Raw genomic sequence first — 72,089 nt, 5'->3', positions numbered from 1 at the left:
AGTCCATATTTATGTTTCTAAACCACTCCCGGCCTAGTAGTGGTGGACCTCCCTCCGGTAGCACATATAAGTCCATTATTTGACTTCCTTCGCCCTTGTTGGCCACTGCAACCTTTATTGTCCCGATGGGGTACACTCTCTGCCCCGTGTAGGTTGTCAATATAATCTCCGTATCCTGTAGGGGAATATGTTGGAATAACCTTCTGTAATCTTTCTTATTCATGACCGACAATGCCGATCCAGTGTCCAATTCCATTTTTACTTGGACTCCTTCTATCTGAAGAGTAACCCAAATTGTCTGGAGGTCTGCACCCTTACCAACGTTGAGTACCCTTAAGCTAGCCAGTTCAATACTGCTTAAGCCAGCCAGTTCATTACTGCTAGCGTCTGAATCGGACTCCTGTTCGGCCACCTTGTGTACTTTTGCGTATTTTCCTTGCGGTGACTTCTTGTTGCTGGTCTTCTTCCCTGACCTGCATACTCTAGCTATATGTCCAAGCCTACCACAAGTTCTACATTCTTGGTTTTTAAACCAACACTGGTTCTGATCATGCGTTGTCTTTCCACAACGATAACATTTGCCAGAACTCACACCCAATTTGTGTGCACTGAACTCCGGTGACCGTAGCTGCATTACTGCCGTGCCCCTCGCTGCGGCTTCGTGTGCTGCTGCCATAGTGACCGCCTTCTCAAGCGTCAGCTCATTCTCCTCGAGCAGTCGCTTTTGTGTATCCTGTTTAAATAAACCACACACAAATTTGTCTCGTAGTGCATCTGTCAGTCCCGTTCCAAACTGGCAATATTTCGCTAATTTACGCAATTCCAGCAAATATTCAGCATTGCTTTCATGCTGTAGCTGCCTTCTGTCGTAAAATTTAAATCGTTCCGCTAGCATCAGCGGCGTTGGGTTTAGATGATCTTTCAGGACAGTAACAATCTCATCGAACGTCTTATCCGCCGGTTCATCTGGTGATAACAGGTGTTTCAATTGCCCGTATGTCTTCGCACCCATTAAATTTAATAATGTTAGTGCTTTATCAGCCTCACGAATTTTATTGGCCTTACAATAATTTTTAACTCGTTCAACATATATGGCCCAATCTTCGATGTCACTATCAAAGTTGCTAATATTCCCGTGTTTAGGCATTGTAGTACTTTATCAGATTTGCAATTTCTCAGATTTTTTTTTTTTTACTGCTATCCAAGATGGCGGCTTCCCGCTCTTGCCGTCGTCCTCCGCCCACAAAATGGCGGTTTTCCCGCGCTTGGCGGTCTTCACCCGTCCCCCGACACCGTCTCCCTTCAGCCCCCGAGTGCGGCCCTTATCTTCGCCGCGATCGCCCGAGTGCGGCCCTTATCAGCGGATGCGATCGCTGGATCGCGAAGTGGCTCCCAACCGAAGCGGCTCTCGGCCCTTATCTGGAGATGCGATCGCTCTCGCGGCTCTCGGCCCTTATCAGGAGATGCGATCGCTCTGTTGAAACGCCTCCCGCTCGAAGCGGCTCTCGCGCCCTATTCCTCCGGCTCCCCCAGCCCCGTTCGTGCGGCCAACGCGGTCAACTGCCTGTCGCGTCGCTGCCCGGCTCAGACAACGGCTTACCCACCACCAAGCTGGAGAAGAAGCTGACGGTCGCCGATGGAGGCTCCGAGGTCAGGATGTCTTCCAGTGGGGTGGAGAGGGTGGAAACCTCTCTGCAACGTCCTGGCTGTGGACGAAGCTGCCGTGGAGTGACTGCCGCAGGGTCCGAATCAGACTCGTCGCCAGTGTTAAATCTGTGAGTTATCTAGTTAATTAAGACACAGACTAATTAATAACAATCAAAAACAGGTCTTTACTGGTTGGAGGTAGGGACTATTCTGAATACAAGATTACTGCACAGTGCTTATATACCGGTGTGTTCACCCCCGGTGTTACGTCTACAGCAGCCTGAGAAAGTAGTACATCTCTTAAGGTGGAACAGGCTTAAGCTCTCTTAAGGTGGAACAGGTTACATACACAACAGGAGGGAGGTCAGGTCCAGCATCGGGGGGAGATTGGAGGGGGCCTGGAGATTGGAGTCGGGCGGGAGGTTGTAGGTAATAATGGTAAGTACTTACCTTTTTTTAATTCGACACTGTTTAGTGTTTGTTTTCACCTAGTCAGTCAACGCTCAGATGCAATCCAAATATGTAAGAGGAAGCAGGCGTAAGGCCCCTTATTTGAATATGTTAATGGACTAACGCTTGTTTCAGCCTCTTTTTTTTGCCCTCACAGAAGTTGTACCGAGTTTTATCCAGTGACTCTCATTTATTTCATTGTTTTGTGTGTCTTACCTACTGTGGCATAAAGCAGCTTACGATTCGAACCAAACTTTGCATCACCTTGTGATAATTCAGTCCACCTTCAGAGTGATTGAAGGAGTACACGTGTGATCCAGATCACAAGGGAGTTCCACTCATGGGTCCCACTACTGCACAAGTAGATATAGGGCAGTTGCCATCAAAGTCCATAAAAATTAGAAACAGAGCTCTGAGCTCAGGCTACAGACACTGCTGAGGCTGCAATGATGCCTGCGGTACCAAGTTTGTAACAGAGCAGTTAATCTGTTTTAGGTGGTGTTGGTTGAGGAGGAGAGAGAATAATGGTTACCTGAAAGTGAGTTGCGAATCTTAAATGATGTGCAAAACCATGAGAGCAAAGATCAGTCATTTATAACTATAATCTTTGCAGATATTAGTTTGTTGGAGAGACTTAAATGGATCTCAGTAGGAGGTGGAGGGAAAGGGTTAGGCTTTGGGGCAGGACAGAGATAAAATAGTCTGTCTGAAACAAAATTCAGGAACATTAATCTGTATAATTGTGACAAGCTAGAAAGGTCAAACCTCCTTTTCTTCTGTTCTACTCCAATCTTAAAGTTCAGCTAACATTTATAAAATGTCAAAACTTGGCTTATAGCTTATGACTTCACCTGAGTTCTCAAATTTGATTATAGACTTAAAGTTTACTCTTAAATATGCACATTGCTTAAATATGTATCCTGTAGACTTCTTAAGCAGAAGCTTATAGCTCCAGCAGACAGATGGATAATTTAAGTTAGTGAGGCTGCACTATAATTATTACTTTGCATGGATTTGGACAATTATTCTTAGTTTAGGTGGCAGATGAAGCAATTACAAGATATTAAATATTAAGTGCATTTGGGAAGGGGGAAGAGGTATATCAAGTAGATTCTTAGTGAAAGTAAATGTTCCAGATATATATTATTACATGCTTGCCCCATTACATTGGATAAAAAAGCACTTGATTCCTATTTTTTCTTATGCTTGTGCTAGAAATTTGAAAGTAGCCTGTGACAATGGCCACTCCAGACTTATCAGGCTGATGCCAAATTTACACTACAAAGTTACATTACTTCTGCCAAGTACTGTCTAGCATTATTTACAGTGTGTTTTGTGCCAATTCAATCATGCACTGAATAAACTACCAGCCTGACACATGGTCTGCTTCAATATTTTACAGAAAATGACAGGAGATCTGCATCAGACTGAATACATTGGATTGGCAGCTGGCTTTAAATTAAGCTTTGAATAAATGGAAGTAACTTAAAGAAAGACAGACTTACATTTATAGAGCACCTTTCACAAGGGAATCAAGGGATATGGAGATCGGGCGGGAAGGTGGAGTTGAGGTTGATGATCAGCCATGATCTTATTGAATGGCAGAGCAGGCTCGAGGGGCCGTATGGCGGAGCAGGCTCGAGGGGCCGTATGGCGGAGCAGGCTCGAGGGGCCGTATGGCGGAGCAGGCTCGAGGGGCCGTATGGCGGAGCAGGCTCGAGGGGCCGTATGGCGGAGCAGGCTCGAGGGGCCGTATGGCGGAGCAGGCTCGAGGGGCCGTATGGCGGAGCAGGCTCGAGGGGCCGTATGGCGGAGCAGGCTCGAGGGCCGTATGGCGGAGCAGGCTCGAGGGGCCGTATGGCGGAGCAGGCTCGAGGGGCCGTATGGCGGAGCAGGCTCGAAGGGCCGTATGGCGGAGCAGGCTCGAGTGGCCGTATGGCGGAGCAGGCTCGAGGGGCCGTATGGCAGAGCAGGCCCGAGGGCCGTATGGCGGAGCAGGCTCGAGGGGCCGTATGGCGGAGCAGGCTCGAGGGGCCGTATGGCGGAGCAGGCTCGAGGGGCCGTATGGCGGAGCAGGCTCGAGGGCCGTATGGCGGAGCAGGCTCGAGGGGCCGTATGGCGGAGCAGGCTCGAGGGGCCGTATGGCGGAGCAGGCTCGAAGGGCCGTATGGCGGAGCAGGCTCGAGGGGCTGTATGGCGGAGCAGGGTCGAGGGGCCGTATGGCCTACTCCTGCTCTTACTTCTTATGTTCTTATGTTCATGACCTCAGGATGTCCCAAAGCGCTTTACAGCCAATTAAGTACTTTTGAAGTGTAGTCACTGTTGTAATGTAGGGAACATGGCAGCCAATTTGTGCACAGCAAGCTCCCACAAACAGCAATGTGATAATGACCAGATAATCTGTTTTGGTGGCATTGGTTGAGGGGTAAATATTGGCCAGGACACCAAGTAGAACTCCCCTAATTGTCTTCAAAATAGCATAATGGGATCTTTTACGTCCACATGAGAGGGCTGACAGGGTCTTGGGTTTAACATCTCATCCAAAATACTTACTGCAACATGCACACCAATTCTTTTACTGAAAGTCAACTGTGAGTTCACAATAGTTGCAATTTTTTAACTAGTTTAAACAAAGCTTGTGACTACACAACCTTCCAGTGGTTACAATTACCAACCTCAGTTAAAAGAAACTCAATTTATCAATTATGATGTTAAGTACAAGCCAGTGAATATCTCAGGAATACATTTAAAAATGTAAGTTCTTTCTAATTTCACTTCCTATCACATTATGATGTCCTGCTGGAGAATTACATAAGTGCACTATTGTCAATTACATCATTAATGAGATTTAATCTTGTTGACAAAATACAAACAGTTGCTGCTCTATCCTGCCAAATGGGAATCCCAGCCCTTATGCTATTATATATATTATCATTATATATTTGCTATTTATTGATTATTTTGGAATTTCATGGTAGCTATTGACTATGTGAATTTAGGAATCCTAACTGTTTATCATAAATGAAGTGTTTTAGACATATCACAACTAATTTCTCAGTTTTAACAATTACTTAGTAAATGAATCAGCCTGATTGAATCTGTTAGAATAAAAAACAAGTCAATAATTTAAACTCTACTGTGAACAATCCTAAATGATAAAACATGATGAAGAAAGAAGAATGAACTTGAATGGATTGACAAAGATCATTTGTATCAATTTGTTAAAAAAAACTTTAGGTTTACAAAGTAAATTACAAAGTTATAACCCATATTAGGCTTCAGATATTTTTATAGACACCTAAACCTTAAAATTATATTTATAACATACTTTAAGTCAATATGTACACACACGAGAAACTAAATGTTCCTCTAACTTAACATAACCTAATAATATTAAGTTGAATACGTGTTTAAGTCCTCTGTTCCAAATCCAACACTCCTTAAGCTCCTTTCCCCTCAAACCAATGACAACTTTTAAATAATGTTTCGTGGCACTACCTTCATATTCAAATGGAATCACAAAACCTCCACGTCAAACAAATTAACCATGCGAGTGCAATGAAATAGTCATTCTTATATATAAAATATATATTCTAAACAATAACAATACTTCTAATTAAATTTTAGGCACTAATCTAATCTCAGGATTCAGGTGACCTCAATAAGTTACAATGGGGAAAAAATTGGGTTGCTTTGTGCCTCCCGTTAGTGCCCTAAGAGGGTGCTAACGGGGCGCAAAGCAAAAGTGCCCGGGCGTGGCGCCACCCACGCCTCCCGCGATATTCAGCGGGAGGTTAGCAGCAGCACTGACCGGTAGTGCCCCATGGTGCTGCGCCGCCGGTGATGACGTCATCGCTGTGCGCAGCACCCCGGCTGCGATCTTCGGGAGCGCCCCCTGACTTACCGCCAGCTACTATGTCCGACGGGGTCGGGGGGGCCTATCTTCGGCCAGGGAGGTGCAATTTAAAGGTGAGGTGCAGGGCGGCCATTTTTGTTGCTGGCCGCCTGCCAGCACCTGCCTGCACTCCAATCCCCGGCCTCCTGAGCACCCCCCCCCCGCACGGAGTGCCGACTGCGCTCCAAAAGCCCAGCACCTCTCGAGTGCCAGGCTCTTTTGCTGGCACTCCCGATCCCCGGAGGCCCAGCTGGGCCCCGGGTCGCGCTGTGGTAGGCCCCTCCCCTTTAAGAAGGGGAGGAAGGCCTGCAATACCGCGGCACATAGTGCTGCGATATTCACTCAGAGCACCCCAAGAGGGATGCAGGGCGCTTCTAGTAGCGCCCCGCTTCCCTCTTGGGGTGCAACCACTGAAGTTCTGGCGCGGGGGCGCTAATTTTTCTGGGGTGCTAAAAGTAGCGCCCCTCAATTTTTAGCCCTATAGCTTCATTCTTATCATCATGTTTTATACAAAAGAGAAGTAGAGCTCATTTCAATAAATGCTACCATTCTAGGTACTGTATTTTGATTAAATCTTTTGATGGATTTCATTAAGTGCTCAAGAGAAATCTCTACAGTTAGAAGTGTTAATTCATGAGCTTTGCTTTTGTTTAGCTGCTCTAACCCTCAGTTGGTAAACTAAGGAGGAGAAGAACGAGATTTGTCAGTAGAGGACTACAGATGAGGTCATATAAATAATCACAAAATTTCACCATGCACAGTCAAAACTAAAACCAAGTACTATTACAGATTTCTACTTGGGAAATTAATAAATCATCTAATGTAATCATTATCTCTCTAACAAAAGCTACTTAAATGCTCTCTTCTCATTTTTCACCTAAAATGGTTCAGAATTGCAGTCCTGTCACTGCTTCACTCATCAATCACCAATGCTTCGCAACATTTTGTATTTGGGAATGTGGGGGAGGTAAAGATTTCAATAAAGATACAGGACCCCATTTTGACTAAAATTTGCATCTGGTATATTTATTAGCATAACTGGTAACTGGTAACCAGGAGGTAGATTTTCAACTTACTGCCCGGGCTTAAAGCTGGTGTTGTGGATCAGCCACCCATTATAGAAACCGCCCCCGTAAGATTCTTTGTGGGTGGAAGCAGATAATGATGTGAGTGCAGGAACACTTGCAAGTAAAGGCTAGGCATGTGAATGGTATCATACTGCCTCACGGACATTGATGATAAGCAATTCAAGCATTTTAATGGAGCATTTGAGGGGCATCATTGTAAGTGGCAGGCATGCTCAGTAGAGTGTATTCTTCAAAGGTGTGGTTGACTCCTTTTACATTTCCTGACCTGGTAAAGTTATTCAGTATTTTTGTGCACTGACTACCCAAACTTGGAATTGGCACTCGCACTGTCCTGGCCATCTCCAAACAGTGAACAGAGTCACTCTTCTGACTGACCTTCTGCAATAGCACTTCTACAACTGCATCAGAAAAGAAGCAGGCTTTCTGCCATGCAGCTGACGTCACAGGCATTTTTTGGTAAAGAAGTTGCTTGGGCTCTCCAGAACTGATAATGATGATTCCTGACACTTGAAGCTGCTGCTAGTGTTTAAATTGTGCAGTAACACAGTATTCCACCCCACCACCCCACCACCCCATCACCCCACCACCCCACCACCCCATTACCCCACCATCCCATCACCCCACCAACAGGCGAACTCCTGATCAAAGACATTCATGACACCTGGTGCTTGCCCCAAACATTAAAATGAGTTTAACCCCCGAAATTATGGTAAGATCAGTGCTCATGATGTTGGGTGAATAAGATTTGCGCTCCATCCTATTTCTGGTTGGAGATCTGTCCAATCACAAAATCTAAGCATATCGACAAACCTGGCAAAATGTCTAGAAGGCACTTTATCCAGATCACAAGATAATTATCGATGAGGAAAGCCATTTGGCCAATTTGATTTATCCATCTGGAGAGATCCTAATTCCCCCCTCCATTATGACATCGAATTGTTCCTTAAATGGTTCCAGGGTTTCTGCCTCCATTATTCTAGCTGGAAGGTAATCCCACATATTTGATAACTCGGTGTGTGAAGAAGAATTTCCTGATTTTTGTCCTAAAAGTACCCTTCTTTATTTTCATACATAAAGAAGGACTTAAAGAAAAAATATGGCATGAGATCCATGATTTCTTCAGGCTCCAATTGTTTATGCTGATTTGTGCTTGATTACGTTGTTTTTTTACATTCCAGTGTATGCTAATGAGATTTGCAGGGAATCTTGGCGTACGTACTGGTTGACAAGATCAGCACAGAAGCAGGCGTAAATTCTGGCGTAACTTGCCGGTTATATGGTTTCAGGAAAATACAGGCCACAATCAATTCTACCCCATAAAGTTTCAGATACACATCCCATCTCTCCTTCCCCCATTCTGGTCATTATTTATTCCCAGTAGGGTGAAATCTGTACTTTCATTGGTGTTTATTTTAATGACTGGATAAGGAATAGTCTGGTCACCACATCCATTATAACTAGGGATAATTAGGAATTCAGGCCTTAAATTCACTCAAAATTAACATTTGGGCAACTTTATGAATATACAAATCTTTTTGGATGCAGGTTAGATTGAATGGTTAAATATTCTTCTGCAAATAGATGCTGTCATTTTTGTGTATCCAGTCATGATGGGTGGCAGGTGAATGCCCACTATCTGTGACTTTAGTTACAGCGAGAAAGCCATTGCTTTCATTACAAGATCTCTGGTGGTCTAGTGGTGAGTAGGTATTCATTTTGCCTCAGAGTCTGAACGGGTTAATCAGTCTAAGGATATTTCTACAACTGATCCTTAATGGGGCAATAGTCACTATGCATTCATATTCCTAAGGAGTGTAGTGGTGGGGATAAAGAAATCAGCCAGTCTCTCCAACAGTCTAGAGTATGTACAGATACTAGGATTTAAATTCCTCCTAATGTCAAACCAAACTCACCAAAAAACTGGGATTTTCTTATAATTTTCATAGTTTTCTTGCTTCCAGTTCTGCCAATACTTTACTTAGACTAATCTGAGTTAATGAACCAAATTTCAAGCTGCTACTATTTTACTATTATAGTCTGTGTGAAGCTTTCCATGTGAAATGTTAATGTTCACAGTTATTACATTATTCAATTCATACTTCTTATAAAATGTAAAATTAAAGACCCTGTTGCTAATTAGAAATCTTCAAACCTTCAGTTGTGTCTTTGATTACTCAACTTATTCACTCCTGTTCTAAACAGCCTTTAATTAAGGAAATACTAGTGACAGATAGAGAACAGTGTCATCTCTTGGGAGTTATACATTCTGGCAAATGATGGAAGCCATGAAAATATCACAGGACCACCCAAAGTGAACTGATGTATGTAATTTAAAAGATTAACCTCAGCGAGTGAGAAGTATAACAGGTCAGCTGAGTCAAGTACAGATTAGTGCAAAAAGGCCAAAGATTCTGTATAAACAAACAATGTAGCGATCCCACCTTTTATAATTAGACACATGTTTAAATTTTAACACTTGAAAAATGTTCAGTTTCAATATTTCAGAGCTCTGCACAGTGTATCAATTGCAATGTGCAATATTGTGCTAATATTATTAACCTTTGCTCTGCTGACAGTATAAATATACATTCAAATACCAAAATATAGTGTCTGTAGGCTAAAGGCTAATTGAAAATATCTCTCATCCTTTTATGGGGGAGGTTAGGATGTCATATGATACCTACGTTTATCCCGGGGGTTTACCCTTCATGCGGTTGTTTTGTCTACACACAGATGACCACTTTTTTAAAAATATAAAATGATCCTTAATTTTTCTTTGAACTAAGAACTCAGTTTTAGCTATAAGGAAGCACATTATATCCCTTCTGATGAACTTACATTTTGAATGCTCTGATTACTCATAACCATGTCGGCTGAGGTTGGAAGGTTCATTTTGCTTAATTTGGATATTCACTGTGTGGCTGAAATTTGAACTGAACCTGCTTTGAACTGCTCTTCAGATCCATTAAGATGTACATTTTATGAACACACGCAATTCTACCCTTTGGATTTAGGACGCTTTGCAAGTTCATGCAAACCGCATTTTGTATGGGTGATACTGATATTTAAAGTTGGGAATTTGTTCAATCACCAACCCCCAACCCCACCCCACCCCCACCCTCCCCACTCCCCCCACCACCACAACCCACCCTGCCAAAATTCAGATAAGTTTCTGTCTCCACTATTGTATACGACAAAATGAACACCTTGCCCTCAATTTTCATTGGGCCGTGAGGCGGGCTTTTAGGCGTGCGGGGGGTTAAAATCGCAAAACCTGGGGGTCGCGACTCCCCCCCCGCCTGGTTCTCGCCTCCACACCATTTTAACCTAGGTGTGCCTGATTGACCCAAATCAGTCCCGCCTGCAACAGGCGGGACTGGTCTTTAGGGCCTTTAAACAGCAAAATTGGCCTTTATAATCCCATTTTAACAGGCCCTTGCCTGTTTAACCCTTTTCCCACGTAAAACGTGCCTGGTGGGGATCACGCCTGTGAAACCTGACATGAACACTATTGGCTTGCTGACTATCAGCTGCAGGTCAACCATTAAAGAGGAGGTTTGATCAGTCATCATTTGCAGGTGGCAGGACTTTGTTGTTTCAGGCCTGGGGCAACTTTTACCAGGCTTAACCACACCTGTGGAAGGTTGGCGCCTCACACACATCTCCAGTGTGAACTTCTGGGAAACCCCTCTCGCCACCCTCACTCAGCGCTTCCTCAGCGGAGGCATATGCCAGAAGCATGGGAGCCATTTATTTCCTTCCCTTCGGGGCATTAGATGAGCTCGAACACCAACCGTGGCACCAGCAGAACCAGGAACAACAGAAGCAGCAACAAGAGCGCCAGGCTGCTGCTCACCCACCTGAAGCTGCAGAGGCCAGAAGGGGCCAGCGCTTGGAAGTGGCTTGAGAGCACCTTGCTGCACATCAGGGGGCCATGGGCACCCGTATCTGCACTGGCAGCCGTACTCGGAATGACTTCCATGAAGGTCTGGTTTCTCTGTTCAATAGATGACCATCGCTCCTCCAGAGATGTCATTCTATTATGAGCACTCACCATGTTTTCCATACCCTGGCGACTTATCTCCTCCATGGAGGTTGCCATCCTTTCCATGGTAATGCGTTCATGCACCAATGACTCCACAAAGGCTCTGCTCATGGTCACTATGGACTCCTCCATTCGCTCCACACTCACATCGACCCTGGAGACAAAACCTGCCAGAGACTCCTGCATCTGTTCCTGGAGTTCCAGCCCCGCTGATCTTATGGATGGACCCAGAGGCAGAGGGTCGACATGCAGCTGAGCCAAGCTGGCAGAGTCCTGCGCCTTCCGACTAGCACTCTCCACTGCTGTCCCTGTCTCCACAATCTACTGATGCTCACTTGTGAGCTGTGATACACCTGGTGACAACAGTACGCTATGTCACGAAGGTCCCACCTGTTGTGTATGTACCTTTAAGAGAATAACTGGTCTCAGACTGCAGTACCGGCAGTGACCAACCCTGTATAAAAGGCGCTAGTAAGCCTCTGTAGTTTCAGTTTCCCGATTGACTCCTTTCAGTAAAGACTTGTTTTGTTCAACTCCTGCTGTCCGTGTCTCAATCATACACGGACACAATACTGGCGACGAGCAGGTACGAACTTACCTACAGTCTGCACCACCTCCTGGGATCCATTCCTGCAGCGAAGTGAGCAGAGGTCGAGGCCAGAAGGAAGAAAGAAGCAGTAGAAACGGGCGTCGAACGTGGGCATCCGCCCCTGTGTTAGCGGAGTTGAAGATTGCTGGAGAAGCTGTCTAAAGCGGGGCCTGGTTCCTGTCGACGGTGCTTCAGCTAATCGGGCTGGTGGCAGGTAGTACACTGATCTTTCCTGGGCTGCGGCGGTCGCGAACTCGAGTGGGTGGCTTGCAACGGGGCCGAGCAGCGTTGTCGGGAAGAGGAGAGAGAGAGGGTGGAGCACACAGGGCGCGGCCGGTGTTACGAAGCCGGGCTGCGTATAGACCCGAGAAGAGGGAGGCAAGAGTCCCACAGGGTTATTCCACGACGGGAAAATAATTTAAAAAAAAGAAATATTAAACGCGCAGGAAACCGCGAGGAGCTGCAGGTTGCAATGGAAACCGCGGAAAGCAGCACTAGCAACAGCGGGGAAGAAGGCAAAAGCGCGGGAGGCGCCATCTTAATCAGCGGGGGAAGAAGGCAAAGCACGGGAGGCGCCATTTTGTTAAATCGGGGAAGAAGGCAAAGCACGGGAGGCGCCATTTTAGATTTTCAAGATGCCGAAGACTGGCTGTATCACTGCCTTTGATAATACAATAGAGGACTGGACCACATATGTGGAAAGAGTCGAGGTATATTGCGAGGCAAACGAAATAGCCGATGAGAAAAAGGCATCGGTATTGCTAAACTTAATGGGCGCTAGAACGTACGGCCTATTGTGGGACCTGATTACTCCAGCCAAACCGAAGGCGAAGAGTTTTAACGAAATTGTTGCTGTCCTACAGGAACACCTAAACCCTGCACCGCTGTTGATAGCCAAAAGATTTAAATTCCACAGGAGAACTCAGCATAAAGATGAGAGCAATGCTGATTACCTTACGGAACTACGCAAGCTATCAAAGCACTGCCAGTTTGGAGCAGGACTGGCAGATACACTACGGGTCAAATTTGTCTGTGGACTCCTGAGTGAGAAAGAGCTGACGCTAGGTAAGGCTTTCAGCGTGGCAGTATCGTACGAAGCAGCAGCCAGGGGAGCTGCAGAAATTCAACAAAAGCCACAGGAATACGGCACCCACAAAATGACACGGGGATTTGCAAAATGTTATCGCTGCGGCAGAACTAACCATCACCAGAAGGACTGCTGGTCCAAGGACAAAATATGCAGGCAATGCGGAAAGATGGGACACATTGCACGAGTTTGCAGGTCTGGGAAGAAGACCAGCGACAACAAAAAGGCTACTAAGGAACCGTACAAGAAAGTACAAAAGATAACGGACAGTAGTTCCGAAGACCAGATGAGCGATAATGAATCCGGGAACAGGAGACTAAGCTGTCTCAAACTTCACAATGTAATCGCAAAAGAGAATCACCGAACCATTTGGGTCACCCTCACGATAGCAGGGTCCCAAGTTAAAATGGAATTGGATACAGGATCAGCGCTAACCATCATGAATCGACGAGACTACGAGCAGCTATTCTCACACATACCCTTGAGAGAGACATCCATCGTCTTGACGACGTATACGGGGCAAAAAGTAAACCCCAGAGGAAAAATAAGGGTGCCTGTCGAATACAATGGCAAGAAAATACAGAAATTGTATCTCTACATACTGCAAAATGGTGGACCACCGTTATTGGGACGTGAATGGATCAGGAAGATAAGCTTAGATTGGCACTCCATTCATGCAATGACGGTGGACGGTGAAAAAGATGAAGACGTCACTCCTGGACGATTGTCAACAATCTTAGCTAACGCCAAAGAGGTATTTCAACAAGAACTGGGCACTCTTAAAGGCATAACCGCCTCGATAAAAATAGAAGAGAATGCAATTCCCAAGTTTTTCAAACCGGTACCATATGCAATTCGCCCAGCCGTCGAGGCAGAGCTGGAGAATCTGGAGAAGGCAGGCGTGTTGTCTAAGGTCGACTGGAGCGAGTGGGCGACACCCATCGTTCCTGTCATGAAGAAAACATTAAGCAATAAGTCTGAGGAGCCAAGGAAGGTTCGCATCTGTGGGGATTTCACGGTGACGGTGAACCCAGTCCTTCACACAGTACAATATCCTCTTCCAAGGATAGAAGACATCTTCGCCTCACTGTCTGGAGGGAAGCGTTTTACAAAAATTGAACTAGCACAAGCATATTTGCAGATGGAGGTTGAAGAATCCTCTAAGAAGTACCTCACGATTAACACTCACAAAGGTCTTTACCAGTATCATCGATTGGTATTCGGAGTAGCATCGGCTCCGGCGATATGGCAAAGAGCGATGGAACAAATCCTGCAAGGGATTCCGGGGACTCAGTATTACTTGGACGACATCCTTGTGACAGGTGAAGATGAGAGTGAACACCTTAACAACCTAGAACAGGTGCTCACTAGACTACGGGAACATGGGCTACGAGCCAACCATCCCAAGTGCGAGTTTTTTAAGAAACAGATATCGTATTGTGGCCACGTGATTGATGAAGAGGGGTTACATAAGCCCCCTGACAAAATTGAAGCAGTTGTTAAGGCCCCAGCGCCTGAAAATGTGTCGCAACTGAGGTCATTCCTCGGATTGGTGAATTACTACCATAAGTTTTTGCCGAATTTGTCGACAATCCTGCACCCACTGAACGCCCTGATACGAACGGGAGTAGCATGGAAATGGAGCAATGACTGTAAGCGGGCCTTTCAGAAGAGTAAGGACTTAATCACTTCAAGAGAAGTATTGGCTCACTACAACCCAGCACTGCCGATCAGACTGGCGTGTGATGCGTCTCCCTACGGCATTGGGGCGGTACTGTCACATAAATTCCTTGATGGTTTAGAGAGGCCGATAGCTTTTGCGTCACGCTCGTTAACTTCTGCCGAGCGCAACTACACCCAGATTGACAGAGAGGCCCTCAGCCTAGTGTGGGGGGTGAAGAAGTTCAATCACTACCTGCACGGTCAAAAATTTACTCTACTAACCGATCATCAACCTCTTGTCTCCATTTTCAACCCTCAGAAGGGCGTACCAATAATGACAGCGCAACGGCTGCAGAGGTGGTCCCTTTTCCTAGGGGCACACCAATATGACATCGAGTACAAAGGAACTAAACAGCATGGGAATGCTGATGGATTGTCACGCCTGCCGTTGCCGACGGTGGAAGAAGAAGACCTTGCAGTGGATCCAATGGAGTTATTCCACTCGACCATAGTCGAATGTCTCCCTGTGACGAATGCAAACATAGAAAAGGAAACACGGAATGACCCGACACTATCACGGGTCTATGATTTAACGGTGAAGGGATGGCCAGCACATGGCGAACCACTGCTGCCAGCATTCTTGCTGAGAAGAGAACAGCTGTCAGTGTGCAGAGGAACCTTGATGTGTGGATCCAGAGTCGTAATTCCACCTAAGTTGATGGATAGAGTGCTCAGTGAGCTTCATGAGGGTCATCTGGGTGGGGTAAAAATGAAGAACTTAGCCAGAGCGTTTGTGTGGTGGCCGGGAATCGATAGAGAAATTGAAGAGATGACCAAGAGCTGTGCAGGATGCCAGAAGGTCCAAAACACCCCACCACATGCACCTCTACATCCATGGGAGTGGCCCTCATCTCCATGGTAAAGGGTGCACATTGATTTTGCTGGTCCCTTCATGGACTCGATGTTTTTAATTGCGGTGGACGCACATTCAAAGTGGCCAGAGGTAATAAAAAGGTCCTCAACCACCACGGAAAAAACTATCACAGTTTTACGAACCATATTCGCCAGGAATGGGCTGCCTGAACAGATTTGCTCTGACAATGGACCACAGTTTGTGTCTGAAGAGTTCCGGAGGTTCTTAAAGAACAATGGTGTTAAGCATTACACATCTGCCCCATATCATCCAGCCACTAATGGATTGGCCGAGAGGTTTGTTCAAACATTCAAGAAGGCTATCAAGGCAATGTGTAGTGAAGATATACCCCTACAACACAAGGTGGACAACTTCTTGTTTGCCGACCGGAATGCGACACATGCAGTTACCAACCAAACTCCAGCCATGATGTTCTTCAATCGAAGACTACGATGCCGCTTGGATTTGGTTAAGCCAAACGTCCGAAGAGATGTGGAGAACAGGCAGTTTCAGAATATGAATGAAAGGCCGACCAGGAGTTTTAAGATAGGTCAACCAGTTTTGGCCCGGGACTACCGCACTGAGAAATGGCAGCCAGGAACGATTTGTACACGGCAAGGACCTCTCATGTATACCATGGACGTTGGAGAGAGCATTGTAAGATGCCATGCTGACCAGATTCTAGAGTCACTGGAAAACGTCAACTCCACAGCACGATCTGATACACCTGGTAATGAAATCGACGTACCAATTGCAGCTACCACAGAATTGGTGATTTTGGAAGCAGATGAACCAAACAACGACATTGATCCCGACTCAACCTTGCCAGAGGAGCCTGATACCCCAAAGAGGCGTTATCCAGACAGAATCAGGAAGCCTCCTCAAAGACTGAACTTATAATTGCTTAAACTTAACCAATGTATCTAGCAACCGTAATTGTGATTGTAATTAGTTATCATTTAGTTGTTAAATGAATGTTATGCACTATTTATCTAAAAGGGGAGGAATTGTTGTGTATGTATCTTTAAGAGAATAACTGGTCTCAGACTGCAGTACCGGCAGTGACCACCCCTGTATAAAAGGCGCTAGTAAGCCTCTGTAGTTTCAGTTTCCCGATTGACTCCTTTCAGTAAAGACTTGTTTTGTTCAACTCCTGCTGTCCGTGTCTCAATCATACATGGACACAATACCACTGAGGTGTGAGTATCTGCGCTGGTGCTGGGTGCGCTGAATTCTGCGGACGCTGCGCCCTCAGAGGTTGCAGATTCCTCTGAGGCGTCTGGAAGCTCAGGCTCTTCCTCCTGGACAGTGGGGATGGGGGCTCTCGATGGTCCTGTGGGGGAGTGAAGGAAAGAGCTAGAGATGTGAGGACAAGGTTACATGCACATTGCATATTGCAGATGATCATAGGTCCATCTGTTATAGCTTCAGAATCATTCTCAGCGACTCGTGCACTGTCAATGAGAGAGATGGAAAACTATTCTGTCACCAGCTTGCTGTGATGCACCCGTCTGTCCGTCCCCCACTTGCGCCTCATCCTCCAGTCCTGCGATCTCCAGGATCGCCTCCTCCCAGGGGGTGAGGTGGGCTACTGATGGTGGCCCTCCTCCTGTCCTTGCTTGTTCTCTTTTATTGTGAGCTCTCTTTTCCTGCACTGCAACCACGTTCTTCGTGTGAGCCCCAAGGAGTTGACTTGACCTGCCACCTGTAGCCACAAAGCCTTGGTCTGACTGGGAGGCCTCTTCCTCCCTGAAGAAGGGAACAGGACCTCCCTGTGGGCCCTAGCACCATCCAGTAATGCCTGGAGTGAAGCCTCATCAAATTTGAGGGCAGATCTGGCCCTCCCGCTTGCTGTTGCTCCTGCAGGCTCCTGTGCCATCTTAATGGTGAAGTTTGGGAGCCTGCAGAGGAAGCAAGGCTTGCTGTGGACCTTAGAAGCAGCAGCAATGATGATGTCATATTCTGCGACTTTCTGACTGGAAATGCTCAATTGCCAAGGCTTCCCACACGCTGGAAATCAATTGGCCAATTGAGTTACAATTGCATCAATCTCACAGACCCATTTAGAATCGTGTCGGAATCACTAAATTCGGGGAACCCGCCAATTCCCCGCACCTGAGATAAAATCGACCCCCTTAAGTCCACAAACTGTCTGCTCAAGTTGTTCACATCGAAGGAAAAGCATCCAATTCTTGGTATGTTTAAAAAACTGCATATATTGTGATCATTGGTTAGCATTTGAATTGTACGTAGGAACTTGAACATAATTGCATCCTTTTAATGGGTGTCAAACCATCTGTTATTATTTATATTCAAAGATATATGCAGAGCAGTATACATAGCATCAACTGTCAATTCTAAGCTTACATGTTATTTCTGGGTATGACAAAAATATAACTCTTGACTTGTTGGATTGATATCTGAATGCATATTTAAAAGAAATAGCAACTCAGTTTCAAAATGGGATATGGAAATATTCAGGTGGCAAAAAAAAGAATTTTATTTTGACAAGAAATAAGTTCAAATAAAGGTATATTGATCTAGGTGTCTGGGGAACTGTATATTGCAATGGTTATAGTAGGTGTTAGGTGCTTGGACCCCAAGCAATGTTGTTTAACCTCTCATTAGCATTCTATGAGCTTGTCTACATGTTATTGTTATTTGACATTACAAGTCCTTGAAGACCTGTAGCAATATCTTTGATCATGACTGATCAGAAGCATTGTGTTCAAAAAATTAAACACAAGACAGGAGGGCCCTGATTTTGGTCATTGGCATACATCTGGCAGGCACTGGATGATCGCAAAGCCTGCCTGCCAGATGTCATCAGCGAGAGGCATGAACCATTCTGATGGTCATGCCTCATTTAACTTCAATTGGCGAGCTGCCCGCATGTTTCATATAGGCAGTTCAATGTTTTGGTGTAGCAAGAAATCTGGCGTGGCAGCAACAGAGCAAAGGATTATCAACAAGGAGCAGGGAGAGCAATGAAGGTCATCCCAAAGGCAAATAAGTACATTTTTATTTTTGCCAGACCTTCTTCCAGCAATCCCCTTAAGGAACTCTGGTTCTGGCCCTTTCCTGCTCTGTGTAATAGATGGGTTTACCCCTGGGTAGGTGCCATGCTAAAGATTACCACAATCGCCTCGGGGTCCCAACTGCATCTTACATTCCCAATTTGCAGTTTATTGAGGTTCCTCACCTTGAGATTAGAAGTAATGGAGTCCAGTAGATCCAGTTCTTCTAATTCATGCATGATTTTTGTATAAGAAAACTTACGTGACTTGTTCCCAAGAAAATACAGTATGTCCTTGAAGACTTGTAGCAATATGTGTAAACGCTCTAGGGCCTTGCATTGAAGTCACTTAATAACACGCAAAATAATCAGAGTATGTCTCTTAACATGAGAAAATGAACAACAGTCAAGCAAATGACTAAAGGGACACTGGTGCCAAAAAGCATCAATGATTAATAACATCACCTTTATATCTCACCAATGGACTGATGCAAATTGGTAAACACTCTCAGTCTTGATACAGATTTATACCACACTCCACTTCTTTTTATTTAAGCAATAATTTGCCATTACGCTGTAAAAAAAGAGTGATTCCTAAAATTTATAATAAAATCATAATATTGTACCTATTTCAAAACAAACTACTTTGCAGTATTGAAACTTAGTTTTAACAAATGCATATTAAATGCTTTAAGACAGTAGAATCTTTTTTTAAATTTGCATAATTGTAATCTTTTTGAAACTCTGCTGAATCACATTAACAGAAGAGAAATACAACACATCTTCTCTTCCCCTATAGCAGGTTTTGTCTGCTGGTAGGTGCACATTTTCTAATTTTGTTTTTCTTTAAGTTGTTAATGCAGCACCCCAATGGCAAACCGAATCTCTGAAGAGATGCATCAACGCCATGAGTGGACCAACAGGAAAAACATTTTTTTAATGGAATACTTGGCTTGCTCTATAAAACATTTTTGTTGAAATTATTTACAATCTTCAAAATGGAAGCTGCATGTTAATTATTAAGTATAATTTGAAATTAATAATGCAGTTTATGGCTTAAGAGTTGTTTTTAAAACTATCATGCAGCACTGTATATCAAATGTGCAAATGGCTGTGTTGATAAAAGGCACGATGCACTTTGTTCACAACATTCTATAACACAGTGGAAGTTCTGACCTTTTATATTCATGAATGTATGCCCTGACTGTACATCAGCATCTTAAATTTCTCACTGTGTAAGTGCTTTTATAAAAGCCTGATATTTTGTTTTATTTATCCCAAGGTAAGCTAATTTTATTTTTTATGTACAGAGGGCCACATTTTTCATTTTCCCCTGGATAAAGAAATGCATTATACATGCCTTTCCATTTATAATGGTATCTCTGACAGAGTGACAGTGTATATTTTCAAATGTTAATACAGGGCACTTGATAGAGAACAGACCGCTTTAGCTGCAAGCTACAAAGAAAAATTGTTCCTCTTGCTGCATTTAGCAGCTTGATATAAAATTGAGTTTAATAGTACTTAGAATGGCATTGCCATCCCTGGACAAACTGTCTGCTGTAGAAAACAGGGGCTCCAAACAGGCCAACAGTTGATTAGCGTGAGAAGTTGCTACATATTATTGTCACATATTGAGCTATATCAACTGAAAGATTTTGCTGTAGAGCGAAAGTCTCCAACATATTACTGATACAGTAAAAAACTCAAAAGTTATACATAATGGGCCTGAACTTCCTCAAGCATTCTGTAGGACTCCTGTCAGAACTCCAGTGGGAGTCCGGCAGAATCACCCAAAAAATGGCAGGGGCCCATTTGTGCCAGATCGCCACTGTTTCTGGGATTTTCCAGTTTGAAGACATGGACGCGATTTTTTTTAAAATTATTGGATTGGCCCTTTGCACAGGGAGCTGAAGAGAAGATGGTGGAAGTCCTGGGGAGGCGGGCTGGGCAACACCCCACAATAATGGGAAGACATCGGATTTTCTAATTGAATGGGGTGAGTGACCTCCAGAAATGTGCCCAATATGCACCAGCCAGCCCCGTGTAAATAAGGTTCCCTCATGATAACTTACTCACGTGTGAAGACATTTAGTTAAATAAAAGTTCCATAAAGTAGCAGTGCTTTAGTAACATTTGCTTTTCCTCTAGGTGCACATAACTTTGGGATCAACCTGTTCGGCCATAAAGGTCCTTTTTAGTCCTGTGCAGTGCTACGTTCCTATAAAATAAATGAACATGAAAGGCATATCTCAGCTGAATATCAGAAAGTTGTTGTGAAGGAAGCAGCCCCTGACTGACATTTACATCTAAATATTACATTCAGGCAAAAAGCAGAGGGGGAAAATAGCAGAGCGCAATTTGCAGAAGCCCAACAAGAAGTGAGCGGACTCCGCCAGGGTTTTCAGGGTCAGTCGAATTAATAATGACGCCAAGCTCCCAGCATTAGGAACACCACTGACTGAGAGCTCACCATTTGTGGGCAGAAACTTGCGTACTGCTGCAGAAGTTAAAGCCTGAATTAACTTAAAGGGGCAGTACACTAAAAACACATGGGGGGAAAATTCAGTTGTTTGCGCCTCCCATTAGCGCCTTAAGAGGGCGCTAATAGGGTGCAAAGCAATTAGCACCCGGGCGCGGCGCTGTTTGCGCCGCTCGCGAAATTAACTAGACATTTTGCTAAACACTACCGCCACGATCTCCTGCGCCGGCAGATTGTGATGTCAGTCGAGTGTGCAACGCCCCGTTAGCGCCCTGGACCGGATATTGAGTGGCGCCCCCTGTCTTACCGCCTGCCACTAGCAACGACAGGTTGGGGGGAGCGTTATGCTGTCAGAAAGGGACTAGGGGAGCTCTATTTAAAGACGACCGCTTCCTGCCTTTTTTTGTCAGTGACATTTTTGCACCACGCATTCTGAGAGAGAGAGAGAGAGAGAGACTTCTGGAGAGATCAACGCTGTGTGAAGGAGTTTTGAGTACTGAGCAGCACTTTGCAGGTTTATTTTGATTTGCCCTTCCTTGCTTCGCCAGCGCTCTGAGGTAGCGCCTCGCTCCTCGGCCTTTGCGCCTTAAGACAGGTGTGAAGCGCCTGATTTAGCGCTCCAATCACCTCCAGGGACGATAAAAGCCAAGTTTGCTGTTGGAGGCGATAATTAGCGTCAGGCACTAAACTTGGCCGATAATGGCGCCCCAAATGGGGCGATACCAAATTTTTCCCCCATGGGTTCAATATCCGTGGGGGTTCTCCCGTTTGTCTACCATAATTTCGGTGGAAGATTCTGTTTCCACTCTTTTTCCTTGGTTTCCACATCTCTTCTACCAAAGTTATGGCAAATAAGCGGGAAGACCCCCACGGAAATTCATGGATTTTCAACAGCTGTGAAAGCATTACAGAAAAAGATGTCTGTTAGGATTGCAGGAAGCACGAGAGACTCCAATTTCAATGGTGAGGCTCTGGAAATGCTTCTCGATGAAATTAGGCAGATGAGCGCGGCATTGTTTGGAACCCTGTGACATGTTCAGCAAGGAGGTGGTGGTTAGAGCAACTTGATGAACCCACACATGGCAACTCAGTATCTGAAAATGTTTACCAGGTTTAGCAAGATAGGAGAAGTCATCCACACATTCCAGTAATGCACTGAACTAAGCATGTCTGCAACTTACAATCACTTCCCCCTCACTGTATTAAAGTGAATGACTAGCTTACCACCAACATCTCTGAGGTAGTGGATCCCTTTACACCCACAACCTTCACCTGCAAGTATTGCTTCTTTCACATTCTTACATGCTTTGACCCTTGGTTCATCCATCTATCATTGCCCTCATTAAGATCTCCTCATTCTTCCTCGCAAAATGAATCACTTCACACTTCTCTGCATTAAATCTCATGTGCCATATGTCTGCCCTTTTCACCAGTCTTTCTATGTCCTGAAGTCTGCTACTATCCTCATCACTGTTTACTATATTTCCAAGTTTTGTGACATCTGCCAACTTTGAAATTATGCCCCCTGTAGCCAAATCCAGGTCATTAATATATATGAAAAGAGCAGTGGTCCTAATACCGATCCTTCGGGGACACTACTGTACGCTTCTCTCCAGTCTGAAAAATAACTGTTCACCATTACTCTGTTTTCTGTCTCTTAGCCAATTTTGTATCCATGCTGCCACTGTCCCTTTACTCCCACGTGCTTCAATTTTGGTAACAAGAGGAGTAGGTTGCAGTTGCTCCACCTCATGACATAGCTGCCGTGAGGCAAGGGCCACCTCAGACCCAAGAGGCTGATAGTGACAGAGTAACCTGCCACCTCAAAAAATCCTGCCATTCAGGCAGCACTTAGGAATAGCCCTAGTTTAGAGTTAGAAGTTGACATTTGATACACTGGCACTGAGGGGCAGCACTGGGGTAAGAAACATAAGACGCATATATACTCTATGGGTTTCAGTTAAAGTTATGTTTGCACTAAAGTTGCTGTGCATGCAGGAATTTTTCTTGCCAAAGTTTGTAAGTAGCTTTGATGAGTTGAAAGAATGGGAACTGTGTGAGTTGATGTGTTCAAGGAATGTTACACAGATGATGCCATGTTCATGGTGGAAAGGGGGTAAGATGTACACAGGACTGTTTGTGCAATGCTCATACATGGTAATCAAGAGAAGGTCTCAAGTAACAGTGAGGCATGAATGTGACTTATAACCAGGAAAAGGATGTTCTCTGCATCTGCTTAAGACTTTGCTGCTTCTCCGTGGACACACGGAGGTAAGAGTGCCTCTGCCAGTATCCTCAGATGTGGGGGCATTGGTGGATAGGTGTCATATGTGTAGCTCCACCAGCCTGGCCTCCCTCCATTCCTCCTCTTCTTTTAGGAAGTAAAGGTAGAGGGAAAGCGCCAAACAGGGACTCATTTTGTGCCTTGTCTGAAGGAGGGAAGGAGGGGAAGACAGCCCCACAGCAAATGGCAGAAAGGCAGATGGTGACACAGTTGACAGGGGCAAATAAAAATCCAAAATTAAGGAGAAGTAAGTTTCCTACAAAGCTTTAAAATATCTGTTTGGTTCTATAAATGTACTTCCACCTTTTCCCAGTACCTAGCTACCCTAGACAACCATTGTATATACACGTGATTACTGCTAAGCACAAATGAGGTGATAACAACAACAACAACTTGTAATTATAAAGCGCCTTTAATGTAGTAAAACATCCCAAGGCGCTTCACAGGAGTGTTCTAAGACAAAAATTTGACACCGAGTCACATAAGGAGAAATTAGGGCAGAGAGGTAGGTTTTAAGAAGTGTCCTAAAGGAGGAAAGAGAGGTAGAGTGGTGGAGAGGTTTAAGGAGGGAATTTCAGAGCTTAGGGCCTAGGCAACTGAAGACATGGCCACCAATGGTTGAGCGATTATAATCAGGGATGCTCAAGAGGGCAGAATTAGAGGATATCTCTCAGGGGTTGTGGGGCTGGAGGAGATTACAGAGATAGGGAGGGGCGAGGCCATGGAGGGATTTGAAAACAAGCATGAGAATTTTGAAATCGAGGTGTTGCTTAACCAATGTAAGTCAGCAAGCCATGGCTCCATCAGCAGCACCTCCCAAACCCGCAACCTCTTCCACCTAGAAGGACAAGGGCAGCAGGTGCATGGGAACACCACCACCTCCAAGCTCCCCTCCAAGTCACACACCATCCTGACTTGGAAGTATATCGCCGTTCCTTTATCGTTACTGTGTTAAAATCCTGGAACTCCCTCCCTAACAACACTGTGGGAGTACCTTCACCTCACGGACTGCAGCGGTTCAAGAAGGCAGCTCACCACCACCTTCTCAAGGGTAATTAGGGATGGGCAATAAATGCTGGCTTTGCCAGCAACGCCCACATCCCATGAATGAAGAAAAAAAAAGCACAGGGGTGATAGGTGAACGGGACTTGGAGCGAGTTAGGACACGGGCAGGCGAGTTTTGGATGACCTCAAGTTTATGTAGGGTAGAACGTGGGAGGCCAGCCAGGAGTGCGTTGGAATAGTCATGTTTAGAGGTAACAAAGGCATCGATGAGGGTTTCAGCAGCAGATGTGCTGAAGCAGGGGCAGAGACGGGCAATGTTACGGAGGTGGAAATAGGCGGTCATAGTTATGCCGTGGATATATTGTCGGAAGCTTATTTCAGGGACACACAATGATGGAAAACTAGGCATATGATATCACCGCCGAAATCCACCAGAAATGATGGTGGAAAATTAGGTTGACGCTCAAGTGGGTAGGGATCCAGCATACCAGATCATAGAATCATAGAAATTTACAGCACAGAAGGAGGCCATTCGGCCCATCTTGTCTGTGCCGGCCAACAAGGAACTATCCACCCTAATCCCACTTTCCAGCACTTGGTCCATAGCCTTGTAGGTTACGGCACTTCAAGTGCATATCCAAGTACTTTTTAAATGTGATGAGGGTCTCTGCCTTTACCACCCATTCAGGCAGTGAGTTCCAGACCCCCACCACCCTCTGGGTGAAAACATTTCTCCTCAAATCCCCTCTAAACTTCCGACCAATTACTTTAAATCTATGCCCCCTGGTTATTGACCCTTCTGCTAAGGGAAATATGTCCTTCCTATCCACTCTATCTAGGTCCCTCAGAATTTTATACACTAGGTCTCCCCTCAGCCTCCTCCATTCCAAAGAAAACCACCACAGCCTATCCAATCTTTCAGCATAGCTAAAATTCCCCAGCCCAGGTAACATCCTCGTAGATCTCCTCTGCACCCACTCTAGTGCAATCACATCCTTCCTGTAATGTGGTGACCAGAACTGCACGCAGTACTCTAGCTGCAGCCTAACTAGTGTTTTATACAGTTCAAGCATAACCTCCCTGCTCTTATATTCTATGCTTCAGCTAATAAAGGAAAGTATCCCGTATGCCTTCTTAACCACCTTATCTACCTGTCCTGCTACCTTCAGGGATCTGTGGACATGCACTCCAAGGTCCCTCTGATCTTCTGCACTTCTCAGTGTCCTACCATTTATAGTGTATTCCCTTGCCTTGTTAGCCCTCCCCAAATACATTACCTCACACTTCTCCGGATTGAATTCCATTTGCCACTGTTCTGCCCACCTGACCAGTCCATTGCTATCTTCCTGCAGTCTACAGCTTTCTTCTTCATTATCAGATATTCGCCCCTTTTCCCACAAATCCTCAGCAGAATATTGGACAGAAATCTGTTGGTATTCATGGAAACTTCTAGTAATGGCCTAAAAAGGGAAAAGGAAATTTCTAAATTTTGGAGGACATCATTTTAAATAATCTTGTTCCCATCTGTAGTGCATGTACTTTGAAGAAGGAACTATATTCTGCAGCCCTGTATACTGCAGTACCAGTAGTGATCACCCCGGTATATAAGCCTGTATAGTAACTTTGTATAGTAGTTCCAGTTTTGTCTCCATTCAGTAAACACCTGTTATAACCAACTCCTGCAGTCCATGTCTCAATTACACACGGACATTACACTGGCGACGAACAGATCCGATCTTACCTACAGTTCTGCACCACCTCAAGGGGATCCATCCCTGAAGCGAAGTTGTTAGAGGTCGAGGCCAGAAGGAAGAAATCCAAAAAGAAAAAAAAAACAAACAGAAGAAACGGGCATCGACCGTGGGCAACCGCCCTCTGATTCATCGAATTCGAAGATTTGCAGGAGAGGCTGTCGAGAGCTGGGCTTGGTTATCCAGTCTATGGTGTTCCAACTAATCGGGCTGGCGGCAGGTAGTACACTGATCCTTCCTGGGCTGCGGCGGGCTAGAGCTCGATCGGGTGGCTTTTCAACGGGGCCGAGCAGCGTTGTCGGGAAGAGGAGAGAGAGAGAGAGGGTGGAGCACACAGGGCGCGGCCGGTGCTACGAAGCCGGGCAGCGTACAGACCCGAGAAGAGGGAGGAAAGTGTCCCATAGGGTCTGCTCTGATGACGGGAACAGTAATTAAAATAAAAGAAATTAGAAGCGCAGAAAGCTGCGAGGAGCTGCAGTTTGCCACGGGGACCGCGGAGAGTGGCGTTGGCAGCAGCACGGGGGGGAAGTGCTCGAAGACCATAGGGCGTCGCCATCAAGGCATAAAAACGACAGCAACAGCGCTAGCAGCAGCGGAAAAGACAGAAAGCGCGGGAGGCGCAATCTTAATCCAGCGGGGAAGAAGGCAAAGCGCGGGAGGCGCCATTTTGTTCAATCGGGGAAGAAGGCAAAGCGCGGGAGGCACCATCTGAGATCTCCAAGATGCCGAAGACTGGCAATATCACTGCCTTCGATAATGCAATAGAAGACTGGACCACGTATGTGGAAAGAGTCGAAGTATATTGCAAGGCAAATGAAGTAGCCGATGAGAAAAAGGCATCGGTACTACTAAACTTAATGGGCGCAAGAACGTACGGCCTATTGCGGAACCTGATCACTCCAGTCAAACCGATGGCGAAGAGTTTGAACGAAATTGTTGCTATCCTACAGGAACACCTACATCCTACACCGCTGCTGATAGCAGAAAGATTTAAATTCCACAGGAGAAATCAGCATAAGGATGAGAGCGATGCTGATTACCTTGCGGAACTGCGCAAGCTATCGAGGCACTGCCAGTTCGGAGCAGGACTGGCAGATACCCTACGGAACAAATTTGTCTGTGGACTCCTGAGTGAAGGAACCCATAAGAGGTTACTCTCAGAGAAAGAGCTGACGCTGGATAGGGCTATCAGCGTGGCAGTATCGTACGAAGCAGCAGCAAGGGGAGCTGCGGAAATACAGCAAAAACCACAGGAATACGGCACCCATGAAATGACACGGGGATTTGAAAAATGTTATCGCTGCGGCAGAACAGCCCATGACCAGAAGGACTGCTGGTCCAAGGACAAAACATGCAGGCAATGCGGAAAGATGGGACACATTGCACGAGTTTGCAGGTCCGGGAAGAAGACTAACGACAACAAAAAGACTACTAAGGAACAGTACAGGAAAGTACAAAAGATGACGGACAGTAGTTCCGAAGACCAGAAGAGCGATAGTGAATCCGGGAACAAGAGACTAAGCTGTCTCAAACTACACAACGTAATCGCAAAAGAGGATCACCGAACCATTTGGGTCACCCTCACGATAGCAGGGTCCCAAGTCAAAATGGAATTGGATACAGGATCAGCCCTGACCATCATGAATTGACGAGACTACGAGCGGCTATTCTCACACATACCCTTGAAAGAGACATCCATTGTCTTGAAGATGTATACGGGGCAAAAAGTATACCCCAGAGGGAAAATAAGGGTGCCTGTCGAATACAACGGCAAGGAAATACAGAAATTGTATCTGTACATACTGCAAGATGGTGGACCACCATTATTGGGACGTGAATGGATCAGAAAGATAAGTTTAGACTGGCACTCCATTCAGGCACTGACTGTGGCTGGTAAAAAGGATGACGACGTCACACCTGGACGATTGTCAAAAATCTTGGCTAACGCTAAAGAGGTATTTCAACAAGAACTGGGAACTCTTAAAGGCGTAACCGCCTCGATAAAAATAGAAGAGAATGCAATTCCCAAGTTTTTCAAACCAAGACCGGTACCGTATGCAATTCGCCCAGCCGTCGAGGCAGAGCTGGAGAATCTGGAGAATGCAGGCGTGTTATCTAAGGTGGACTGGAGCGAGTGGGCGACACCCATCATTCCTGTCATGAAGAAAACATTAAACAATAAGTCTGAGGATCCAAGGAAGGTTCGCATCTGTGGGGACTTCAAGGTGACTGTAAACACAATCCTTCACACAGTACAGTATCCTCTTCCGAGGATAGAAGATATTTTCACCTCACTATCTGGAGGGAAACGTTTTACAAAAATTGACCTAGCGCAAGCATATTTGCAGATGGAGGTTGAAGAATCCTCTAGGAAATATCTCACGATAAACACTCACAAAGGTCTTTGCCAGTATAATCAACTGGTATTCGGAGTTGCATCAGCTCCGGCTATAAGGCAAAGAGCGATGGAACAAGTCCTGCAAGGGATTCCGGGGACTCAGTGTTATTTGGACAACATCCTAGTGACAGGTGAAAATTACAGTGAACACCTTGCCAACCTAGAGCAGGTGCTCACTTGACTAAGAGAACATGGGCTATGAGCCAATCGCCCCAAGTGCGAGTTTTTAAAGAAACAAATATCGTATTGTGGCCACGTGATTGATGAAGAGGGGTTACATAAGTCCCCTGACAAAATTGAAGCAGTAGTTAAGGCTCCAGCACCTGAAAATGTGTCGCAACTGAGGCCATTCCTCGGATTGGTGAACTACTACCATAAGTTTTTGCCGAATTTGTCCACAATTCTGCACCCACTGAACGCCCTGCTACAAACTGGAGTAGCATGGAAATGGAGCGATGAATGTACGCGGGCCTTTCAGAAGTGTAAATGCCTGATCACTTCAAGAGAAGTATTGGCTCACTACAACCCATCACTACCGATAAGACTGGCGTGTGACGCGTCTCCCTACGGCATTGGAGCGGTACTGTCACATAAATCCCTTGATGGTTCAGAGAGGCCGATAGCTTTTGCGTCACACTCGTTAACTGCAGCCGAGCGTAACTACGCCCAGATTGACAGAGAGGCCCTCAGCCTGGTGTGGGGGGCGAAGAAGTTCAATCACTACCTGCACGGACAGAAATTTACTCTACTAACTGATCATCAACCTCTTGTCTCCATTTTCAACCCAAAGAAGGGCGTCCCGATAATGACAGCACAACGGCTACAGAGGTAGTCCCTTTTCCTAGGGGCACACCAATATGACATCGAGTACAAAGGAACTAAACAGCATGGGAATGCTGATGGATTGTCGCGCCTACCGTTGCCGATGGTGGAAGAAGCACCTGCAGTGGATCCTGTGGAGATATTCCACTCGACCATAGTCGAATGTCTACCTGTGACGAATGCAAACATAGAAAAGGAAACACGAAATGACCCGACACTCTCCAGGGTCTATGATTTAACGGTGAAGGGATGGCCAGCACATGGCGAACCACTATTGCCAGCATTCTCGCCGAGAAGAGAACAGCTGTCAGTGTGCCGAGGAACCTTGATGTGTGGATCCAGAGTAGTAATTCCACCCAAATTGAAGGATAGAGTGCTCAATGAGCTTCATGAGGGTCATCTGGGAGGGGTAAAAATGAAGAACTTAGCCAGAGCGTTTGTGTGGTGGCGGGGAATCGATAGAGAAATGAAAGAGATGACCAAGAGCTGTACAAGATTCCAGAAGGTCCAAAACGCCCCACCACAAGCCCCTCTACATCCATGGGAGTGGCCCTCATCTCCATGGCAAAGGGTACACATTGATTTTGCTAGTCCATTTATGGTCTCGATGTTTTTAATTGCGGTGGATGCACATTCAAAGTGGCCAGAGGTAATGAAAATGTCCTCAACCACCACAGAAAAACCCATCACAGTCTTACGAACCATATTCGCCAGAAATGGGCTGCCTGAACAGATTTGCTCCGACAATGGACCACAGTTTGTGTCTAAAGATTTCCAGAGGTTCTTAAAGAACAATGGTATTATGCATTACACATCCGCCCCATATCATCCAGCCACCAATGGATTGGCTGAGAGGTTCGTTCAAACATTCAAGAAGGCTATCAAGGCAATGTGTAATGAAGACATACCCCTACAACACAAGGTGGATAACTTCTTGTTTGCCTACCGGAATGCGACACATGCGGTTACCAACCAAACTCCAGCCATGATGTTCTTCAATCGAAGACTAAGATGCCGCTTGGATTTGGTTAAGCCAAACATCAGAAGAGATGTGGAGAACAGGCAGTTTCAGAATATGAATGAAAGGCCAACCAGGAGTTTTAAGATAGGTCAACCAGTTTTGGCCCGGGACTACCGCACAGAGAAATGGCAGCCAGGAACGATCTGCACACGCCAAGGACCTCTAATGTATACCGTGGACGTTGGAGAGAGCATTGTAAGACGCCATGCTGACCGGATTCTAGAGTTACTGGAAAACGTCAAATCCACACCACGATCCGATACACCTGGTGATGAAACCGAAGTACCAATTGCATCTACCTCAGAATCGGTGATATTGGAAGCAGACGAACCAAACAACGACGTTGATCCCGAATCAACTTTGCCAGAAGAACCTGATACCCCAAAGAGGTGTTTTCCGGACAGAATCAGGAAGCCTCCTCAAAGACTGAATTTATAATTGCTTAACTTCAGCTAATGTATATAGCAACCGTAATTGTAAATATGTTATTTAATTATTAATCGAATGTTATGTACTGTTTAGCTAAAAGGGGAGGAATTGGAGTGTATGTACTTTGAAGAAGGAACTATATTCTGCAGCCCCTGTATACTGCAGTACCAGTAGTGACCACCCCGGTATATAAGCCTGTGTAGTAACTTTGTATCGTAGTTCCAGTTTTGTCTCCATTCAGTAAACACCTGTTATAACCAACTCCTGCAGTCCGTGTCTCAATTACACACGGACGTTACACCATCTATAGTCAAATAGAAAGAAAATTGTAGCGTTCCATTATGACAACCTAAATTGCCTTAAAAGGCAGTAATAACAACCTACCTCACCTGCACAAAAAATCAATCCCCAGATTTCCATTCCTAACAGTTTTTCAGGGCTGATAAAAAAAAATGCCCAGAACTGATCAGAGAATCAGAGAATCATAGAATGATACAGCCCATAAAGAGGCCATTGCCTCTGCCGGCTCTTTGGTAGAGCTATCCAAATAGTCCCACGCCCCGCTCTTTTCCCGTAGCCCTGTAAATTCTTTCCTTCCAAGTATTTATCCGATTCTCTTTTGAATGTTATTATTGAATCTGATTCCACCACCCATTCATGCAGTGCTTTCCAGAACTTGCTGTGTAAAAAATGTTTCCTCGTGTCACCTCTGGTTCCTTTCCCAATCGCCTTAAATATGTGTCCTCTGGTTACCGACTCTTCTGCCACTGGAAACAGTTTCTCCTTATTTAATCTCTAAAAACCCTTCATGATTTTGAACACCTCTATCAAATCTCCCCTTAACCTCTCTGCTCCAAGGAGAACAACCCCAGTTTCTCCAGTCTCTCCACATAACTGAAGTCCCACATCCCTGGTACCATTCTGGTAAAGCTCTTCTGCACCCTCTCTGAGGTCTTGGCATCCTTCCTAAAGTGTGGTGGCCAGAATTGAACACAATATTCCAGCTGATGCCTAACCAGTGTTTTATAAAGGTTTAGCATAACTTCCTTACATTTGTATTCTATTCCTCTATTAATAAAGCTAAGGATCCCATGATTTTTAACAGCCTTCTCGTCCTACCACCTTCAAAGATTGGTGTACATACACCCCCAGGTCTCTCTGTTCCTGCACTCCTTTAAAATTGTATCATTTAGTTTATATTGTCTCTCCTCATTCTTCCTACCAAAATGTATTACTTGACACACCTCTGCGTTAAATTTAATCTGCCATGCGTTTGCTCATTTCACCAGTCTGTCTGTGTCCTCCTGAAGTCTGTTACTATCCTCCTCATTGTTTACTACATTTCTGAGATTTGTGTCATCTGCAAATTTTGAAATTATGCCATGTATACCCAAGTCCAGGTCATTGATATGTATCAAAAAGTGCAGTGGTCCTAATACCGACCCCTGTGGAACACCACTGTATACTTCCCTCCAGTCTGAAAAACAACCGTTCACCACTACTCTCTGCTTTCTACCCCTTAGCCAATTTTGTATCTATGCTGCCATTGTGCCTTTAACCCCATGAGCTTTAATTTTGCCAACAAGTTTCTTATATGGTACTTTGTCAAATGCTTTTTGAAAGTCAAATGCTTTTTGAAAGTCCATATACACATCAACAGCACTACCCTCATCAACCCTCTACTTCATCAAAGAACTGAGTCAAGTTAGTCAAACACAATTTGCCTTTAACAAGTCCATGCTGACTTTCCTTTATTAGCCATATTTAATTTTGTCCCAAATTATAGTCTCTAAAAGTTTCCCGGCCACCGACGTTAGGCTGACTGGCCTGTAGTTGATCGGTTTATTCCTCTCCCCTTTTTTACTCAGGGGTGTAACATTTGCAATCCTCCAGTCCTCTGGCACCACCCCCAAGGAAGATTGGAAGATTGTGGCCAGAGCCTCTGCAATTGCATATTCATATTATGGTAACAATATAAATAACTGCATGGCTAAGATAACCATCAGTTTACATATATTATAGATTTTAATATTTTTTGATTGCATTTACGAAAATATGTGTGTTTAAATGGAGACTAGGTAAACCATTTATAAGTCATCTTCGGACAGCCTACAACATTTTATTATAAACGTCTAGATTATGACTTTGGTAGTTTAATTATTGTCTCGATGGAAAAGATTACTTCCCTGACACATCTCTAGGCATGTCCTATCAATGGTGTATGTTTAGAGCAACCTTTCCAGTGATTCTTAGGTTACGTGCTGTACAAAAGCTCTAAAAATCCTTAATAACAACAGAAAATGCTGGAAAAACTCAGCAGGTCAGGCAACATCCGTGGAGAGAAATTTGAGTTGACGTTTCGGGTTTGACCCTTCTTCAAAACTGGAGAGAAAAGGAACTAGATCGAAGGCAGGGCTGCGATCGGACAAAAGAATAAAAAATAAAGAATAAAAATCCTTGCAGGTTTCACTTTTCAGACTGAGAGCTTTTGCAAGCTACTGAATGAGTTGATCAGCTGAAGTGGTGCTGTTTAAGAAATAAAACTACAGTGAATAAAGTGCGTGACCACATAAAGCAATGTACTTAAAGCTTTTTGTAGATGGTTATATTTTAACAATACAGGTTACCTCAAGCTAAGATTCTGCCAAAGGCTACTCTGTTAAAATAGAGATTGTTATCTACAAAAAACAGCAAAAGTACACTCCTGGATATGTGCTTGCATTTCATTCTGTGCCTTTTTATTCAAGTCACACAATGTACCGTAGTGTATTCATTTTTAATTGTAGCAAAGCATAAGATTATTCAATAGGGAATTCCCACCCCCCACACCAGCCCCCACCCCCTCAAAGCCCAAAGCCACTCTTCCCTGGATGTCATTGACTATATAAGGGAGTAATACATTGATGTATTATTATGCCATCAGTGATAGAACAGGAATTCATACCTAGGAATATTCAAATGGCAAGTTTCTAATCTCATCTGAGATGTCTGGGGACAGTGGTAAGTGAAGGTGTGAGACTTCTCAACATGCACAGGGAGAAAACGAGTGAATGAATCACCCCATGACAATGGTGTTAATGTAAATAGAGTGCTGATTTTACATCTGTATTCTCTAGCAGTATAGGAAAAAAGGAAGAGGGACTGATGAGTAACATTTCTGAAATATTTTAATACTTTGTCACAAAACTAGTTTGCACTTTAAGGTTCATAGCTGACTGCGGTTATAAATATTTTACAAAATATACATCATTGCCAATAACAATAATGTGCACTCTTCATCTTCACATTCGGTGACTTTCCCAAACCTTGCTACAAGCACACACTCTAAAGCCACATGTTAAAATGGATTACTATTTTAATTTTTTTAAATTATCATCCGCTGTATGCCATTTTTCCCATTGGTAACAACAGACCGGTGTTACTACGGCAGTAAATATGTTAATCACCAGCAGTAACCTGACTTGCAAACTGACAGTAGTGATATTAGTGACCCTCCACCAGGGATCCATTTTGCTCTTCACTACACTGCAATTTATGGGAATCTTCTGCTGAAGCACTGGGGTTGGGATGTTCCACAAAGTTAGGAGGGGTTGGCGGCTGTAGGGGGGTTGACAACATGCACTATCGTGCACTCTGTTTCTCTCGCCACAGGTGCTGCCTGACCTGCTGAGTATTTCCAGCATTTTCTGTTGTTATTTCAGATTTCCAGCATTCGTAGTATTTTGCTTTTGGGACTCATTAGATATCTCTTTCAAAGAGCTGGCACAGGTGTGATGGGGTGAATGGCCTCCTTCTGTGCTGTATCATTCTATGATTCTATGCGTCGGTGCCAGTGGGTGGCTGCAGCCCTACAGTCAGATTCAAAATCGTGGCAGCCTCGTTCCGCTGTTCAGCCACCCAAAAGTCAAGATCTCACCCTATAGTCCACCATGGAACCAATAGCAACTCCATGACCATCTGCAGGGAAGATCCCAAGAATGGAGGTCCAAAGCATAGATGTGATTTCTCTCACATACACTGTTATTGCAGCTATTAAGACCTCGGGCTCTGATTTACAGGAGGTTCTCATTTCTGACTTGGAGAGGCTGGGGTTGACTTGAGAAAATCTTGATGGTGGGCTTCACACTTTTAAGTGGTGGCTAAGAGTCTGTTCCAACACAGATCGCTGGTCATCTTAAATAATAGCTAGTAGCTGGGGCAAGACATGTGAAGGTATGGTTTGAAGCAGTCCTCTCTCAGGGTGATGCCACATCTATCCAGCACAGCTTCCCCTCCCTCAGTGTCAGCTGCGGCTCAGTAGGTAGCACTCTCTAGGTCGGAGGGGCTAGGAGTGCGCAGATGTTACTGATTGCCTGATTGCTGCAGGGAGTTGGAGTAAGTTTGTAAAAAGTTGGTGTTTTTTTTTCAGGTTTTAGGGCCTTTTTGGCCCATCAACAACAGCCAGATGGCTGCTGAGGGGTCCGGAGTGCTGGGCCCCTCAGAGGACAGTGTTCTCGAGATGAATTTAATTAGGGGAGAAACTGTGGTTGGAAGGGAAAGAAAAAGGCCCAAAGATTTGGGCCAGGACCCCAGGAGGTTTGGAAAAGAAAACACGGTGGTGGTTCAGTGTGAGGATAAGGAGATACGAGCTTGGGATATTATCCAAGTGGTACATGAGGACTGTGGTGAGGGAAGCTGCTTTGCCTGCCGACCAAAGCCGAATGTTGGGTTCGAGAAAACGGTCAGTGGCCGAGAGGAGGTGGAAAGACTTTTACTCAGTTTGAACATTGGAGATAAGTTCTTGGAGGTATCTCTGCTATATTCAGAAGAGGTGGTGGTCTCATTCTTAAACTTGCCAGTTTATATTGAGGACGATGTGCTAATCAAAAAGTTGGAGTCATGGGACATTAAAATTTGCTCAGCAATAAAGAGGAGATACTATCCAGGAACACGGGCAGCAGATGGAACCCGTTACGTAAAGGTGCGGTTCCCAGAGGGGGTGAAGTCATTACCGTACAGCATGAAATTCAAGACAATGGAAGGAGTGCAGTACTTCCGAGTACTGCATGATAACCAAATGAAGGTTTGTTATTATTGTCTTGGACACGACCATCTTGGAAGAAACTGTCCAGATTGTACTGTTATGATTGTGGCGAGTCTGGACACATCGCGTGGAACTGCAAGGTGGAGAACTGTGGGGTGTGTCACAAAGGCTCCACCCACTGTGAGTGTGAGGCAGAAGGAAGCTCTATGAGTGATGAAGAGCAGGAGGTGTGAGTGGAATGGCTGGAGGAGCGGAGCAGTCAAAGGACGCAGCTGGTAAATTGAAGGAGAAAAGAGCACAGAAAGAGGCAGAAAACTGCGGAGCAGAGAACAGGATGGGGATGGTGGTAAAACACACCAAGTACAGTGGAAATGAACAAAAACAGCAGAGGGCAGCAAGGGTCGAGTGCAGACTCGAGCCTTAATACGGTTCAGCTCTCCCTAAAGAATCTGGTGTCCGCGGGGGGAGAGGAGGTGGGAGCGGGGTGCGTGGTAAATGTAAGTACTCCAAAGAAAGATGGGGAGTCGGACATCTCGGTGAGCAGGAGGGGGAAAGACAAGGAGAGGGTACTAGAGGCAGGAGCCTTAAAGGGGCAGCAGGACGGGAGCGGTGAGACAAAGACAACAGAAGGGAGCAATATAGGTGCACCATTGCCCCAGAGAGAGAAGGATCAGGGAGCAAGAGTCAGAGGTGGAGATGAGGTCGAAGGGAGCGGCACTGTTGGAGAAACCACGATAGCAGGAAGACTCTCTATGGGAGATGATGGATCTGATGGGGAGCAGGATTATGTATCTGATGGGGAGCAGGCACAGAGGGTTACAGAAGAGCTTTAGAGTGAGGAATTAGAGGGGGACAGAGACATGGAAGTGGGGGTTGGGGTGGCATCATAGTCATAGAGTCATAGGCCTAGAAATTGGGTTTTGGCTTAGCCAGGGCTTTAGCGCCGGAAGTTAGTGCCGGCGCTAAGTCCCCCTGCGCGCGCCAAAAACTCAGTAGCGCCGCGCCCAAACGGCTGCCGGCGCTACTGAAGGGTCTTAGCGCCTGGAAAAGGGCGCTAACTGCCGTTTAGCGCCGCAATTCCGGCGCTGCGGCACCCGATGCGGTGCGGCAGGCTGGGGAAGTGCAGGCCTCCTCCTTCCATTAAGGAGGAGCTGCCTGCACCCGGCCGCGGCCCGCGCAAATCTGTTTAAAAATGAGCCCGGCACCTCAGACAAGTGCCGGGCTTGCATCTGTTCCGGGGGGGTGGGGGGGAGAAGTCCGGGGAGGGAGCTGCGGGCAGGCGGCCGGCGGGAATGCGGCCGGCCGCCGCGGGGCCTTTAATGCGCCGGCGCAAACACATGTTGGACTCTGTTGCCAGAGTCTTAGTTGCGGCTGCCACGGGCGAGGCGGCCGCAACTGAATTTCGGCGCTGGGGCCTGTCGGCTTGGCAACCGGGATGCTGCGCACACCGATGACGTCATCGGTGCCGGCGCAGCGCTACCGGTGCAACGCCGCTTTAGGGCCCCAGGGAATTTTTCAACTGGCCATAACTCTGGCGCTAGTCCCTCTAGCGCCTCAAAAGCGGCGCTAAGGCTAGTGAATTTCTAGGCCATAGAGTCATAGGCCTAGAAATTGAGTTTTGGCTTAGCCAGGGCTTTAGCGCCGGAAGTTAGTGCCGGCGCTAAGTCCCCCAGCGCGCGCCAAAAATTCAGCAGGGCCGCGCCCAAACGGCTGCCGGCGCTACTGAAGGGTCTTTGCGGCGGTAAATCGGCGCTAACTGCCGTTTCGCGCCGCAATTCCGGCGCTGCAGCACCCGATGCGGTGCGGCAGGCTCGGGAAGTGCAGGCCTCCTCCTTCCCTTAAGGAGGAGCTGCCTGCACCCGGCCGCGGCCCGCGAAAATCTTTTTAAAAATGAGCCCGGCACCTCGGACAAGTGCCGGGCTTGCTTCTGTTCCGGGGGGGGGGGGGGGGTGAAGTCCGGGGAGGGAGCTGCGGCCAGGCGGCCGGCGGGAAAGCGGCCGGCCGCCGCGGGGCCTTTAATGCACCGGCGCAAAGACTTGTAAGACTCTGTTGCCAGAGTCTTAGTTGCGGCTGTCACGGGCGAGGCGGCCGCAACTGAATTTCGGCGCTGGGGCCCGTCGGCATGGCAACCGGGACGCTGCGCACACCGATGACGTCATCGGTGCCGGCGCAGCGCTACCGGTCTACCGCGGCGGAAGGGCCCCAGGCAATTTCGGCGCCGGCGCCAAATGCAGCGCTAGGCCCTCTAGCGCCGCAAAATCGGCGTTAAGGGCACTCAATTTCTAGGCCATAGAGTTTTACAGCACAGAAAGAGGCCCTTCGGCCCATCGTGTCTGCACCGCCCATCCATCCCTGTCCAGTCTAAAGCCATGCTGACTATCCCCGATTAATCCTTGCCTCTCCAAGTGGAGACTAATTTTGTCCCTCAGAGTTTTTTCCAATAATTTCCCTACCACAGATGTTAGGCTCACTGGCCTGTAATTCCCTGGTTTATCCCTGCTACCCTTCTTGTATAATGGTACTACATTAGCTGTTCTCCAGTCCTCTGGTACATCCCCTGTGGCCAGAGAGGTTCTGAAAATTTGTGTCAGAGCCCCTGCAATCTCTTCCTTTGCCCCCCACAGCAGCCTGGGATACATCTCGTCCGGGCCTGGGGATTTATCCACTTTTTGGCCTGCTAAAACTGCTAGCACCTCCTCCCTCTCGATGCTAATATGTTCAAGTATGTCACAGTCCCCTTGCCCGATTTCTATGTCCGCATCGTCTTTCTCCATAGTGAACGCAGATGCAAAAAATTCATTTAAAACCCCGCCTACTATTTTTAATTGGTGATAGTAAATTAATTTAAATTAAGTAAAGGGAAGGTCATGCCAGGTGAGCCCAGCCCCGTGATATGCTCCTCTTGCTCTATGTGGGAATTCAGGGACCCCGGTGCCCCTGATGACCACGTGTGCCAGAGATGCATCCATCTGCAGCTACTAGCAGACCGCATTGAGGCGCTGGAGCTGCGGGTGGATGGGTTGTTGAGCATTCACGATGCTGAGAGGTTCATGTGGAAAGGGAAAGGTTAGTGAGGGGCAGAAGGAGGGAGAAAGGGCAGCTCCTTGGCCCAAACTTAATGCAAGAAAGAGGCTGAAACAGCAGGGAAGGTTCAAACAGGAGATAAAAAAGAGTCGGAGGCTGCAGAAAAAAGCAACAGCTGGCTGAAAAGTTGGGAAGGAGCGTGAGAGGAGGGAAGGGCCAGAGATTAAATGATGGGGAGATTATCAGGCACACTTCCCTTCTTCGGAGCCATGATTACATTGGTCTCGATTAATGTGAACGGACTGTGGGGTGAGAAGAAATTGCAGCAGTTGTTGCAGGGTTTTAAAGGCACGGACTTGTGTCTGAAAGAAACCTTTTGGGATGAGGATATCCTAGAAAGAGTTCCGAAGGTTTGGAAGGGAGAGGTGTTTGCAAGTTGTGCAAACAATAACCGTAGAGGGGTGGTTGTTTTGGTGAGTCCGTCCATAAAAGAAAACGTTGCCCTGGTGGACAAGGACACTAAGGGGAGATTTTTACGGCTAAGGGTAAAAATGGAGGAATTTAACTGCGATCTCTTTAATCTTCTTCTTCTTAGGCAGTCCCTCGGAACCGAGGATGACTTGCTTCCACATTAAAAATGAGTTTGCAGGTGACTGATGAGTCCAATGCGGGACCTACAGTCTCTGTCACAGGTGGGGCAGATGGTGGTTGAAGGGGCGGGTGGGTGGAGTGCTTGGGTTGATGTGCACTCCTTGCGCTGCCTGTGCTTGGCTTCCGCTTACTCCCGGTGAAGAGACTCAAGGTGTTCGGCGCCTTCCCGGAAGCTTCTCCTTCACTTTGTGCGGTCTTGGGCCAGGGATTCCCAGGTGTCGATGGGGATGTTACATTTTTTCAAGGAGGCTTTGAGGGTGTCCTTGAAGCGTTTCCTCTGCCCACCTGGGGCTCTCTTGCCGTGCCGGAGCTCCGAGTAGAGCGTTTGTTTTGGGAGTCTCGTATCGGGCATGCGGACAACGTGACCCGTCCATCGGAGCTGATCGAGCGTGGTCAAAGCTTCGATGCTGGGGATGTTGGCCTGAGCAAGAACACTGACATTGGTGCACTTATCCTGCCAATGGATTTGCAGGATCTTGCGGAGGCAGCATTGGTGGTACCTCTCCAGTGCTTTGAGGTGCCTGCTGTACATGGTCCATGACTCTGAGGCATACAGCAGGGCGGGTATCACTGCTGCTCTGTCGACCATGAGCTTAGTGCTGGGTTTGAGGTCCTGGTCTTCAAACACTCTCTTCCTCAGGTGACCGAAGGCTGCACTGGCACACTGAAGGTGGTGTTGGACTTCGTCGTCGACGTCTGCCCTTGTTGACAGTAGGCTCCTGAGGTATGGAAAGTGGTCCACATTGTCCAAGGCCTTGTTGTGGATTTTGATAATCGGGGGGCAGTACTGTGTGGTGGGGGCAGGTTGGTAGAGGAACTTTGTTTTACGGATGTTTAGTGCAAGGCCCATGCTCTCGTATGCTTCAGTGAAGGTGTTGACAATGGTTTGGAGTTCGACCTCCGAGTGAGCGCAGTCACAAGCATCATCTGCATACTGTAATTCGACAACAGAGGATAGGACGACCTTGGATCTGGACTGGAGGCGACGGAGGTTGAACAGTTTCCTGTTTGTTCGGTAAATTAGCTCCACTCCAGTGGAGAGCTTACTGAGGGTGAGATGGAGCATTGCAGCAAGGAAGATCGAGAAGAGCATTGGTGCGATGACACAGCCTTGTTTGACACGGTTCATACGTACATTGGGTCTGTGGTGGAAACGTTGGTCAGGATCACGGCTTGCATGTTGTCGTGAAGCAGGCGGAGGATGGTGACAAACTTTTGAGGGCAGCCGAATTTGAGGAGGACACTCCATAATCCCTCACAGCTGACAGTGTCGAAGACCTTTGTGAGATCAAAGAAGGCCATGTACAGCAGTTGGTGCTGTTCCCTGCATTTCTCTTGTTATTGACGTGCGGTGAAGATCATGTCCATTGTGGGCGGAATCCGCATTGCGACTCTGGGAGGAGCTTTTCGGCCACTGGGAGGAGGCGATTGAGGAGGGTTCTTGCGATGACTTTCCCTGTGGCAGACAGCAGGGAAACTCCTCTGTAATTACCGCAATCGGACTTGTCACCTTTCTTGAAGATGGTCACAATTATGGCGTCTCTGAGATCCCCTGGCATGCTCTCCTCCTTCCAGATAAGAGAAATTAGTTCATGAATTCGCGCCAGTAGTTCTTCTCCGCCATGCTTTAGTGCTTCGGCGGGGATTCCATCTGCTCCTGAGGCCTTGTTGTTCTTCAGTTGTTGGATGGCCTTTTCAACTTCATGCCGGGCTGGGGTTGTGCTGAGATGGTGGCGGGTATCATGCTGTGGGATGGAGTTGAGGACACTTGCGTCGAAGACAGAGTCGCGGTTAAGGAGATCTTCGAAGTGCTCCTTCCAGCGGGCACTGACTGCCTCTCTGTCCTTGATGAGTACCTCTCCGTTCTTGGCCCACAGTGGGGTAGGGCCTTGTGTGCTTGGGCTGTAGATGGTCTTGACTGCGCTAAAGAATCCATGCACGTCATGGTTGTCGGCTAGCTGCTGGATCTCCTGAGCTTTCTCCACCCACCATCTGTTCTTTAGGTCGCGAGTTTTTTGTTGGACCTCGGCCTTCAGGCTTCTGTAGAGCTGCTTTCTTGCTCTCGAGTTCTGTTGCTGTTTCCAGATCAGGAATGCCTTGCGCTTGCGACTTATTAGCTCCTGAATCTCCTGGTCGTTCTCGTCGAACCAGTCTTGGTGTTTCCTGGTCGAGTGACCGAGCGTCTCTTCACAGGTGCTGATTAAGGAGGCTTTGAGTGCAGACCAGGCGCTGTGGGCACTCTGTGTCTCTGCATCACTGGGAGTCGTCAGATCTCTTTAATATCTATGCACCAAACGACCATTGCAAGCATCGCGAGTTTTTTCGGGGGTTATTCACTGAAGTGGCAGAGGTGGAAAATCCTTGTATAGTGGGGGATTTTAATGTATTTTTATCTCGGATGGACATTTCAGCCCAGATGACCTTTAAGGATGATAACTCCAGAGGGTTGATTGTAAAAATGATGGCAAATTTAAATTTGAGAGACTTATGGAGGGACCGGAACCCCATAAAAAGGGAGTTTTCCAGAACAGGTTGGGTGGGTGATGTTTTAAAACAGAGCCGAATAGATTTTGTGTTAATGCGGGAATGGTTAAGTTCTGAGGTGATGGAGATTTATTCTAAAAAAGTATTTTTAGTGATCACTCGGCTTTCGTTCTTAGAATTAGGAACAGCAGAGTTAAGATCGGTTCAGGGCTGTGGATTTTAAACAATCAGTACCTGAAAGAAATTGCTTATAAAGAAGGGATTTTAAATATAATAAAGAATGCTCGGAAGGAACCTTTGTTCTTGAAAGAAAGAAGAGTTTGGTGGGACAATTTCAAATATGAGGTCAAAGTTTTTTCGGTACGTTATGGGAAAAAGAGAGCGGCAGCTAACCGGCGTCGAGAAGAGAATATAAACAAAAGGTTTACAGATGTCTGTAAAGCAGTTGATGGAGGAGATAAGGGAGCTGAGACTAAGTTCTGGGTGCTAAAGGAAGAGTGGGAATTATTGCAAGCTGAAAAATGCAAGGGGGCCATTCTCTGTGCAAAGGCTAGAGATGCATTGGAGGGCGAAAGATGCACTAGATATTTTCTAGAGCAAGAGAAGCTGCAACAGAGATTATCATTAATTGGAGAGTTGAAGGTTGGGGAGAAGATCATGAAAGTGGGGAGATTTTAGAGGCAGCTAGCAGCTTTTATCAAGAGTTATATACAAAGGAAGACATTTCCAATTTGGCGATGGAGAAGGTTAGTGCTTTTATTGAAGAGGGTTTAAAGGAGGATGAGAGAAGCATGTGTGACAAAATAGTAGGATTAGCGGAAATAAAAGTAGCAATAAGTGGAATGAAGGGGGGGGAAAGCCCAGGGTCCGATGGACTAAGTGCAGAATTTTATTAAGAATTTTTTGAGATTTTAAGTCCTTTACTCTTAGAAGTTTTTAAGGAAATTAAAATTGAGGGAAGCCTGGCCCCATCTATGAGGAGAGGTGTCATAAGCTTAGCTTATATAAAAATAAAGGGAATAGAAGGGATCTGAAGAATTGGAGGCCCATCACATTATTAAATGTGGATTATAAGATCTTGGCGAGGGTTATGGCAAATTGTATGAAGGAGGTGTTGCCGCAGATAGTTTTGCCCTCTCAGTCCTATGGAGTCATAGGCCGGGACATCGCAGACTCTGTGGTCTCAATCCGAGATACGATAGAGCTCATAGAATGAGAGTGGGAGGGAGGCTTATCTATTAAAGATAGATCAAGAGAAAGCCTTTGATAGGGTCTCTCATGAGTTTTTATTGAAGGTTTTGGAAGCATTTGGTTTTGGGGAAAATTTAATTGAGTGGATAAGAATTTTTTATTCAAACACATTTAGCTGTGTTAAATGTAATGGTTTTTTATCCAAGTATTTTCCAATACAGAGATCAGTGAGACAGGGTTGTCCCCTGTCCCCACTGTTGTACACATTGGTAGCAGAACCATTAGGTTACATGATGCGAAAGAAACAAGGTGTCATTGGGATTATGGTTCCCAGTTCTGGGCTGGTGTCAGTGATACACCAATATGCAGATGACACAACCTTAACATTGAGAAATGGGGAGTCAGTGAGGAAAGCTATGGATGTAATGGAGGAATATTGTAGAGCTTCAGGAGCCAGAGTGAATTATGGTAATTATGGTAATTCACCAATGCCTGGTTGCAGGAAGGGGTAGGGGAGAATGGTTGGGGGAAAGTCCCTTTAAGGTGGTGGAGGTTTTGGAAGTTCTGGGGGTGCATATGGGGTGCAAGAAAGACAGGGATGAAGTGGATCGATTAAATTGGGAACCGAAGGTTATGAAAATTAAAAAGATTTTGGGAAGATGGGAAAGAAGGTGGTTGAAAGTGCAAGGAAGAGCAACAGTGGTGTCCGCTCTCCTGTTATCTAAGCTATGGTACTTATTGACTGTGGAGGATATTCCTGAGTGGGTGGAAAAGTCCATCCTAGAGGCTTGTGTGAGGTTTTTATGGGAAGGGAACCCAGCCTTGGTGGCTTACAATACCATCATTGGACGGAGAAATCAGGGAGGACTCAATTTCCCAGATATTGATTTGAAGAAAAAATCCTTTAGAATCAAATGGGTGAAGAGATTTCTTCAGAAGTCAAATACAAGTTTTTGGAAGAGTTGTTTTGAGCATTTTTTTAAATGAAGTGGGATAGGAGGACAGGGGATATTGTATATGGAATACAATAATATGTTTTTGAAATCGATTAAACTTCTCCCTAGGTTTTATAAGGGGGTTGTAGAGACTTGGGCCCAATTTTTAAAAAGTGTGCAGTTTATGCCCGAGGGGGCTGAGGAATTTTTAGAACAGCCCTTATTTTAGAACAGGTGGATCAACATCAAAGGAGAGGTTTTATTTAATCAAGCTTTTATAAAAGCTGGCATTATATGTGTGAAAGATGTATTATACAAGGTAATTCCAGGTTTGTTGCCGGAAGCAATAGTGAGGGACATGGTGTGGGAGGAGGATCAGGAGGTAGAGGAAAAAGCAATAGGGATCATGTATGAGAAGATTGTGAGGGCAATGCCACAGGATTGGATGGAAGAAATAAATGTGGAAATCTCCAAAGGAAGTAAAATGCGTCCCGCTTTTCCAAGCTTTCTGCTGGAGAAAGGGGGAGAGTTGGTCCAATTTGACAACTGTAATACTCGAGATTTCTATGAGGTATTTAGAGAATGGAGATTCAAGACACCTGCTGGTCAGGAGTTTTGGCAGAGTATATACCCACAGCTGGACTTCAACAGGATTTGGAAGGGAGTGTGGGCGAATTTTAAATGTCCAGAGTGGTTTGAACTGGATTTCAAATTGGCTCATAACCGGATTTTTACCACAACGGTCTTGTGCAAGATTGGATGAGTGGAGGGGGCAACTTGCCCAGTGTGTGGGACACAGGATGAGACTCTGTCCCAATTACTGGTGTTATGTCCACAGTTAAATGATTTTAAGTACTATGTTCAACAGTTGTGTGAAGTTTTATTGCTGGGTGGGGACCGAAGAGCGAGAATGGGAATCCCGTGAGACCCAATTTTGAGATGGGGATTGCAGGAGAGTCTGCCCGAGTCCAGTGGAGTGGCAATTAATTTAATGTTCAGTTTGGCTAGATTCGTAATTGTGCAAAGAAGGAATGCTCTGTTTTTTAAGGGGAGGAGAATCAATCTAAAAGAGCCTTTTAAATATCAGCTAAAAGATCATTATAAGGCTCTGTGGATGTTTTATTCAGAAAGGAATTTAAAGATAGTATTTTACAATCAATTTTTAAAGTACAATCAATTAATATATGTTACAGGAGACAAATTAAACTTTAGGTTTTGATGTTAAAATGTGGTGGCAGAATGGCTGTGCAGAGCGGCGGAATTGATTTGTATGATACAATGAAATGATCACGATGTTGTAAATGTTCTTAATGTTCAATAAAGTATATTTTAAAAAAAAGTTGGTAGCACACTTGTCTCTCAGTTAGAAGGTTGTGGGTTCAAAACCCACTCCAGGTACCTTGAGCACATAAAGCTAGGCTGACACTCCAGTACAGTGCTGTACTGTCAGAGGTGCCGTCTTTCAGATGAGATGTTAAACCGAGGCCCCGTCTGCTCTCTCAGGTGGATGTAAAAGATCCCTTGGCACTATTTTGAAGAAGAGCGGGGTATTTATCCCTCAACCAACAGAACAAAAACAGATTTTCTGGTCATTATCACATTGCTGTTTGTGGGAGCTTGCTGTGCGCAAACTGGCTGCCGTGTTTCCCACATTACAGCAGTGACTACACTCCAAAAAGTACTTTATTGGCTGTAAAGCGCTTTGAGATGTCCGGTGGTCGTGAAAGGCACTACATAAATACAAGTCTTTCTTTTTTTTTTCTCCGAGGACAGCAGAAGTGATAATCTGAATCAGGTCCATAGACTCTTTTTATCCAGCCTATATTGAGGCTAGTTTCAACAATGGTTAGTTTCATTATAAGCTAAAACTAACCTCAGTTGAAATAGCTTTTTGTGCCTAAGAGGTAAGCAGTACGGTCAGTTGTTACCCTTTAAAATTTCCAGGCCTGAACGACAAGGAAAGACTGCTTCCTGATCGTGGATTTAGACCAGAAAAAGTAGTAACTTTGTACACCAATCGGTTCTCCATCTGAGCACTTCAAACAGCTAATGCTGATTCTTCCCTGTTTTCATCCTTGGAGGGTGGGAGAGAAGGATGGAATTGAGAAAGTGGGAAGTGAAGGATTAGAAAGGCAACTATTAGAAGACAGAAAGGCCTTGATTTTGTATTTTGTGTCAGGCTGGTCTGGCTTTTTGTGTGTATCGGAGTCTGTTTTTTTTGTGTATGTCGGAATGTGGCTTTTTGTGTGTCTTGTTTTTTTTGTTTGCGCATGGTGCTGCTTTTTTTGTATATAAGAGTATTTGAATTTTCTTTGTATCATTGCTTGCAGTTGTGTGAAAACCTACAGCCAGCTCAAAGCTTGGGCATCCCGGATACTTCCTGAATAAAATCTACTTGCTGTACAGTTTCATAATCAGTATTTGCTCAGCCTCTTGTACATTTCTTACTATCAAGACTGTACTAAATTTTTAAATTAACTGAAAACCTTGACATGGTTATAGAAGCTTGAAGGCACAGCTAGAATAAGAATGTTAATGCAATAATTTGCCTCACAAGGCACACTATAAAATATCAATGCAAATTGATAATAGGATGAACTAACCATTACATGGCAATTTTTACACTTTTCCCTTTTTTATTTTTGCTGTGATGGATATAGTTCCGACACTGCTGGATCTTTTCAGAAAGTAATTTAACACAAGGTTAATTCTGCTTGGTGCATGACAATTGGGCAGAATTAGGTTTATGGAAAAAGTCTCCAATAAATTGGATCAAATGAAATGCTGCAACTCTTACATTAAGCTTTTTAGCTGCTTTCACTCCTTGAGTAGACAAGAGAACTGTTACAATGGCAATAGGTTTCTCATTCTTCGATGACCTTTGATACTACCTTTTTCTTGATGAGTAGTTCTGTTGAGTTATTGGATACTGAAGCAATTTAACTGTTGGCTCATTGCTGTTTAAACTGTGCTATACAACTATCTGCATGTTTGTGGATTGCACTGATTGAAGCAAATTAAATGTGTTAAGAGAGACTAACAGTCTGCAGTGAAATCATTGCTAACAACTATCAGGCCATGGAGACCACCTGTCTAGAAAGGTCACATAACCCCATTCCCAAAAGGATTTTAATGATTGTAGAATGGGTAAAAACCCATCTATTATAGGCACCTGTCTGTAGAAACATGGGGCATCCTTTTAAAACCCAGCTCTTCCATGGGGATTGTAAGAGACAAGTCATTACTTATTAACTTAGAACATACTAAACTGTTATTATAATGATACAAGTCTAAGCAGTAAAGTCAAAAATGGCAACTGATTTATTATACAGGATATCCCAGTTAAGCTTAAAAGCTTGCTGGCAATGGGTTCTTGTCCAAGAGTATCTAACAGACACAACACAGGACAACAAAATAATGCAAGTCAATTCAACATGGCTCAGTCTTTAGCATTTCTAGCTTCTTAGTTCAATGGTGCCATTCATTTGTAAGGTCAGTGGCTCTGTGTTTTGAAATGTCTTTTACAATAATGAAGTTCTAAATGTTTGATTTTCATATAAATGGCTTGAAACATGATTATTTAAAAGGTAGTTATGAATATCAGCAGATTAATACTTCTGGTGCACTCTTTAATGCACTCAAATCAAACAGCCCATTTGTTTTCAAATAGATGTTAAACCAACCTGCTGGAGCATTTCTTGTCAGCACAGAAACCCTGGGTCAGGAATGAATATGCATTCCATTGAGAAATTAAAAACTCCACGGGAAAAATGATCAATCCGTGGTTAAGGATAGTATTAGATTAAAAGAAGAGCCATATAATGTTGTGAAGAATAGTAGTAAGCATGAGGATTGGGAGAGCTTTAGAAACCAGCAAAGGATATCCAAAAAATTGATTAAAAAGGGAGAAAATTGAATATGAGAGTAAACCAGCAAGAAATATAAAAACAGATTGGAAGAGCTTCTGCAAGTATGTGAAAATGAAGAGAGTAGCAAAAGTAAACGTTGATCCCTTAGAGACTGAGACAGGTAAAATTAGAATGGGGAATAAGGAAATGGCAGAAACTTCAAACAAATATTTTGTAACTGTCTTCACATTCGAAGACACAAAAAAAATGCCAAAAAGAGTGGGGGGATCAAGGGACTTAGGAGAGTGAGGAACTTAAAGTAATTAATATCTGTAGAGAAAAAGTACTTGAGAAACTAATGGGGCTAAATACCGACAAATCTCTTGAACCTGATGGCCTACATCCCAGGGTTCTAAAAGAGGTGGCTGCAAGATAGTGGATGCATTGGTTGTGATCTTCCAAAATTCCCTAGATTCTAGAAAGATCCCAGTGGATTGGAAGGTAGCAAATATAACCCTGCTATTCAAGAATGGAGGGAGAGAGAAAACGGGGAACTACAGACCAGTTAGCCTGACATCAGTCGTCGGGTAAATGTTGGAATCCATTATTAAGGAAGTGGTAACCGGGTAATTAGAAAATCATATATGATTAGGCAGAGTCAACACGGTATTATAAAAGGGAAATCGTGTTTGACAACTTTTTAAAAGAAAGTCTTGCATTTAAATACATAGCGCCTTGCACGACCAACGGATATCCCAAAGCGCTTTACAGAAGTACTTTTGGCATGTAGTCACTGTTGTAATGTAGGAAACGCGGCAGCCAATTTGCACACAGCAAGCTCCAAAAAAAGCAATGTGATAATGATCAGCTGAGCTGTTTTTGTCATGTTGATAGAGGGATAACTTTTGGCCAGGACACCGGGAATAACTCCCTTGCTCTTCTTCAAAATAGTGCCATGGGATCTTTCACATCCAACTGAGAGAGCAGACTCAGTTTTTTGAGGATGTAATTAGCAAGGTACATAAAGGGGAAATAGTGGATGTAGCATATTTGGATTTCCAAAACGCATTCAATAAGGTGCCACATAAAAGGTTGCTGTGCAAGATAAGGGCTCATGGGGTTGGGAGTAATATATTAGAATGGTTAGAGGATTGGTTAATGAACAGAAAACAGAGAGTAGGTGTTCTGGGCTTATGGACTTTTTACATGCAGACAGCACCCTCTGGTGGTGGTTATTGTGTTAGCAGTGTTTGTATACAGCAGAGGTCAGTTGACCTTTCTTCCTGTTTGACCCCAGAAGTAGTTTTCCCAGAAAGAACCTGGCAGAGTAATGGAGAATTCCATGAGGGATTCGCAATCCAGTGTAATCTGATCTCATATGTTAGGCCAGACGCAATATCTGTGAGTATCTTTGTTTGTTAGCATGATAGCAACTTTGTCAGTGTAGTATTTGACAATACTTTGTTTATAAAAGGTTAATATTTGGTAGTTACAGAAGTTAGTCCAAATGTTAGTTAGTTATACAATTAGTCTATTCTACTGTTGTAAATATGTTTATATCTTATGTAATATCTAATGTATAGTACTCAGTTTTATGTACAAAACATACTTTGTCTTTGTTTACAGTTTCACAAATTTGTTCAAGTAAAGCTTCAAAACAGCAAACCGGCTTCACGAGGAATTATTTGAATAAGTGTTTAACTTGCTGGATAACTAGATAGGAGCACATCTAGCGAGACCAGTACAGTGAAAAGATAGCAATACGGCTAGCTGTGAAGAGTGGAGCAGCAGGAACTCAGAGTAAGCCTTCACCTTGTACACCACACCTATCTCACATCAACATGTCAGAAGATAATAACGAAAATGCTTTGCAGCGAGGAGAAGACCTTAAACAGGTAGACGAAACTGTAGACTGTGACAATCGGTCTATAAGCTCCGGTTACTACAGATCGCAAGCTGGTTCACGGTCATCAGGTGGTTCTAGAGTAAGCGTGGCCATCGCCAAAGCACGGGCTAAGCTAGTAGCAGCTCAAGCCAGAGCTGCGCATGTGAACAGAGAAATAGAAATAAAAGTAAGACAGGCCCGTCTCCAAGCTGAACTCCAAGCTGACCAGGCCCATCGCCAAGCTGAACTCCAAGCTGACCAGGCCCGTCACCAGGTTGCATACCAGGCTGAACAGGCCCGTCTCCAAGCCACATTAGACGCTCTGCAGCAACAAAAGGAGATAGATGCTGCATTAGCTGAGACACAAGTATTCGGGGCAATTTTGGAGGGAGCTGATCCCGAGACAGCTTACAAACCTTTAATTCCCGTTCCGCGGCAGAGTCGACGACAGCGCACCAGAGATTACGTGAGCGACCATGCCGACATACAGTTTACGAGAGAGAGGGATGAAGGCCCGCACATCTCCACAGATGCAAGCACTTCATATAACATGCCCCAAGTTGCCAACCAAGGTCAAAGTAGACAGCGTGCCTCAAGCCGCAGAGTCTCCCCCAGCAGAACGGAAGACACGGTGCAGAGGAATAGGACGCTGAATAGAGAAAGTCAGCAGCAAACCCCCTTTCGTTTCCTTGAGACCTCTAACAGAGCCCCTACTCAAGGCAACCCTGGCACAGGTCCCAGCACCTACGACCTTGCCAAATGCCTTGCACGCAGCCAGCTGGTGACTACAGGGTTAACCAAGTTCGATGACAGGCCAGAGAATTATCGGGCTTGGAAGTCCTGCTTCCACGATGCCATATCGGGCTTAGACCTGTCGGCAGGAGAAGAGCTCGGCCTCCTTATCAAATGGCTCAGCCCAGAGTCTGCCGGACAGGCATGCAGGATAAAAGCGGTCAATGTGGGACAACCACCAGCGGGGTTGAAGGTGGCTTGGGCGAGGCTGGAAGAAAGCTACGGCTCACCTGAAGCCATTGAAAGGGCTCTCTTTGACAGGTTGGAGAACTTTCCGAAGTTGACGAATAAGGAACCCCAGAAGCTCCGCGACCTTGGAGATCTGCTGTCAGAACTGGAAGCCGCAAAGCAGGATGGCTACCTACCCAGCCTATCGTACTTAGACACTTCCAGAGGGGTAAGTCCCATCATTGAGAAGCTTCCATTTAAGCTGCAGGAGAAGTGGATAATGTTTGGATCACAGTTCAAGCTAAAGCACAACGTGGCCTTGCCACCATTCTCTGTGTTTGCCAAATTCATCCGTAAAGAAGCCAAAGCCAGGAACCACCCCAGCTTCAACCTCTTCTCCTCCCACCCAGCACTTGCCAGAAGAGACAAGTTTGACAGACATGGAAAGACACCAATATCTGTCCACAAAATGCAAGTGTCTTCAACTGAGAACATAAAGGTTCAGAAGAAACCTGAGGATATGAGCAAACAATGCCCTATCCACAACAAGCCCCATCCATTAAAGAAGTGCAGAGGCTTCAGGGAGGTGTACCTGGAAGATCGGAAACAATATCTCAAAGAGAACTCTATACGTTTCAAGTGCTGCTCTTCCACGAACCATCTCGCCAAGAACTGCAAGGTAGATGCAAAATGCACAGAATGTGAAAGTGATCGGCACATTTCAGCACTCCACCCAGGCCCTACTCCTTGGAAATTAGAGTTGCCTCCTCCCGCCTCAGAGCACGGCGGGGAGAGAGAGGGAGCTGCCGGTCCGGAGATTACATCCAAGTGCACCGAGGTGTGTGGAGAAGGAGTGAGCGCAATAGCATGCTCCAAGATATGCCTCGTTAATGTGTACCCTGTAGGACATCGCCAGGAATCTGAAAGGTGTATGCCATACTAGATGAACAAAGCAATCGTTCTCTAGCAAGGTCCGAGTTCTTCAACATCTTCAACGTTAAAGGAAGTCCGTCGCCTTACACGCTGAAGACGTGTGCTGGACTTTCAGAGACAGCCAGCAGGGGGGCCTGCGGTTATGTTGTTGAGTCAGCCGATGGGAAGATTAGCCTCCCCCCTCCTACACTCATCGAATGTAATCAAGTCCCCGACAACTGTTCTGAGATTCCCACTCCGAATGCAGCTCATCATCACCGTCATCTGCGACGCATTGCAGACGAGATCCCACCTCTTGATCCAGATGCAGGCATACTTCTGTTGTTGGGAAGGGACATCCTGAGGGTACATAAAATAAGGAAACAAATCAACGGTCCACATGACACCCCTTTCGCCCAAAGGCTAGAACTCGGCTGGGTCGTTGTTGGAGACGTGTGCCTCAAGGGTGCTCACAAGCCATCTCAGGTAAGCACACTCAAGACTTCCATCTTGGAGAATGGTCGTCCAAGCTACCTTACCCCATGCAGTAGTCAGATCCGAGTGACAGAGAAGTTCAGTCATACAGTTCAGCCTCAGAAAACCCCAGCGCTGATCTCCGCAGACAGCACACAGATGATGCTCACTGGAGAGAACCCGGGTCAGTCAGTCTTCTGTCACACCGCCAATGACCACAAACTTGCTCCATCGATCGATGACATGAGATTCCTCCAGATTATGGACAATGAGGTCTCCCGTGACAGCTCTAACAGCTGGGTTGCACCCTTACTCTTCCAGAACCCCAGACGACGGCTGCCGAACAACAGGGAGTATGCCTATAATCGACTTAACTAACTCCGTCGCACACTAGAGAAGAAGCCGAAGATGAAAGCACACTTCCTAGAATTTGTCAAGAAAATGCTTGTCAACGATCATGCAGAGATAGCTCCTCCACTCCAGGAAGGCCAAGAGTGTTGGTACCTCCCTTCCTTCGGAGTCTATCACCCCAAAAAGCTGGAACAGATCCGCGTGGTGTTTGACTCCAGTGCACCATATCAGGGAGTCTCTCTCAACGACGTACTCCTCACAGGGCCCTGTAGTGTCTGCGCCTTAATAATACACGGACTGCAGGAGAACAATAAAACAGGTATTTACTGAACAGAGGGTAACTTAAGACTGACGTACAGAAGCCTGCTATGGCTTTATATACAGGGGTGGTCACTGCCGGTACTGCAGTATAGAATCAGTTCTTCTCTTAAAGGTACATACACAACAATTCCTCCCCTTTTTAGATAAACAGTACATAACATTCATTTAACAAATAAATAATAACTAATTACAATTACAATTTTCTCTGTACTATATACATCAACTGAAATAATCATTTATAAGTTCAGTCTTTGAGGAGGCTTCCTGATCCTGACTGGATAGCGCCTTTCTCGAGTATCCTGTTCTTGCGGCGGAGTTGATTCTGGTTCATTGTCATTGGTTGGTTCGTCAGCTTCCAATACCACTGCTTCTGAGGTAGACGCAATCTGTACTTCGGGTTGATTACCAGGTGCACCTGCTCATGGTATGGGTTTGGCTTGTTCCTGTGACTCTAGAATCTGGTCAGCATGGTGTCTCACGATGCTCTCTCCAACATCCACTGTGTACATTAGTGGTCCCTGCTGTGTGCATATCGTTCCTAGCTGCCATTTTTCTGTTCGGTAGTCGCGGGCCAAGACTGGTTGCCCTATCTTGAAGCTCCTGGTTGGCTTCTCATTTATGTGCTGGAATTGCTTATCCTCAACATCTCGTCTTATGTTTGGTTTGAGCAAATCCAGGTGACATCTTAGCCTTCGGTTGAAGAACATTATGGCTGGAGCTTGGTTGGTGACTGCATGTGTTGCATTCCGGTAAGCAAACAAGAAATTATCCACCTTGTGTTGTAGTGGTATGTCGTCATTATGCATTGCCTTTATTGCCTTTTTAAAGGTCTGAACAAACCTCTCAGCCAATCCATTTGTGGCTGGATGATATGGGGCAGATGTGTAATGCTTCACCCCATTATTCCTCAGAAACCTCCGGAAATCCTCTGACACAAACTGTGGCCCATTGTCGGAGCAAATCTGTTCTGGCAAGCCATTCCTGGTCAAGATGGTCCATAGGACAGCAATAGTTTTCTCCGTGTTGGAGGACATTTTGATGACCTCTGGCCATTTCGAATGGGAGTCCACAGCGATTAGGAACATTGAGTCCATAAATGGACCAGCAAAATCAATGTGTATCTGTTGCCATGGAGATGAGGGCCACTCCCATGGATGTAGCGGGGCCTGTGGTGGAGCGTTTTGGACCTTCTGGCATCCTGTGCATCTCTTGGTCATATCCTCGATTTCTTTATTGATTCCCGGCCACCACACAAACACCCTGGCTAGGCTCTTCATTTTTACCCCTCCCAGATGACCCTCATGAAGCTCATTGAGCACTCTATCTCTCAACTTGGGTGGAATTACCACTCGGGATCCACACATCAAGGTCTCCCGGCACACTGACAGCTGTTCTCTCCTTGGCGAGAATGCAGGCAACAGTGAGTCGCCATGTGCTGGCCATCCCTTCACCGTCAAATCATAGACCCGAGAGAGTGTCGGGTCATTTCGGGTTCCCTCCTCTATACTTGAGTTTGTAACGGGTAGACATTCGACTGTGGTCACATGGAATATCTCAACAGGGTCCACTGCAGGTGCTTCCTCTACCGTAGGCAACGGTAGGCGCGACAGCCCATCAGCGTTTCCATGCTGTTTCGTACCCTTGTACTCTATGTCGTACTGATGTGCCCCTAGAAAAAGTGACCATCTTTGCAGCCGTTGCGCCATCATCACCGGAACGCCCTTCTTTGGGTTAAAAATGGAGACCAGGGGCTGATGATCAGTCAGTAGGGTGAATTTCTGCCCGTGAAGATAGTGATTGAACTTCTTCACCCCCCACACCAGGCTGAGGGCCTCCCTGTCAATCTGGGCGTAGTTACGCTCGGCTGAGGTTAACGAGCGCGACGCAAAGGCTATTGGCCTCTCTGAACCATCAAGGAATTTGTGTGACAGCACCGCTCCGATGCCATAGGGAGACGCATCACATGCTAACCGAATCGGTAGTGTTGGATTGTAGTGGGCCAATACTTCTTTTGAAGTGATTAGGCATTTACATTTCGGAAAGGCACGCTTACACTCATCACTCCATTTCCATGTTACTCCAGTTTGCAGCAGGGCATTCAGTGGGTGCAGAATTGTAGATAAATTCAGCAAGAACTTATGATAGTAGTTCACCAACCCGAGGAACGAACTCAGTTGCGACACATTTTCCGGTTCTGGAGCCTTGACGACAGCCTCAATCTTGTCCGGCGACTTATGCAACCCTTCCTCATCAATCATGTGGCCACAATACGAGATTTGTCTCCTGAAGAACTCGCATTTGGGGTGGTTGGCTCGTAGCCCATATTCCTGTAATCTCATGAGCACCTGCTCCAGGTTGGCAAGGTGTTCACTGTCATTTTCGCCCGTAACCAGGATGTCATCCAAACAACACCGGGTCCCCGGGATCCCTTGCAGGACTTGTTCCATCGCCCTCTGCCAAATAGTCGGGGCTGATGCTACCCCGAATACCAGTTGATTGTACTGGTAAATGCCTTTGTGAGTGTTTATCGTGAGGTATTTCCTAGATGCTTCTTCCACCTCCATTTGTAGATACGCTTGGGCCAGTTCAATCTTTGTAAAGCGTTTCCCTCCAGATAGTGAGATGAAAATATCTTCTATCCATGGAAGTGGATATTGCGCTGTGTGCAGGACTGGGTTCACAGTTACCTTGAAGTCCCCACAGATGCGAACCTTCTTCGGTTCCCCAGGTGTGCTGCTCAATGATTTCTTCATTACAGGAATGATGGGTGTGGCCCACTCGCTCCAGTCCACCTTGGACAGCACACCCGAATGCTCCAGACTCTCCAGCTCTGCTTCAACGGCTGGGTGGATCGCGTAAGGTACCGGTCTGGCCTTAAAAAATTTTGGGTTTGTGTTATCTTCGATTTTTATCGTTGCCGTTACTCCTTTTAGAGTCCCAAGTCCTTGTTGGAACACCTCTTTCACATCAGTTAGAATCTTTGACAGTCGTCCAGGTGTGACGTCATCATCCTTTTTATCAGTCACAGTTAGCGCCTGAATGGAATGCCAATCCAATTGTATTTTTCGGATCCACTCACGTCCCAATAATGGTGGTCCTCTATCTGGTAGTATATATAGATACAGTTTCTGTGTTTCCTTGCCGTTGTATTCAACTGGCACCCTTATTTTTCCTCTGCGGTAGACTTTTTGCCCTGTGTATGTCTTCAATACAATGGACGTGTCCTTCAAGGGTATGTGTGGGAATAGCCGCTCATAGCCTCGTCGATTCATGCCAGTTAGGGCTGATCCTGTGTCCAATTCCATCTTTACTGGGGACCCTGCTATCATGAGGTGACCCAAATGGTTCGGTGATCCTCCTTTGCGATCACGTTGTGTAACTTTAGACAACTTAGTCTCCTGCTCCCGGAGTCCTTATCACTCTCCTGATCTTCCGAACTACTGTCTGTCAATTTCTTTACTTGTACTTTTCCTTAGTAGTTCTTGTAGTGTTGGTCTTCTTTCCTGACCTGCAGACTCTTGCTATGTGTCCCATTTTCCCACATTGCCTGCATACTTTGTCCTTAAACCAGCAGTCCTTCTGATCATGGGTTGTTCTGCCGCAGCGATAGCACTTTTCTGCTCCATACGCCATTTCGTTAGCGCTGTATTCTTGTGGTTTCTGTTGTATTTCCACAGCTCCCCGTGCTGCTGCTTCGTAGGATACTGCCACGCTGAAAGCCTGTTCTAGCGTCAGGTCCTTTTCCGAAAGTAGTCGTTTCTGGGTTCCTTCACTCTGGAGCCCGCAGACAAACTTATCCCGTAAGGTATCTGCCAGTCCTGCTCCGAACTGGTAGTGCTTCGATAACTTGCGTAGTTCTGTAAGATAGTCAGCATTGCTCACATCTTTGTGCTGGTTTCTTTTATGGAACTTGAATCTTTCTGCTATCAGCAGCGGTGTAGGGTTTAGGTGTTCCTGTAAGGTATTAACAATCTCTTCAAAACTTTTCTCCATTGGTTTAGCTGGGGTAATTAAATTCCGCAATAGGCCATACGTTCTCGCGCCCATCAAATTTAATAATACCGACGCCTTCTTTCCATCGGCCACCTCATTTGCCTTGCAGTACACTTCAATTCTTTCCACATACATGGTCCAGTCTTCTACCTCGTTGTCAAAAGCAGTGATACTGCCACTTTTTGGCATCTTGGGTGATTTAAAATGGCGCCTCCCGCGCTTTTTCTTCTTCACCAATGGATTAAAATGGCGCCTCCAGCGCTTTTCCTTCTTCCCCAATGGAATAAAAAGGCGCCTCCCGCGCTTTTCCTTCTTCCCCTCGCTGCCATGCTGCTCCTAGCGTTCTGTAGGGTAATGGCGGCAACCCGCGGCTTCGGCGCGTCTCACTTTTCCTTCCCCTTGTTTTATTTTCGCTACGCTGCCCGGTTCATGAGCACCGACCGCGCCCTGTGCGCTCCACTCTCTCTCTTTTCCTCCCGATGATGCTGCGCGGCCCCTTTGCAGAGCCGCTCGATCGAGCTCGAGCCCGCCGCAGTCCGGAAGGGTCAGCGCACTACATGCTACCAGCACGATTTGCTGGAACACCTTGACTGGGGAGCCAAGCCCAGCTCTCCACAGACTCTCCTGCAACTCTCCGAACTCCGATGGATCCTTGGGCGGTTGCCCGCGGGCAACGCCTGTTGTTCTGACTTCAATCTCCAAAAGCTTCTTCTCAGGGAAAGATCCCCGTGAAGTGATGCAGTACTGCAGGTGAGTTTGAACCTGCTCGTCGCCATTGTAGTGTCCGCGCCTTAATAATACATGGACTGCAGGAGAACAATAAAACAGGTATTTACTGAACAGAGGGTACTCTTTTATTTGGACCCAAAAAAAAAAAAAAAAACCCAATTCAACTGTAAATAAACAAAAGTTCAACTAAAGCTTAACAAATCAAATTAAAATTTGGTTTTCTGTGTTGATGATGCACTCCAGTCCCCGCGGCGCCCATCGGTCGTGGAAATACTCAAGCGCACCGGCGGACACCGCGTGCTCCATCTCCAGGGCCACCCGGGCGCGAACATGGCTGCGGAAGAGATGCAGGCAATCTGGCTGGACGACCCCCTCGACCGCCCGCTGCCTGGACCAATTGATGGCTCTTTTAGCCAGGCCCAGGAGCAGGCCCACAAGGAGGTCCTCCAACCTGTCCGCTCCCCTCCGCACCGGGTGACCGTAGATCAAGAGCGTGGGACTGAAGTGCAACCAAAAATCGAGGAGCAGCCCCTTCAAGTAGTGAAAGAGGGGCTGCAACCTCTCACAATCCATATAAACGTGAAACACGGACTCCTCCAGGCCGCAAAAAATGCAGGCGGCCTGGGAGTCCGTGAACCTACTTAAAACCTTATTGCACGGGACCGCTCCGTGCAACACCCTCCAGGCCAAGTCCCCGATGGAACAAGGGAGGACTCCCGCATAGAGAGCCCTCCATTGGGGACCTCCGCTACCGCCGGTCGGCAAAACGCCACGCCAAGGCGTGTCCGGACGGTAGACGAAGATGGCAAAGTGGAGAGTGTGCAGGAGCAGCCCGTACAGGAAACCCCTCCGCGCGGAATGAAAAGGCACGGAGGGTATTTCCTCGAGACGGCTCAAGTTGTGAGGCGCCGATTCCCGAGGGGAGTTTCGGGGCCGGGCGCCGATGAGGAATTCCGTCCGAACGGGGGTAAGCTCGGACGGGATCGCCCCACGTGCTTGAGCCGCCTCGATACACCTAGTGGAGTCGGGACCCAGTGCCGCTTTTACCGATTCGATGGTTTCGACCGCGAGCCGGACGTTGGCCCAGGACAGGCGCCGCGCCAGCTCCTCCGGCGCCATCCAGCCCGCTCCTCCGCCATCGAGCAGGTCCCCGACTCTGGTCACCTTGCCAGCCACAGCCCTACCCTCCGCCAGCCGCCCGAACCCGTGTTCGTGGAGGTGCGGATTCCTGAGCAGTGGCTCCCGAAGGAGAGCCGCCGCTCCTGACGGGGGAGAGCTCCGCCTGGAAGCGACGTAGTTCCAAACCCATAGTAGTTCCTGGTAGAAGACAGGCAGCTCCCGCAGGCCGGCACGCCTGCTGCCCACTTTCGCAAACAGGAGCTGCATGTCGTAATTGAGGCCATGCAGCTGGCGGAAGAAAAACGTCGCCAGCGCACACCATCTCGGAGGATTCTCGACGTACAGGTATCTCTGCAGCGTCTGAAGACGGAAAGTCGCAGCCTGGGTGCGAAGGCACACCAGCGCCTGACCGCCCTCCCTAAGCGGGAGACACAGAACCGCGGCAGAGACCCAGTGCTTCCTTTTGTCCCAGAAGAAGTCGATGAGCTTCTTCTGAATCTTGGCGACAAACGCAGGGGGAGGGATCAAAGTGACCAACCGGTACCACAACATGGCGGCCACCAGCTGGTTTATGACCAGCGCTCGACCCCTGTAGGACAACACTCGGAGCAGTCCTGTCCAGCGTCCTAGGCGAGCGGTGACTTTGGCCTCCAGCTCTTGCCAGTTCGCCGGCCAAGCGTCCTCGGCAGGGCTAAGGTAGACTCCCAAATAGAGGAGGTGCGTGGGGCTCCAGGCGAAGGGCCTGAACTCCTCCGGCAGGGAGTCCACCCACCACTGACCCACCAGGAGTCCGGAACATTTCTCCCAGTTTATCTTGGCGGAGGATGCGTCCGAGTAAATCTGCTGGCATTCCCGCATCCTCCGCAAGTCAGCGGGATCCGTGACCATGAGGAGCACGTCATCGGCATAAGCCAAGAGGACCACCTCCACGCCCGGCCCTTGCAGAGCCAGTCCCGTCAACCTCTTCCGCAAGAGGCGCAGGAAAGGCTCCACGCAAATGGCATATAACTGACCGGACATGGGGCATCCCTGACGCACCCAACTCCCGAAGCGAAGGGGCGCCGTCAAGGACCCGTTAACTTTAATCAGACACTCCGCGGTGGTGTACAGAAGTCGGATCCGGGCGACGAAATGCGTCCCGAACCCGAATGCGCGCAGAGTCCCGAAGAGATACTCGTGATCCACCCTGTCGAACGCCTTCTCCTGATCCAGGGAAAGGAAGGCGACCGACAGACCAGCCCTCTGGGAGTGGTGGACCAGGTCCCGGACCAGATGGATGTTATCGTGGATGGTCCGGCCCGGGACCGTGTAGGACTGGTCGGGGTGGATCATGTGGGCCAGCACGGTGCCAAGGCGAGCAGACATGGCACTGGCAAAGATTTTATAGTCCGTGCTGAGGAGGGAGACCGGGCGCCAGTTCTTAAGGAGGCGGAGATCGCACCTTCTTAGGCAGCAGGACAATGACCGCCCTGCGCCAAGAGAGGGGCATCTCCCCGGTCGCCAAACTTTCCCCCAGGACCCGCGCGTAGTCGCCCCCCAAGATGTCCCAGAACGCCCTGTGGAACTCCACGGTCAGCCCGTCCAGCCCCGGGGACTTTCCCCTAGAGAGCTGGCGGAGGGCGCCGGTCAGCTCCGCCAGACTTAGCGGAGCGTCCAATTTTTCGGCGCCCTCCGGGCCAACCTTCGTCAGGTCCTCCCACAAAACTCTGCGCGCATCCTCGCTGGACGGATCCGGAGAGAACAGAGCCCCGTAATAGGCGCGGGTCTCCGCGCTGATTCCCTCTGGATCCGAGACCAGAGATCCGTCGTCGGCCAGCAGCCCCAAGAGCTGCTTACGGACCCCCCGTCTTTTTTCCAGCGAGTAGAAGAAGGGGGAGCCGCGGTCCAGGTCCCGCAGGAGCTGGATCCGCGACCTCACGTACGCGCCTCGGGACCCGACGAGCTGCAGGTCCTTCAGCGCGCCCTTCTTCTCTTCGTACACCTTCCGCAGGGCCGGGTCCTCGACGACCTGACCGAGACGGGACTCCAGGTCGAGCACCTCCTTCTCCAACCGCCCGACCCGGGCCTCCCGCCTCTTGGTCGACCCCTTCACGTACTCCTGACAGAAGAGACGGATGTGAGCCTTGCCCACATCCCACCATAGCCTCAAGGAGGGGAAGCCCCCCTGCTTCCTTCTCCAGTCGGCCCAGAATCGACGAAACGAATCCCGGAACCGTGCGTCCTCCAGCAGCAGGTTGTTAAAATGCCAGTACACGGACCCCCCCCGCGCGCGCAGCGGAGCGAGCTCCGCCCACACCAGGTGGTGGTCCGTGCACGGCACCGGCCGCATGGAAGCTGCCGGAACGCAGGAGACGTACGCCCGGGAAATGTAGAGGCGGTCGATTCTGGACCTTCCTCCCCCAGACCTCACGCTAGTGAAGGCGCTGGAGTCGGGGTGGAGATTTCGCCAGACGTCCACCAAGTCGAAGGACCCAACCAGGTCCCTCAACTTCTCCATCGCCGCCGGGCTTCGCGGGGGACCCGAACGGTCCCTCGCCTCGAGGGTGCAGTTAAAATCCCCCCCGAGGATGACGCACTCGCCCACGTCGATGGAGCCCAAGAGAGCGGACACTTCTTCGAAGAAGCGCACTTGCTGCGCACTGGTCTGAGGGGCGTACACGTTCACTAGATGGAGCAGCACGCCCCCCAGGCGAACAGTGACCTGGAGCAAGCGGCCCGGCATGTGCTCCTTGACCCCCAAGATCTCCGGCTGAAAATGCGGGGCCAGCAAGATAGCCACCCCGCTGGAATTGTTGGAGAGGTGACTCATGCTGACGCCTCCTTGCCACTCCAGGAGCCACGTGGCTTCGTCTCCCGGAACGGTGTGGGTTTCTTGCAGGAAGCACACCGCATACTTCCCGTCTCGAAGGACCGAGAAGTTATTGAATCTGCGGCGCGCCTCCCTGCTGCCGTTGATGTTGAGGCTGGCTATGGTTATCTTCATGTCAGAAGCATAGTGCAACCTCTACCTACACCTAACGGGGGGAGGAAGCACAGCCGCTGGTCAGCCGCCACTTCCTCAGCAGCCCAGTGAGAAACGTTGTGAGCTGACGCAGCTCGAGCGGGTTCACACCCTCGTCCGCGCCCATGATCTTAACGGCGGCGCGGACGGAATCGATGAGCAGCGCCAGCTCCGACCACCTGTCGAGGGCCAGCTGGACCTTATTGCGCTGACCCAGGCACGTGGCCATAAAATCCCGGAGTTCCTTTACGGAAATGAGGGGAGACTCGGCAAGGGGCACGAGGTCATCCATCGCCACGTCGGCGCTGGAGTCCGAATCGTCCTCCGTGCCCATCACCGAGTCCCCATCCTACTCCAGGGGTCGTCACCAGCGGCCCACCCGTCCGCCGCGCAGTGCGAAGCGAACGACTCGGCCGCGCCAGCCAGCCCCGCCTCCGCCCGGATCCCACCCCCAGGATCGGCGGCAGAGGATTTCTCCCTGGGCTCCTCTAGGGGTGCCGGGCCAGAAGACGGCGGCGGTTCAGAGCTCCCCTCCGCCTCAGACGCCGGAACGACTGGAGAAACCGGGGAGAGAACAATTTCCAGCTCCTCCAGTACGTCCGGCACCAGAGACGCAGCCAGGGGGCCATCCTCCTCCCCGCCACCAACCTCCGACCCAGCGGACGGGGGGTTTTGAATTAAAAGCTCTACCAGGACGAGCATCCCCTGGGAGACGTCCGGGTCGCATTGGGTGAGCTCATTATCCTCGAGCTCGCCCGACCCAGCCCCCAGGCTGCCCGACCTGGCGAGGGGTAACGGCACCGATAAAAGGTCAATTTCAATTACTGCCGCGGGTTGTTCCGCAACCCCCCCCACGGGCAGGGTCTCATCCCCATCCCCGGGAGGCACGTGCTGGACAGACACATCTGCCTCAGCCTCCCGAGGGACAGGCGACCCCTGCCGATCGCTGGTGATGACGACAGCGCTGGGGGGGGGGGCGCAGTACCCGCGGCGGGCGACGACTCCCCCTGCTCAGAGGGACCTTCCTCCTCCCAGTCCTCCTCCTCATCCAGGGGGTCGCGCCTTCTTTTTAGCACGGAGGGAGCGAGGGAGACCTCCATGTCTGCAAAGGCCTCCTCCTCGACTCCCTCCGGCGGAGCAGGTTTGTCGGGTTCCTCGGGCCCGAGCCCGGCCGCAGGTATTGGCATTACCGCTGCGGCGGTTGCGGCCACAGGCTCGGGCACGAGGCCCCTCCCGCTCACATCCGCCCTGATCAACTCCGCAAGGAGCGCGGGTGTAAGGGGCTCAAGGGGCAAGGGCTCGCCATCCACGGGGGGACCCGCCCTAAGGTGCTTCTTTTTTCCCCGCGCCTTCTTTCCGGCCGGACACGCTCCCTCCCCCCCGCCGGAGGCCTTGGTGGCATCGGCCCCCGACGTCAACTGCGCATCAGACGTACTTGACGCGCGGGCAGATCCGGGGGGAAGGGCGGCGGCGGCGGCGCCAGCCTCGGCCGCACGAGATGATCCGGCGGCCTTGGAGGCAGGGCAGTTCCTCCTGATGTGCCCCACCTCCCTGCAGGCATGGCGCCTCACACCGTCCGACGTCCAAAAGGCGCGGTAGGCGGTCCCCTCGTGGAGGACGATGAACGCCCCGTCAGTGTCCTCCTCCCGCGCCAGCTGGATAAACAGCTGGCGCCGGAAGGAGAAGACCTGGCGAAGGCTGGCCTCCCGGAAGCCGAGCGGGATGGGTGTGATCCCCGACCTCACCTCCCCAAGTTGTCGCAAATGGGGAAGGAAGAGCTCACCAGGAACATAGGGCGGGATGTTGGAAACAATGATCCTCTGCGCGGTGGCCTCGAGAGGATCCACCGGCAGGAAGGTCCCGCCCACGGTGACCCCTTGGCGACAGCCAGGGACACCGCCCGCTCCGACCCCAGGAAGAACACAGCCTTCCCATACATTTTCGAGGCCGCGACGATGGCTGAGGGGCCGACAACCCCAGCCATGGCCTTGACGCAGGCCTCGATGGTCATAGTGGGGTGAGTGTAGCTCTTCACCCCAAGCTTTTTTGTTATTAATCGAAAAGGTGACGGGGCAGCAGGAACAGCGGGAGCAGCTGTGGCTGTGGCTACCACTCTCGCATAGGTCCCGGCTGGCCCTGCCACCGGCGAAGATGCAGTCGCCATTCTGGGGTGCTTTTTTTAAGGGCTGCACTCACCCCAAGTCACAGGCCTGAAGGTGTTAATGGCCTCGGTGTATATATATATATTTTTTGTCCTCTATTGAGCAGAGGGAGCTGATTAAAATGAGGACACACCTCTCTCCTTATTGATTTAAATTGGGAGAGGGGCCCTCTCCCCTCTGCTCAATTGGCAATTAATAAAATAGATGAAACTAAGGTGCCTTAGAAAGACAGGCAGAGAGAGACAAAGAGAGAGAGAGAGGTGGGGGTGGGTGGGAAGGAGGGAGGCTGCAAAGGGCAGTGTTGCCACTCAGGATGGTGGGTGGGTGTTGGCAGGGTTGCACTCTCCGATGGAAAAAGTCTTTGGTGGTGGTGGTCTTCTGGCAGGGGGAGAAGACGTCTTCACCTGGAAAAGCTGGAGAAGCCCAGGCTCAGTCCTGCAACAGGTCTTAACGATGTAATTAAATTAAATTAAGGACTTCACCTTGGGCAGCTCCAAGCTCTCCCAGGGCAGGCAATAGAAGGGATGCTAATTAGTGGTGTGTATGGCCTAGCTTTTAACAAGAGCCACACACACACACACTACACCCCTTGATGATCCGGCCTTGCTTCTTCTTTTCTCCCCCCACCTAAAATACAAAGTCTTGGGAGAGTGCCCCAAATAACACCCACCTGTAGATGTTCCGGATGAAGTTTTCTTCCCTCCTTTCAAGCAGTTGGTTTCTCTCCCCTCTCTCCCTCTCCTGAAGTGGAGGCCAATTTGGGGGGGCAGTGATAGAAAAGGCCTCTCCCCTGGTTGATGTTGATGTAGGCCTCCTTTCTCCTTCTCCTCCTCTGTCCTCTCTCTCCAGGCACCTCAGTTGATGTAATGATGGTGGAGTTGATGGTGGTGGTGGTCCAACGTTCTCCTCCTCTTCCTGGTCAGGGGACCACCACTTTAATCCACTCTCCAAAGTCTGGCTGCTCGTGCTTGCAGCTGAACAGAGGGTAACTTAAGACTGACGTACAGAAGCCTGCTATGGCTTTGTATACAGGGGTGGTCACTGCCGGTGCTGCAGTATAGAATCAGTTCTTCTCTTAAAGGTACATACACAACAGGCCCGATCTCAACAACAGCCTCTTGGGGGTACTCATGAGATTTAGGAAAGAGCCCATCGCCATCACTGCCGATATCCAGCACATGTTTCATTGCTTTGTGGTGAGAGAAGACCACAGAGACTTCCTCCGCTTCCTGTGGTATCGGGACATCGACCCCAATAGAGACATTGTGGACTACAGAATGCGTGTCCATGTCTTCGGGAATAGCCCGTCCCCTGCTGTCGCCATATACGGACTGAGGAGGGCTGCCAAGGAAGAAGACGACGACTTTGGCAGCGAAGTGAGAGGGTTCATTGAACGAGAGTTCTATGTCGACGACGCACTGAAGTCATTCCTGACCAAAGCAGAGGCCATCAGTACCCTTGGACGAGCTCAGGAACTACTTGCACTATCCAACCTCAGGCTGCACAAGATAGCCTCTAACAGACCAGCAGTGATGACGGTATTCCCCCCTGAAGATCGTGCTAAGGACGTCAAGGATCTAGACCTCTTCACTGATGACCTCCCCCTACAGCATAGCCTAGGAGTGTCCTGGAACATAGCAACAAACATGTTCACGTTCCAAGTCTTAGATGCCAAGAAACCCTTCACACATAGAGGAGTGCTCTCTACAGTCAACAGCCTATACGACCCTCTCGGCTTCTTACCCCCTGTCACCATACAAGGCAGGCTGCTCCTCAGGGAACTCTCCACACGCGCTGAAGAGTGGGATTCACCTCTCCCTGAAGAGATGGAAGCAGAGTGGGACAGATGGAGAGACTCACTCCAAGGCTTACAGGAGATCCGAATACCTCGCTCCTATACGTCTTTCTCTCCCTTAAATGCCCAATTCAAAGAGCTTTGTGTCTTTGCAGATGCATCCGCTAAGGCCATTGCTAGTGTGGCTTATCTGAAGGTCACCACTCAAGATGGACAAAACAAAGTCGGCTTCGTCTTTGGTAAGGCCAAGTTGGCACCCCAGCCAGACCTCACCATACCCAGATTGGAACTGTGCGTAGCAGTATTAGCAGTTGAGATTGCAGAATTCATAGAAGAGGAGATTGATCTGAAGTTCGACAGCATCACATATTATATAGACAGCAAAGTGGTGCTAGGATACATCCATAACCAAAGTAGATGGTTCTACGTATACGTGAACAACAGGGTCCAAAGTATTCGACAGTCCACATCCCCTGACCACTGGAGGTACGTCCCTGCAGACCTGAACACAGCTGACCATGGGTCTAGATCTGTAACAGCGTCCCTACTCAGCAGCACGATTTGGCTGTCAGGACCTGCTTTTCTTCAGGATCCGTCCCCATACTTCTCCGAAATCAACGAGTCATTCGACCTCCTGAACCCTGTTTCTGACTCCGAGATACGTCCACATGTCACAGCGAACGTTACTCAAATCTCTAGGGACCTGATGAGCACCAAACGCTTCGAGCGTTTCTCCAAATGGAACACTCTCATAAAGATGGTAGCATGCCTAACCCACATAGCTCATACCTTCTCCCAGTCTACACAAGAGAGTAGCTGCCATGGGTGGCACATCTGTCATAAGAATCCCTCTGAAGAGGAGCTCGAGAGAGCCACAATCCTTGTGATAAAGAGTGTCCAACACGAGTGTTACTCAGAAGAATTGAAGTGCATAGCAGCAGAATGCAACCTACCCCCTCACAGCAGTCTACGGAAGCTGCATCCTATCGTCGACACCGACGGACTTCTCAGAGTTGGGGGACGCATATTGCAGTCTCAACTAGGAACGAATGCAACCAACACCATCCTCATTCCAGGTCGTCATCACCTGGCCACTCTGCTTGTGCATCATCATCATGAGGCTGTGAAGCACCAGGGCAGACATTTCACCAAAGGTGCCATCAGAGCAGACGGCCTCTGGTTGGTTGGAGTTAAGAGATGTATCAGCGGCACGTTTTTCAAATGTGACACCTGCAAGAAACTCCGTGGGAAGACGAAGCACCAACAGATGGCAGATCTGCCAGCCGAGCGGCTACAAGTAGCACCGCCTTTCACCTACATAGGTGTAGACGTCTTCGGACCATGGGACATGGTCTCACGCCGCACCAGAGGAGGACATGCCAATAGCAAAAGGTGGACTTGAGATTCATCAAAGAAGGAACAGCAAAGGTCTTCTCTCGGCCCGTTTCTGAGGTGGTTCTTCTCTTGTCGCCAGAGGACTCCAGTGACAAGTAGAGTTCGGACTATGTGGAGTCGTTAACGACCCCAGACGGGGAGTGTTCTGGACTTATGGACATTTTACATGCAGAAAGCACCCTCTGGTGGTGGTTATTGTGTTAGCAGTATTTATATACAGCAGAGGTCAGTTGACCTTTCTTCCTGTTTAACCCCGGAAGTAGTTTTCCCAGAAAGAACCTGGCAGAGTAATGGAGAATTCCATGAGGGATTCGCAATCCAGTGTAATCTGATCTCATATGTTAGGCCAGATGCAATATCTGTGAGTATCTTTGTTTGTTAGCATGATAGCAACTTTGTCAGTGTAGTACAGGTAGACTATCCTTTATCCGAACTTCCGAAAACTGAAAAACACTAAAAACCGAAAGTTTTTTCGTTCAGCGTAAGTCGTGCGCACGACATGTTCAAAGTGGTGCACGACTGACGCTAAGCAGGGCAGAGGGTCACAGAGTTCTCTCCTGGGTAGGAGATTGCAGGCTGAGCCAGGCAGTGTGAAGGAGGTACCGGGAGAGTGAACCCAACAATACAGCGGCCCGTCCGATAGCTGCAGCGGCCCATCCGATATTCTTTTCTCCCCCCCCACCCGACCTGACCCGACCCCCGACCCGAACCGCGGCCCGTCCGATATTCTTTTCTCCCCCCGCACCCGAACCGGCCCGCACCCCGACCCGAACCGCGGCCCGTCCGATATTCTTTTCTCCCCCTCGACCCCGACCCCCCGACCCCCCCCCTGACCCCCCGACCCCCCCACCCCGACCCCCCCCGACCTGAACCGCGGCCCGTCCGATATTCTTTTCTCCCCCCCCCAACCGACCCCCGACCTGATTTGCGGGCCAGCTTAGTAGGAGTCAGCCGATATCCGGCTTTCCAGAGAAGCAGGAAGGGGAATGAGACACGGAACAGCTGCAAGAGGCAGCCTGAACTTTTAAAATTTATATTAAATACAAATTTCCCAGTCTTATAATAATACCTTCTGAAATCCGAAAAATTCCAAAAACCGAAACTCAGCTGGTCCCAAGGCTTTCGGATAAGGGAGAGTGTACCTGTATTTGACAATACTTTGTTTATGAAAGGTTAATATTTGGTAGTTACGGAAGTTAGTCCAAATGTTAGTTAGTTATACAATTAGTCTATTCTACTGTTGTAAATATGTTTATATCTTATGTAATATCTAATGTATAGTACTCAGTTTTATGTACACAACATACTTTGTCTTTGTTTACAGTTTCACAAATTTGTTCAAGTAAAGCTTCAAAACAGCAAACCGGCTTCACGAGGAATTATTTGAATAAGTGTTTAACTTGCTGGATAACTAGATAGGAGCACGTCTAGCGAGGCCAGTAAAGTAGGGATAAATGGGTCATTTTCAAGTTGGCAGGCTATAAATAGTGGGGCGCCGCAAGGATCAGTGCTTGGGCCTCAGCTATTTAGAAACATAGAAATATAGAAGATAGGAGCAGGAGTAGGCCATTCAGCCCCTCGAGCCTGCTCCGCCATTCAATGCGATCATGGCTGACCATCCAAATTCAGTACCCTGTCCCTGCTTTCCCCCCATATCCCTTGATCCCCTTAGCCTTAAGAAATATATCTAACTTCTTCTTGAATATTTTTAATGAATTGGCCTCAACTGTTTTCTGTGGTAGAGAATTCCACAGGTTCACCACTCTCTGGGTGAAGAAATTCCTTCTCATCTCAGTCCTAAATGGCTTACTCCTTATCCTTAGATTGTGACCACTGGTTCTGGATTCCCTGCCATCGGGAACAGTCTTCCTGAATCTAGTCTGTCTAGTCCTGTTATAATTTTATAAGTTTCAATGAGATCCCCTCTCATTCTTCTAAACTCTAGCGAATATAAGCCTAATCGACCCAATCTCTCTTCATACGTCATTCCACCCATCCCAGATATCAGTCTGGTGAATCTTTGCTGCACTCCCTCTGTGGTGTATGTGCCTTTAAGAGCAATTATGGTGTATGTGCCTTTAAGAGCCCCAGGTGTGCGTAATGCCGGTAATTGCCACTTGGGCTATATAAGCCTGTGTATTGTGTATATCCTTTAGAAACCCCCCCCAGACTTGCTTAGTAAATACCTATGAACCAACTCCTGTCTTCAGTGTCTTTATCTACACACGGACACTACAGTGGTGACGAAGTGGAAACGGACTTACCTGCAATTCGGCAGCACCTCAAGGACATCGATTCCTCCAGCGTCCAGAAGACTCAAGGAAGTAAGAGAAACTGTGGTTTCACCAGCTGGCCAAGCTGGTGACAGGTACTGCGCTAATCCTTCCTGGGCATCAGGCTGGAGCTCCAGCGGCGGGCTCTGCAGCTGAGACAGGCAGCGAAATCGGAGGCAAGCAATAACGGACTGGGAGGGTGCACTCGAGAGACGGCCGGCGCGGCAAGCAGGTCAGCGTTTAGACCTCCGTCGGGAACGAGTCTCCAACAGTGAATAAACGGAAACCACAGTAAAACAGCGTTGTTATCGGTAGCAGCGGCGGGAAAGCGCGGGAAGCGCCATATCGTTGCTACAGAGAGAAAAAAAAAAGCGCGGGAAGCGCCATATCTTTTCTGAAATGCCTAAATCTGGTAATATTGAGGCTTTTGATGGCGAAATAGAAGATTGGACCACATACGTGGAAAGAGTAGAGGTTTATTGCACTGCAAATGGAATAACAGATGAAAAAAAAGCTTCAGTACTTCTGAACTTAATGGGCGCGAAGACATACGGGCTGTTACGAAATTTAATCACTCCAGCCAAACCAAAGGACAAGACTTTTAAAGAAATTGTTGATACCCTGCAGGAGCATTTAAACCCAACACCGCTGCTGATAGCGGAACGATTCAAGTTCTTCAAGAGAAATCAACACAAGAATGAAAGTAACGCTGATTACCTAACCGAATTAAGAAAGCTATCAAAGTACTGCCAATTCGGAGCAGGACTATCGGATTATCTTCGAGACAAATTTGTTTGCGGTCCCTTAAGTGAAGGAACACAAAAAAGACTGCTTTCTGAAAAAGATTTAACATTGGACAAAGCTTTCAGTATGGCTGTATCATACGAAGCAGCAGCAAAAGGAGCTGCAGAGATACAACAAGAGACACAGGACTTCGGCACCCATAAAATGACACAGGAGTTCGGAAGATGTTATCGCTGCGGCAGATCCACCCATAACCAGAGGGACTGCTGGTTCAAGGGCAAAACATGCAGGCAATGTGGTAAGATTGGACACATTGCACGGGTATGCCAATCTGGACAAAATAAATCCACTGACAGAAAACAAAAAATCAATAAAGAAAAGTACAGGAAGGTACAAATGATGGCGAACAGTAGCTCCGGAGACCAGAATAGTGATAGCGACTCTGGAAACAAGAGACTAAGCTGTCTCAAATTACATAACGTACTTGCCAAAGAGGATTACCAAACCATTTGGGTTACCCTCACAATAGCAGGGTCCCCAGTTAAAATGGAGCTAGATACAGGATCAGCTCTAACCGTAATAAATCGACGCGATTACGAGAGGCTATTTTCGCATATACCTCTAAAAGACACATCCATTATCTTAAAAACATATACGGGGCAGAAAGTCTACCCCAAAGGAAAAATAAGGGTGCCTGTGGTATACAACGGCAAAGAAATACAAAAGTTGTATTTATACATTCTACAAGATGGTGGTCCACCGTTGTTGGGACGTGAATGGATAAGGAAGATACGTTTAGACTGGCACTCCATTCAGGCACTGACGGTGACCAGTAAGGAAAAAAACAATGATGACATCATACCTGAACGATTAAAAGACACCTTGGCCAACGCCAAAGAAGTGTTTCAAGAGAAACTAGGAACCTTGAAAGGCATCACCGCCTCAATAAAAGTGGAAGATACAGCAATTCCAAAATGTTTTAAGGCAAGACCGGTGCCATACGCAATACGTCCGGCAGTCGAGGCAGAGCTGAAGAATTTGGAAAAGGCAGGCGTATTATCCAAAATAGATTGGAGCGAATGGGCAACACCCATCGTTCCAGTCATGAAAAAAACATTGAAAAATAACTCTGAGGAACAGAAAAAAAATCACATCTGTGGGGACTTTAAAGTGACTGTAAACCCGGTCCTTCACACGGTACAGTATCCTCTTCCGAGGATAGAAGATATTTTCGCCTCACTATCACGTTTCACAAAAATTGACTTGGCACAGGCATATCTACAGATGGAGGTTGAGGAGACCTCTAAAAAGTATCTCACAATAAACACACACAAAGGCCTGTACCAGTACAATCGACTGGTTTTTGGAATAGCATCAGCTCCAGCTATCTGGCAAAGAGCTATGGAGCAAGTCCTGCAAGGGATTCCGGGGACTCAATGCTACCTAGATGACATCCTTATAACAGGAGAAAACGACAACGAGCACCTTGCCAATTTGGAGCAGGTGCTCACTAGGCTGAAAGAACGGGGCCTACGAGCAAATCGCCCCAAGTGCGAATTTTTCCAAAATCAGATATCATATTGTGGCCACATAATTAATAAGGAAGGGTTGCATAAGTCACCTGAAAAAATTGAAGCAGTTATAAAAGCCCCAGCACCTGAAAATGTTTCACAATTAAGGTCATTCCTGGGATTAATAAATTACTATCATAAATTTTTACCGAACTTATCAACTATTCTACACCCTCTTAATGATCTTCTACAGACAGAAGTGATTTGGAAATGGAACGAAGACTGTAAACGTGCCTTCCATAAATGTAAAGACTTAATCACATCCGAGAAAATTTTGGCTCATTACAACCCATCACTACCAATCAGACTGGCGTGTGATGCATCCCCTTACGGCATAGGAGCGGTATTGTCCCATAGATTCCCTGATGGCTCGGAACAGCCGATAGCTTTTGCGTCACGCTCATTGAACTCAGCTGAGCGTAACTATGCCCAGATAGACAGGGAAGCACTCAGCCTGGTATGGGGAGTGAAGAAATTCAACCATTACCTACACGGACAAAAATTTACCTTGCTGACTGACCATCAACGCCTCATCTCCATATTCAACCCTAAAAAAGGTGTCCCCATTATGACGGCACAAAGACTACAGAGGTGGTCCCTTTTTCTAGGAGCACACCAATACAACATTGAATACAAAGGGTCAAAACAGCATGGGAATGCTGAC

This window comes from Somniosus microcephalus, chromosome 6, assembly GCF_052327205.1.
Source record: "Somniosus microcephalus isolate GS21.2 chromosome 6, FLI_Smic_1.0, whole genome shotgun sequence".
Lineage (NCBI taxonomy): Eukaryota > Metazoa > Chordata > Chondrichthyes > Squaliformes > Somniosidae > Somniosus > Somniosus microcephalus.
The sequence above is the reverse complement of the archived record's forward strand: the minus strand, read 5'-3'. Positions refer to the sequence as shown.